Source organism: Triplophysa dalaica, chromosome 2, assembly GCF_015846415.1.
Source record: "Triplophysa dalaica isolate WHDGS20190420 chromosome 2, ASM1584641v1, whole genome shotgun sequence".
Classification (NCBI taxonomy): domain Eukaryota; kingdom Metazoa; phylum Chordata; class Actinopteri; order Cypriniformes; family Nemacheilidae; genus Triplophysa; species Triplophysa dalaica.
This window is the reverse complement of record NC_079543.1, coordinates 2658998-2731086: the sequence shown is the minus strand read 5'-3', so window position 1 is coordinate 2731086 and position 72089 is coordinate 2658998. Positions and strand designations below refer to the sequence as shown.

Genomic DNA, 72089 nt, shown 5'->3' with positions numbered 1-72089 from the left:
TTCTAAAGGTATCTGTGTGGCAGATCCTCTGGAGATGATTGTTTTCAAGAATTTTTTCGTCGACCTCAAGATGCCGTATTCGGCCGTACGCAACGAGCAGCTGGAAATCAAAGCCATCATTCACAACTACACCCCAAGGAAGATGAAGGTAATGCTTTCTGCCACTTTCTCTTTCCCATTTTATTAACATAATCTCTTTGTCTTTTGATGTTTAAGTCGAATTTCACATTCAATAAATGACTGCTATTATGTTCACTACGGAGATTTCTATGAGATGTCCACCGTCTCATTTTCAACAGGTGCGTGTGGAGTTTATGGAGACAGAACACATTTGCAGCACTGCCAGTAATAAGCATAAATACAGAACAATTGTAGAAGTCGAGGGCTCTTCTAGCAAAACCGTTCCATACGTGATCATTCCCATGGAGTTGGGCGTACATCAGATTGAGGTGAAGGCTGCGGCGCCTGATTTTATCACCCCTGATGGAGTGAAGAAGACCCTGAAAGTGGTGGTGAGTCTGTTAAATCATTCTGGCCATTCTAGCAAAGTTTTATTTGTTGACTGCAGCATAAAAAAAATGTGGACCTGAGGTTGATAACTCCATTTTTCCTTCAGTCTGAGGGTGTCCTAGTGGAGCTGATGGTGAAAAGTGTGGAACTTAATCCAGAGAAGCAGGGTGAGATTAATTTTATAAATGGAGTAATATTAGTTTGTAAAACCAACAACAGTTCATCTGCTTATTATGAATGATAAATATTGAATAATTAAACACTAAATATGACTTATTCTGAGAAGCTTGAATTGACCTGAAAATGGTTAGAAACAGGAGATCACATCAATTGCTTTTATTGACCAAATAACAAACGTCTACAAAAGCCCTTTGTGACAATGAACACAAGATTCATTTGATGTCATCTTTATTGTGATCAGTGTTCACTTTAGTTGAGCTTTTGCGGGTAGCTAGTATATCTTCTTTTATCAATCAGAGCTGTGTTTCATGCGCCACACTTCTGCTTTACTAACTAAAGTGTTTGAAGAAATACTCTACACTGAAGTGACAAATAAAATTACCATGACATGTGCCATGTAGAAATTTGTGTGTCCAGATTACATTTCGAGATCAACAGTCATCATAAACACCACAACAATGGTGATAATCATCAAACTAATTCTGGTAAACGGAAATGCATGCTGGGAGTCATCAAAGAGTTTTGTACTATGATTACCCAGCATGCATTGCAGCATGAAGCTTTCTTTTGTTGATTGTGACCATTGTTGAGTTTCATACACTGATTCTTTATGTGTCTGGGCATCTGTGAGATTCATCTGCTTGTAAGATCATATTTATTGACATGATTCAATTCAGCTGCAATTCAGTTTTTCAGTAAAACATGTAGTCAGAGATAAACTAGTCTCAATGTGACGGTGTGTACTCTCATGTGGCTCAGTGGCTGGTGCACGGCACTGCACTAGGAATGCCATGTCATGGGTTTAATCCCAAAGGACTGCACACAGTCAGATACAATGCATAAAATAATGCAATGTTAGTCGCTTTGGATAAGAGCGTCTCGCTAATGTGTAAACGCATAAATGTAAGAGTCAAGAGCTCAACTAGTGAACACTGATCACAATAATGGTGACATCAAATGAATCTTGTGTTCTTTGTCACAAAGGGGTTTTGTAGACGTTTGTTATTTGGTCAATAAAAGCAATTGATGAGATCTCGTGTTTCTGACCATTTTTAGGTCAATTCAAGCTTCTCTGAATAAGTCATATTTAGTATTTAATTATTCAATATTTATCATTCATAATAAGTAGATGAACTGTTGTTGGTTATATAAACTAATATTACTCCATTTTTATAAGTAACTAACATTGAGAAATATTTGGAAGACTTTATTTATTTTAGTGTGTCATGACTCATATCTGATAAATGTAGGTTTTATTGAGTAGATTCAGTAAGTTTACATGTAGTTTACTTTGCTACCTAGTATATGTGAGTACAATTGAACTGATTTGAATGGGTAATATTTACTAACACTCAAGAATCATTTTTTTCAATGTATCGGTCAAAGGTTTTTGGACACATTAGTGAAATGGTTCTCATTGTTTTAATGCTTAGATAATTACATGTCTGAAATTAGTTTAGTAGACTAAAATATAATTTTACAAACAATTTTTTTACCATGACAAAGCAAACATTTTATAAATGTTTTTGAAATGGATGACTTGGACTGAACAATGAAGAAAGAAAAGCCAATAAGAGCACAGAATCAAACATCTACATTTATGCATTTGCCAGACACTTTTATCCAAAGCGACTTACATCCCAGATAGCAAATTTTTGCGGCCCAAATCTGGCCCACACCTTACTCCCCATACTTTACTCATCTGGCCCACACCTCACTCCCCATACTTTACTCATCTGGCCCACATACCGCGTGGAATGATGGCACTTGTGAGGTCCGCTCCTGTTTGCCAGATGTGGGCCACATACATGCCAAAGCTATGCCACATGTCAAACATCAAAACAAATAAAGCAGAGCTGAACCAAATATAAACAACAGTTCATTTCAATTCTGACCTAGATTTATCCCAAAACCAACACCTTTCTGTGCTCCTGTTTGACAGAATTTGTATTTAGTTTCATTATTATTATAGTGATGATTGAGTTATTAGTCATGAACATCTGCTGTTAACAAACAGCATCACTGCCGAAAAGTTCAACAAAAACTACAAAAAAAATATTTACCCAAAGAAACACAACTACAACCTGAAATACAACCTGAAATGCAGCCCAGCTAACAAAAAATTGTTATAAGAACGTTCATGAGAGGTTTTTCACATGTTTGAATACATAAAAAAACATGTTAATGTTTTAAGAATGTCACCATCATGGTGATCGGTGTTTCCATGGGTTGGGCTCTTGACCCCTCAGCATTGTTTTGATTGATCTGCTGGAAGTGGGTACATATAAAGTGCACTTGTCATGGCAGATCAAATGTGAATCAAACCAAATGGTTTTGGTGAATGTCATAACTTAATTCAGTACTCATTTAGATTAAGTGCTAAACTGTAGATCCTGAAAGAACAATGTAATATTAAGAAATATGACTGTATATACATTTTTAGAAAGATTTGTGCAAAACGGATGTATGCTTATCAAACAACATTTTAGAATCACATAGACATCAAGAATCAATGTATGAATCTCAGCAATGGTGAGAAACAACCAACTCACTCAGATAAATGGATCAACCACAATGCATGCAGGGAATTATACATTTATTTGTGCTATGATGTTACCCAGCATGCATCACAGCATGAAGTTTTCTTTTGTTTATTCTTACCATTGTTGAGATTCATAAACTGATTCTTCATATCTGTGTTTCTAAATTCTGATTCATTTTTTTCTACTTTGTAGACTGAAAAATACAATCAAATTCCCAGATGTTTTAATATACCTTCAGGATCAGCAGCACAGCAATTTTTTCAAATGAAAATCTGGAAGTTATCTCAATGTTCACCAACCAACCCCATTTATCAGTGCATCATTTCAATATCAATTTCAAATATACTTTAGAAGTACATATATTTACAAATGTCAAGGGTCACGAGCCCAACTCAAGGAAACAATGATCACCATGATGGTGACTTTTGTCACCTGGGAATGACCTTAAAACTTAAAAAATTGACATTTTGAATATTTTAAAAGGAACGTTCTCGTAACAAACTTTTGTTAGCTGGGTTGTATTCAGGTTGTAGTTTTTGTGTTTCTCTGGGTAAATATTTGTTTTATTCTAAAAAGCAGATGTTCATCACTAACAACTCAATCATCACTATAATAATAATGAAACTCAATACAAATTCTGTCAAACAGGAGCACAGAAAGGTGTTGGTTTTGGGATAAATCTGGGCCAGAATTTAAATGAACTGTTGTTTATATTTGGTTCAGCTCTGCTTTATTTGTTCTGATGTTTGACATGTGGCATAGCTTTGGCATGCCTGTGGCCCAAATCTGGCAAACAGGAGCGGACCTCACAAGTGCCATCATTCCACGCCGTATGTGGGCCAGATGAGTAAAGTATGGGGAGTAAGGTGTGGGCCAGATGTGGGCCGCAAAAATTTGCTATCTGGGATTGCATAATACTTTCTATAATAAGATTTATAATAAGATTTGTTTCTATGTGCAATACCCTGGGATCGAACCTACGACCTTGACGTTGTTAGCGCCATAGAAGTCAAAACAATTCCAAATGTTTTTATTATAACAAAATCACCCCTCAACCGTCTCATTTCAGACTCTCTCTCTCTCTCTCTCTCTCCATTTTCATCCCATTTGAAGCAGGTGGAGAACAACTTGAAGTTATACAAACTTCCTTTCCAGCTGACAGGATTCCAGGCACATCTGCAAGCACTCTCATCTCGATAACCGGTAATGATGAAATGAAGCGTCTCAAACTCCACAAAGGCGAGCCGATTGTAGGACCAATGTGCAGTTTATTAAATCCAATGTGAGCAAATACAAAAAACAAAGACTCGAGCAAGAGCAGACTTGACCACGAACAAGCTTGACCACAAAACTTTCACCAACAGCAGATTGACACGAACATGAGGGTTTACATCCAACAAATATAACTAAATGGAGCACGTATAACTATTTAACATATAACTGCTTTATTCATTCATTCATTCAGCTAATGAACAGGAACCAATGAACAAACTGAACTTATAAGCACAAAACAAAGAATCCAATGAGAACATGACTGGAACACACAAGGGCATAAAAGAAACAGGGCTAAAGTGAAATACAAAATAAAAGTCATAACCAAAAACACACCTTTGAACATGTATTAAGTCTTCAGATTATTTCTTATTTGCTGGTATGGTTAAGATGTGACTTCAACCTATATGCCAAATAGCATCTGTGCATTCCTCAAGCTTCACCACAAACTGCTAAATACCTTTTACTCTTTTCATTCCATTCAGGTGAGGAGACGAAAGAGCAAAACTTGAATCTGGACGTTATGCTGTTTGTTGAAGGAAGAAGCAAACCAGTCAGATGGGGTTTCAGAAAAGCTAACGTGCATGTTACACGCTCAGACAAGGTGAGAAGTCATTCAGACATCAGTCGGTCCGAGCAAGCAGTTACTGATGTGATTATTCTGATAACAAATGAAATATGTGTGTGTGTCACTCAACAGTTTGATCTCAATAAGAACTTTAACGTGACGGCTAAAGGAACTGGAACAGCCGCTCTCTCAGTGAGTTGACATGTATAGTCTTCACATTCATGTTTATTTACAGAAAGTGTGACGCCAGTGTTACCTGTGTCTGTTTTCAGGTGCTCATGCTTTATTATGCCAAACCTGTGGACAAGATTTCTGACTGTAAACACTTTGAGCTGAGGCTTAAATTTGAACGAGAACGTGCCGGTAAGATTGAGTTTTGCTTTGGTGTTGAACGGAAACCATGAAATACTTCTTGTACTTTAATGCACTTCATCATTTTAATTTTAATTGCGTAGTGAGTTATCCAGGGGCTGAAGAAAGTTACAAGCTCATAATGGACTTCTTGTAAGTTTACAAAACAATCTTTACATTTTGATAAGCTGTACAGGGTTACAAGACAAACAGTGGTCCAACGCCTCATTAATAAAGAGATGTCACTAATGTTTTCATTATTTTGTCCAACCCCTGCATATGATCTGTATGTAATAAACTGCTTTTATTAATTGATTGATCTCAACAGCTACAGAAGTGAAACAAGAGACGCCACCATGAGTATTCTGGATGTGGGTTTACTGACAGGGTTTAAAGTGGATGAAAGAGATCTCACAGAGGTACTAAGAATCTAAGACAGCACGTAGAAATGAGCCATGTTTGACTGTGTCGTGTGATGGCTTCTTACATGTTTTTGCTACAACAGTTGACCATGGGCAGAGACAGAGCCATTCAGAAATTTGAGATGAACAAGGAGCTCTCGGATCGAGGGTCACTCATCCTCTATGTCAATAAGGTATTCAACCCTATTTTTCAGATGTTGTTTGGTTTTCATGAAATGTCATGATCGTCTGCCTTGATAGGTTTCTCATAAAGAAAGAGACAGAATCGCATTCAGAATACACAAGGTTAATAGAGTGGGTTTGCTTCAACCGGCTGCAGTCACCGTCTATGAATATTATTCACCAGGTGAGATATTAACACACTCACAGTGTTCTCCAGATGTTCTCTAGATGTTCTCTAGATGTTCTCTTGAGTTAACTTCTGTGTTTTCTCAGACGCACGCTGTACAAAGAACTATCACCCTGATAAAGAAGACGGAGCTCTGACCAGATTATGTCATGGAGATGTGTGTCAGTGTGCTGAAGGTAAAGTCACTCAGAAACACTTCAGAATCTATTGAAGTTACAATGAACCGTTTTTAATTCTTGCTTTATATTATACATCTTGATGCAGAAAACTGCAGTTTGCAGAAGAAAACAAAAGTCAGCGAAGAGATTCGTTCGGATAAGGCTTGTGAAGCTGGCATGGATTATGGTAAACAAATTCAATTGTGTGTTTGTATTCATTTTCGGCTGTCGTGCAGATGCAAGAAAAACCTTTGACCTGAACTTGTTAAATACATTTTACAGCTCTGGTGTTGATAATGCTGTATGTTTGTATGTTTCACAGTTTATAAAGTCAAAGTGATTGACATGACGTTGACAAAACATTCAGACATCTATAATATGAAGGTGGAGCAGGTCCTAAAGGAAGGTTCGTCTGTGACTTCTCTGAGCATACTGCACGATTAAAAATTTGGTTGATTTCTGTAAAGGGATTTGTTTCCACTGTACTGTCCTGCAGGCACCGATGAAGATATGGAGGGAAAGATAAGGGAGTTTCTGGCTCATCCCAATTGCAGAACTTCTTTGGGAATCGAAAAAGACAAGACGTATCTCATCATGGGCAAATCCACTGACCTACCGAACCTCGACGCGAGGTAGGTTTAGGCATTTCATGATCTTTGTAGGTTTAAATGGAAATGATTATTGTGCTTTGCAGTCTCACCACGTCACTGTGTGTTGGGCTTTGTGTTACGCTTGTTGTTTTTAGACTGCAGTACATCTTGGGTGAGCAGACGTGGATCGAGTACTGGCCCACAAGAGAGGAGAGCCAAACTCCAGAACACAGGGAAAGATATACCGGCCTCTCTACACTCGAAAGGAAGCTCTTGAAAGAGGGATGCTCTACATTATTAAGCACATAAAATATAAATACTTCAACATCTTGCATAATCAAAAAATATAACCTTGATGTTGGATGAAAACTTGGATCTTCATGTTCTCCACATTTCATAATTTTTTGTAATTTTAGTAAATCTTAACTAATACTTCATGTTATTCTGTGGGTTTTACAATTGTCTAACCAATGAAACATATTAACTGTCGGTCCATATTTTGAGCCAAGAGAAAAAAATGCATTATGCAAACTTAAACAGCTGTAACTATTGAATGCTTTGGAGTAGAGACATATGGTTGGTCACTTTTGAAAAAAGACACTTGGAGGATCATTGTAGAAGTTAAAAAATAAAATAATAATTATGTGTGTAAAAGGTATTGGACTTTAAATGTATTGTTATGAAAATGTGCTGTAATATTTATTTTATTTGATGAAATATTAATATATATATATATAAACATTTTTGGCAAAATAATTATAAAAAGTAAAAGCCATAGGTCTAAACAAGTAGTCTTCAAATTTTCAGCTTGATATCTGCTGTAATCTGGTTTCTGTAAGTATTTTAGGTGAAATATGACAAATGGCCACTAGGAGACACCCTATCTGTAGGATGATTCCCAAAGGTCACTAGGTTGCTTGAAATGACATCTGATCTGACACCACAGACCAAACACAAACACATACACATTTTGATTTTACTTTTTCCAAAGTTTATATTATATTAAAAAAAAACGACATTTAAAAATATTTTCTTTTTATTGAAACGTGAATGAAACCAAAACATAAAAATACAGTTTTTATTTGCCTTTTTTCATAAACGAATAAATGACTCCTTCTTCAAAATTTAATTTGTCAAACACTGCTTATATCTGTAATCTAGACTCTTCGACCTTTCAGACGGCATAAAGTTTGTCATGATTTGATTAGAATTAACATGGACAATATTGAAGTAAACACAGGCGTCCCGTATTCGGGACGGCGACAGCAAGAGAGTTAAAAGAGCTTTTCAACTCACACAGTGTTTAATTAATAAAAAAGAACAAAAAAGCGGATTTGCAGATATGAGGTTCAGCAACAGAATTTTTGAGAGTATGGTTTAAATTGTCACAAAACTTTACTTTGTTTTAGTTGCATGATAAAGGTTTGTTCAATTAAATGTATCATGTTATTGTTTGATATGCATCGCCTTGCAAAAGTATTCAGGCTATTACATCTCTTTTTCTGAAGTACAAATAACTATAATGAATGAGACATTTCAAGGATAAAAAATCGATACAATTATTATTCAGGTTCTACAGATTTTAAACGGGTAATAAAGGGGAAAAAATGTAAACCAAAGAAGATATATTATCTATAGCAATATAGAGAGAATAGTGAATAGCAATGTATAAAAAATATACTTCCACTTCCACCACCCGTTTTCAACATTTGTTAATCAAATGTAGTTCAATATAGGTAGATATGATGATTTATGATTTAAATATATGTTCTGTATTTGATTTTCAATTACTTTGGACTCCTCAGTGCTTCAAGTGGGAAAACTATATTGTGCACGGGGCCATATGCAAATTTCTGCCACATTTGATATTTCTACAACATATAAAAGCTGTATTTGGACATTGCTGGCACAACATATTTATTGACTAAAGGAACCATTTGCCAAACAACTGATTTAACCAAAGAAAATTATTTGTTAATTAAATCCATCATACACACATTCATACTGTATGCCTCACCCTATGATTTAAACTTTTATGTTTTCAGGCATTTCAAGTCAAACACATATTACATTATGTGACAAACCACCGATCTTTTATTTAAAACAGGAGAATTCGCATAAGTAGTTTGCATCTCTGAAACCCATTTTAATTTTTATTGTTAAATCTTTGGCTTTGTCATGTTTGCCTTCTCGCATCTCAAAGTCACAGTCATATGCCGCCTGTCTTCTTTAATTATATTGGCTGAACTGCCTCTTGGCCTCTGTAGTTTGATTGGCTGGAATTCCGTAAATCCTATTTTATTGGTCAATCTGTTGAAATTAGGTAGCTCCACTCGAAAGACCCTATATCGATAGCCTGTAATATTTTGCAAAAAAAGTGTAACGGCTGATGTTAACGCCGTGGCTGTTGCGAATTACCCATACAATGATAGGTAGAATGTACACAATGGAGCAGTTATTGGAAGTTAAAGTTAAAGGTCCAGTGGGTAATATTACTTACATTATATTGCATGTCTGTCAATAAAACTAAGAATGTTTATAAAGACCTTACACAATTAACCTTAGAATGGTCCATTTCTATCTACATAAACTGCAGGTTGGCTTAAATGGATTTTTACCTGGCCATATTTCTATCCTGTCCTTCTTGTGCTAAAATGTCTCTTCTGTAAAGGCGCTCTTTGCAACAATGCAAAACTGTAAAAAGTGCTAGAGAATTTTTTTTTAAAAACTAGACAAACAAACAAAATCAACATCTGTGAGCTCTGTTTTATTTATTTCTGTGTCTATCAGTGATTCTGCGTGTTATCATTTTATTATCTAAACTAAAACGTTCAGTGTCACATTTAGCAGCCTGTAGTATGCACACTTAGCAGTGTTCATTTCATCTGGGCTAACCCATGTACATGGAACCCGCGGACAAAACCAGATGAGGGCCAGAAGACAGCCCAAATCAAACCCATCTGGGCCCCATCTGGCTATAACTCAGCAAGGAACTCGGGTGTAAGGTCATGTACAATAAAATTAATACTTTAAACTGAATGAGATTTGCCACAGGAAGCCAGTGAAGTTGATGAAGTATAGGAGTCTGACTGATATGTGAATCAAAACGTAACATTTGGTCAAACAGTTCTCCCAAATTCCACACGGTTTTCGAGGCCTAAGCTGAACACCATCAATATATATGAAAAAGTCATGGTGGGATAGGTTCTTTGAGTAAGGGCCAACCATCATGATTTCAGTTTTATTAGCATTTAATTCAGGTTTTATGTGCGTGAATAAAGGAGACAATGGAGAGAGGAGGGCTAACAAAGTTAGGTTTCAATTTAAATTTAGCTGCCCAAAATTAATATAATGCCATGTGTGGAACATTTGTTTACTAACAGCAAAGTCCCAGGTGTAAAAATGTACCACCGGTCTTTCTGGAGTGAAATGTTAGTATATTCGTGCATCTTTCCTGTAGCTTAGGTAAGAGCATTGTGTTAACAACGCAAGGTTGTGGGTTCGATCCCCGGGGATTGCAAATAACTATGTAAAATGTAAAGGATAAAGCAATGTAAGTCGATTTTGACAAAGCCCTAAATGTAAATGTAATTCATCAATTAAATTCCTGTCCTTTAATTGAGATGAAGCATTAGTGTAAAGCAAGCTGTGGTGTAAGAGACAAATGAAAATCAGTGTCATTTGTTGGAATAAAATACAGTTGAGTGCCACAATGTAATTTTAACAATTTGATCATAGAATCCTAAAACAATTTGTACACATGCTAAGAGTTCAACGCTCTTACTATGAAACTCAACAGTGGTGGTAAAAATAACAGAATGCATTACATTACCCAGCATGCACTGCAGCATTTACTTTTTATTGATTGTTCTTGAGATTTGTATGCCGAGTTTTGATGACTATGTGTAACACTTTAAAACATCTTATTTACAATTGTTGACAAAGGCAGTATCTGTTTGTCTTAGCGTTGTTGACAAACACGGGCATCTCAAACTTGAATAAAACAGATGAATATTTCATTACAACACTGTTGATGACTTAGAGCAAAGCCTGCATACAACATACATTTTTAAGGTTTTAAAGGTTCAACATTTTTAACCACTGGCAGAGTGTCTGTGAAAAATAATTTTGCATTAGCAAAAGAAAAGGTATAGGAAATTTACAGACCTGTCTCTCTCCTACCATTTATTTAAAAAACACTGGAACGGGCAGCGTTCAACCAGGTGTTTTCCTACCTATCCCAGAACAAACTACTGGATGACAAACAGTCTGGCTTCAAAACAAACCACTCCACTGAGACTGCACTGCTATCGGTCACAGAAGCACTGCGGCTAGCCAAGGCGGAATCTAAATCCTCGGTCCTGATTCTGCTAGACTTTTGTGCCGCGTTTGACACTGCCAATCACCAGATACTGCTAGCAACCTTGTCATCATTAGGAATCTCAGGCTCTCCTCTCCGGTGGTTCAAATCCTACCTCTCCAACAGATCCTTCAGGGTGTCATGGAGGGCCTCGCTGTCCACTGCTCACCACTTGATCACTGGGGTCCCTCGGGGATTGGTACGTGGAACGCTGCTTTTTTCTATCTACATCACATCCTTGGGACCCATCATACAGGCTCATGGCTTCTCGTATCACTGTTATGCTGATGACACCCAGATTTACATCTTGTTTTGACCAGACAATACCACTGTAGGAGCTCGCATTACAGCTTGCCTCGAGGACATCTCAGCTTGGATGAAAGGGCATCAACTCTAGCTGAACCCTGCCAAGACTGAACTACTTGTGTTTCTGGCGCACCCTACGGTGCAACACGATCTCAACATCCATCTTGGCAATACCAGGAGCAGCACAATGCAAACGCGTTTCTTGTAATTGATCGAGCTCGCGTTTTGCACGTCATTTTAAGTTACGCCATTTCAAAAATACAAGAAATTTTAAAATAAAGAACATGAATCGTCTTCAGTGAGAGTGCTCTCATGCACACACACACATATATACTCCGCACTTCAAGCTCCTCGCGACAAATGTTAGATCAAGTTATTTTTCGCAACTTATTTACGCACATAATTGTTCAGAGACACACATGGGTGTGATTAAATGCCCTTCTTGCCGACAATACATTCAAGCAATAGTGTGCCTAAAATATGCTTTTATTGTTAGAGCTTCATGAAAACATTTGCGGCCTATTCAACAACATACACAATAAAGCTATGATGGCAATTAAATTATTTACACTTATAATATAACTCAAATTGTGCTAGTTAATCCAATGACGAGCAAAATGACTTATTGAATAGTTCTAGTATTGTATGCAATGTTTTAGTCATCAGAACATATTTTTTTCCATAAATAATTATAATTTATTCCATTCAATTCATTTTTTTTATTTAGTGGTTTTTACAATGCATTTTTCTTTCCAAGCAGCTTTACATGTGAAGAGACCAATAAAACACAGAAAGAATAGAAAGAATACAGAATACAGTGCGGTGCAATAAAGAAAGCAATGGTTGCTCCCTTCTTTCTTTTGTTATTTTTAATAAAAGTGTTATGATTAAGATTTCTCAGTCAGAATTAAAAATGTTTCAAATGTTTCAGAGCCTGTGTTCTTAATTTTTATATAAATTTACATTTTACACCATAGATATATCGGTTGAAAATATCGGTTATCGGTCTAATCCACATGGAAATAATCGGTATCGTATCGGCCCTGAAAATCGCATATCGGTCTACTCACAACATTCAATAAAATACTCAAAACTCTTATCCATCTCTTCTGTGAATATCTGACACACAAAAAAAAATGGAACGCCTACCATCATTACAGGATTACGGTCTACATGTGGTTGGATGTCATGTATATTATATGTGTAGCTAGAGATGGCGGCGATTTTACCAATTTGATCCCGAGTCTGACGAGGAAGCATCAGAAGACGCTAATCCACAACAAACTCAACCACGACTGGAGCAGGATGTTTGTCAGTGGCAAGTGACAAAAACTCCCAGTGTGACAACACGCATGTTGTGCTTTTGCTCATCAAAGAAATGAAATATATATTTTTTCTTGGCAGATAGCTTACTGTCAAACACGGCAACATAACAGACTGCATGAAATGTCATTTTCATGATCTCATGCTAGCTACGCTTTAATGTAGTTAAATTTGATAGGGAGCCAATGAAGCTTAATGAATAGAGGAGTGACGTGTGTTCTCTTCGGTTCATTAAAGATATCTCTTGACTCTAGAGGTTTGGTTGTGCAAGCTGGAAGTCAACCCAGTAGCGCATTGCAGTAGTCCAGTCTGGACAGGACAAGAGCCGGCACTAGGCCTTGTGTAGCATGCTCTGACAGGAATGGTCTAATTTTCCTAATCTGCTATGTTAGCGATTAAAACGTTACTTAGCTAGTAAACGTTATCTTGATACATAGGATGTCACACACCACAACTAACATGCTGAAGCTGTTTCTCATGCATTGTTTTATTTTTGGCGACCTGGCATGATGTGAACATTATCTGCCACAATTAGTCACCAATCCTGTCATTCAGGTCCTGTGTCACACACAGCTGCGAAGGGATTTAGGTGTACCCTTTCAATTTCCCTAGAAATGCCAACCCCTTCACGAAGGGCCCTTCGAGGGTGCATAAATGCCGTTCGGAAAATGCCGTAATGTGAACTCAATTGATTAATTAACTGCATGAATAAATTAACATTTCACTCCAGAAAGACTCGGCTTTGTGTACATTTGTACACCCTTTGGTACGGACTCATATATAGACGAGGGACTTTGCTGTAATACACAATAATTGTTAATTTAGTTTCACCAATTTTCTGTATGATTCTCATTTACTCATTTAATTACATTTGTGTTATATCGGCCATGCATGCGGCCACAGTGCTTTCTTAATATCGGACATTAAAAAACCCAATACCCTGTGTATGTGTGTTTGATTCGCTTTGGTTGGTTTATGGAGTGTTGCTTACGTTGAAAAGGAGTCTTTGACGTTCACACAGACGTAGACTGTTACTGTGTGTGTGTCTTTCTTTTCTGATATTTTTAGCCGGCAGTACGTCTTGGGTGAGCACACCTGGATCAAGTACTGGGCAACCAGAGAGAAATGATAAAAACTAGAAAATTAAATTATAGATAATTAAAAACCTTTTATAATTCCACAGGGGAATTAATAATATTTTTGTACACTACAAGATATTTATATTTTTATGTGAGATATGCCAACTTCAGGGGTCAATTACTTAAAAATGCTACAGTAAAAATGTGTGCTTTTTGGCTAGGTGGTAGTCAGGAATACTGGGTATAACTCAAAGAAAGTCGAGATATGGCAGCCCAAAATGTCCCAAAAGTTTATTAGCCATCGTACTGTTTTGTGACGTATGCCGATTCCCAAAATGGTACAGTAAAACTGTCTGTTTTCGTGTATGACATCATGACAAGGTAAAACCTAGCTGTGGAACTTTTAACGCACCATCAAAGACATACCTGTACAGAAACACAGTTCTGACATTAGACATTTTCTGTACATAAAACAAGTGACAAAGTTTACATAAATCTACATACATGTAACTACATAGTAGAAATATAATGTGTGTATAACGCACTGGCTAAGACCAAAAAGAGTATAATAAATTGTATAAGAGCAATTGATCAGAAATTTTTTTGAATAAGCTTTATTTTCCAATTGTGCACACAAAGACAAGCAACGTGTTGTGGTTTCAGGAGCTCAGAATGAAAAAATACAGTATAGACAAACACAGGAAATGGAAAAAAATATATATAGAATAAAAATAAAATACATCAATGAAGAAAACAATTAATTTACATAAGAGGTAAGAGGGACAGTTAATTATATACATGCAAAGTATAACAAAACTGTGTATACTATGCTTTTTACAAATATACACGTAATTTACTTAATTATGCATAAACCGTATTGCATGCTCTGCACTAGAATATTGCACATTCAAACATGTAGGTACTTTTGGATGTGATTAATATTCATGGTGGAGATAGACTGCCTAAAAACTGTTCTATCAAAGTAATATTGAGAATGTTTAGGGGAGTGGGTGATGGAGGTTCCATGTGAAGTTCACGGTCATCTCAAGGGGCATTCAGCATGTCATGACTTAGACAACAAGCAGCCCATCCTCTGTATGAGGTGTAAAATATGCAAATTTGGCTACTCGCTAGCAAACTGACGTGAGAACAAACATGTATACGCTCGCATGCCGTCCGGCTAAAATCCCATTGTATTCCTATATGGGGAGTCTGCAGACCTGGAGCATGCAGTTTTGTGCCCCAGGCAGTTGTACGCCCCTGCTGTGCCTTATTTCTCCAGTAGGGGGAGTATGCAGTTTCACGCCCCTGCTGTATGATTCATTCAAGTTCATAGAGATTTATTTTTCTAAATCTTTTTGAAATCACAAGACAGTACAACTGCATGATCATTTAATAATTTTTAAATTATTTTCAAGTATTATTACAAATAAGATCAATAATATCACCATATAATAGGCCCTTATTAGCCAGCCAACAACTACTCTTAAGAAAACAAGAATCAATATTAATTGAGCACTAACAATCACAAACGTGATAAAACCACATAAAGTGCTCATACATTTTAATCCAGATTATTAAATTAAAATATTCAATGGAAAATATCAAAGAAGTATAATTGGGAATTTACAACACTACTCAATAAAATTGAGGCAAGGATTTCCACCTAATTAGATTGAGTAGATTTTATTCTAAAAAATTTTATATAATTTTTTCGTGTTTTTCCCCCCATCGAGGATTTTTGTTTGTTTTGTTTAAGACTGTTTTATACCATTCACCTGTCCTGCATTTGGGTTCTGTCTCACACTGACAGCCGTTTTGTGACAATAAGCAGATTAACTGTTGTTGGTTATATAAACTAATATTACTCAATTTTTATAAGTAATTAATATTGAGAAATATCAGGTGGACTTTATCTAATTTCATTTAGTGTGTCATAACTCATATCTGATCAATTTAGGTTAAAAACATAGAATAAATCTACTCAATCTAATTAAGTGGAAATCCTTGCTAGATGCAGAAAGATTACGTATAGTTTACTTTGCTACCTAGTACATTTACGTAAAATTTAACTGATTTGCATGGGTTACATTTACTAATCCTCAAGAATAATTTTTTCAGTGTGTGCCATACACGAAATGCTCAGTATTGCCAGATTGGAAATGTCTAAATATCGTATCAGAAGCACAAAAATGTCGTATTTGGAAGAAAATGATGGTACCTGAGTCAGAATACAGCTATTTATCTAGACAAACTATTTTTGACACAACCCCCTAAACTTTGGCTTTAAGCAATTAACAGTAACATTGGCGACAACTTCTCTTCATCAGTGAAACACATGCGGATCATTCGAAGTGTAACGGAGGTCTGCTAGTGCGTGTGCAAACGTCAGTCTTTATTAGAGATCACACTGTTTTCCCTACAATGGCGAGGGAAAGGACATTGGACTGATTGGCGTCAGACCGGTTAAATTAATAAACACTAATAACAGAAGAGCTAGTTTTGCTTTTTAATATTGGATCCGAGTTGGATAATATAACAAGCAGATTGACCAGGAGACATCTACAAGCAGGACTTTTTAGGATGTTTCATTGAAGTGTTTTAGAGGTTTGCGCACACATACACCATATCAGTGTACAACTTTTAATAAAATACAACCTTATTGTAAAGTGCTACGGAAAATATCTGCAGATGCTGGTGTAGTACCGCAACACAACCTGATAATAATTGATTATGATTTTAGGATAATATGGTGTCAGCTGCCATGACACTTCAAGTCAGAGAAGTTCTCTGTTGTGAGTGCTGCTGAGCTTCTGTGTGGTGCTTTCATTTCTGTTTCAATGTACTGATCAATATTTTACAAGATCAACACAGCAATCGCCAGATTATCAAAGGTTGAATGTACACAACCGTTTACTGGAATCAGAATAAGACTACAGTTAACTCTTCACATTCTCATGAGTTATTTATTAATCTGTTGTTTGACTCACTGATGTCGAGTATAAATCTGTGATGCTGCACAAACATGAACAGACAGACAGAAAGTCAAGATGAAGGTGCATCTGTTGTGGTCGACTGTTGTTCTTCTCTCTTCTCCTCTCATCACATTATGTGACCCACTGTGAGTATTCAAAACACTATCAACTTCTAGAGTATAGATTGTATTTAAGACATTGTGGTTTTATCTTCCCAGATTCGTTCTGTCGGCTCCTAATTTGCTGAGGGTTGGTTCCTCAGAGAACGTGTTCGTGGAAGCTCAGGATTATAATGGAAGAGACCTGACAGTGAGGATCATGGTGAAGAACTTCCTGCACAAAAATGTGGTAATCTTTTCTGAATCGGTGACCCTGACAGCGGCCAACAATTACCAGTTGCTGGCAAAGATAAAGGTGATGCAAATGTGAAGAACAAGTGTGTGATTCGTTTGTTTCCAGCGTCTCGTTTCAAAATGATTTCTCCTTCATTCAACATAAGAACATGAATGTGTGATTGGATCTCTGAAAAATGTGTTTTTGTTGGTGTTTAGATTCCCGCAGATAAAAACTACTTCAGTGAGGATCCTCTGGAGAAGCAGTATGTGTGTTTACAGGCTGAATTTCCTTCTAAAACCCTGGAGAAAGTGGTCATGGTGTCATTTCAGTCGGGATATATATTTGTACAAACAGACAAACCCATCTACACACCTGCTAGCACAGGTAAGATCATGACATCATTTACAACCAGATTTGATCATTCTGAACGATTGAAATAAACTAAATACAGTTGATAATGATGAATGAATCTTTCAATCCTGTTTGTAGTTCAGTACCGGGTTTTCTCTCTGACTCCAAACCTTCATCCACACAGTCAGTCTGGAGTCTCAGTGGATATCATGGTACACGCTTCAATAAGAACACGCTGTTATTCTACATACATTTCATTAATATCTCATAAGACTTCTTCTAATGTTTTTCAAGAATCCTCAAGGCCTCACGGTTTTATCAGAAAGGGTTTCTCCAACTCAAGGAATGAAGTCTGGAAAGTACAATATTCCTGAGGTTGCCAGGTGTGTTGATATTAAAATCCTTTTCTTCCCTGGTGTACACAACTTCATTTTTAACTGTCTATGGTGTCTACATCAGGACACCGTAGATGTAAGTACATGAAAATATCCCCTCACTTCATCACTGTATATAGCAGTGGATGTGAAATCAGTTTTTATTTTAACTCTATTCATGATCTGACGATTGTTTATATGTTATCAAATCTGACATGTTTATGTTTGAAGTCCTGGGATCTGGAAGGTGGTCACACGGTACGCAAACACCCCCCAGACGACATTCACTTCAGACTTTGAGGTCAAAGAATACGGTGAGACGTGTGTCAACAAAGCCAGCATGTTGTGCAATATGGAGATAACTCTGAAGCCCAAAGTATGTGTTTATATGTTTGTTTTGGTTTGCAGTGCTTCCAACTTTTGAAGTCATATTAACCCCCAGCAAGTCCTTCTTCTATGTTGGTGATGAGCGTTTAACAGTCGACATCACTGCTGAGTAAGATGAACTTCTCTTTACAAGTATGTCAATTTAATTGAGTGAAATAAAATGGAATGGAATTTAAGTACAAAAGCTTTTCCTTAAAGTAGTCTTGATGTTCCTGCTTTTCAAGATGGGAGAATTTATAAGTGTACATGAGTCCCCCATCAATTCATCTTATAAATCATCAGTTGTGGAAAAGCTCATTATTGTACCCGTTGTACAAATACAATTCAAAAGAGTTTGTAGAAATGCTAAGGGATTAAAAACGTATGTGTTTTAGGTATCTGTTTGGGAAGAAGGTTGAGGGACAAGCGTTTGTGGTGTTTGGTGTGATGGATGGTGACAGTAAAACAAGTATCGCCGCCTCTCTACAAAGAGTCCCAGTAAGCATTACAGCCGAGCATGAACAAACCTGTGATTTAGATAACAATAATATATCAGATATAAGTAAATATTATACACATATTAATAATGTTCTGGGTCTGATATATAAACAGATAGAAGAAGGAAAGGGTTCAGCTGATCTGACCAGGGACATGATCATTCAGACCTTTCCAAACATCCTCCAGCTGGCTGCGAAATCACTCTTTGTTTCAGTCAGTGTTTTAACACAGACCGGTGAGATCAACACATGCTGTTTATCTGTTGTTTATTATGTTTATGTGTTTGTGTCTATATACTGTTGACATAATGGTGTGTGTGTGTGTTTCAGGCAGTGAAATGGTTGAAGCACAAAAGAGAAGCATTCAGATTGTGACGTCACCGTACACCATCCACTTCAAGAGAACACCTCAATTCTTCAAACCTGGAATGCCCTTTGACGTCTCGGTATGAATCTAGACTAAAAGGGTTCAACCATGAAGACCTTGATTATAAATCTGTGAAGTTACATCACAGTTATTGGATGTGTTATTTTTTCTTTTTTCTTGCTTTTTAAAAAGGTTTACGTGACAAATCCTGACCAGACGCCTGCTAAAAATGTACCAGTGGAGGTCAACCCTGGAGGGGTCATAGGTCAAACAAAAGCCAATGGCATTGCAAAGGTCACCGTCAATTCTCAGGGAGATTCTCCATCACTGCAGATCACCGTAAGACCTGTTTGTCATTGCTGATCTGGGATATTCCATTAAATAGAATTGCAACTGTTGATAGTTATTTATATCTGTATACACTCATACAGTTTTTATATCTTTCCAGGCAAGGACCAAAGATCCACAACTACTAGATGTACAGCAGGCAGGGAAGACGATGACAGCTCAAGCGTACATTCCCAAAAGCAACTCCCAAAACTACCTGCACGTCGGCATCGATGCTGCTGAGCTCGAGATCGGTGATCAGATGAAAGTCATTCTGAACACAGGAAGAAGTCCAGGAGCCAAAGATCAAGATTACACGTACATGGTGAGAGAAGTTTACTGTCATATAACGAAATTAAAATTGTCTGCAGAGGACTTCAAATTCTTAAAGGGATAGTTCATCCAAAAATTCTGTCATCAGTTACTCACCCTCAGATTGTTCCAAACCATTATACATTTCTTTATTCTGAAGAATGTCAGTGACCAAACAGATCTCATCCCCAATTAACTCCTATAGTATTTATTTTCCCTACTATGGCAGTAAATTAGGGATGAGATCTGTTTGGTCACTGACATGCTTTCAAAAATCTTCATTTGTTTTCTTTGAGAGATTTTTTTTGGGTTGAACTGTCCCTTTAAGGGGAATGCGTGGCAAGACAAGAGAATGAACACTGCTTCTGGTTTTGATCACACAATTTTTACAGTTCAGTTTTTTGCAGTTTAGGTAAGAACATACCCAGTCAAATTTAACCTCTGCATACTTATAGTTATAATAAATCCTAAATCCAACTCCATACATCAGTGAGAGCCTGAGGCTTTTAATAGCTCCCAAGCTTTCAGGGACTTCATTCAATAGGTTGGCAAAACAAAGTTACGGCATACACAGGTCAAGTCCACAATCATATTCTGTCCTAATAAGTCAATACATTTACAATAATTAGTCAAAACTAATTCATGACTGGAAAAATCTTCTTGGATTTGAAAACCCGGGCGTCTTTTTATTCATTTGTCTGTTATTTTCAGATTATCAGTAGAGGACAGATCGTGATGGTGGACAGGTATAAGATAAGAGGACAGTCTATAGTCACTCTCTCTCTACCTGTGACTAAAGACATGGTGCCGTCTTTCCGCTTCGTGGCATATTATCATGTGGGATCAGATGAGGTGGTTTCTGATTCTGTTTGGGTTGATGTGAAGGACACGTGCTTGGGAACAGTAAGTAAACCATCACAAGAAATGATCAGCACTTAAAAAACAAAGAACATCATACTGTATACACAACGATGTTAAATATCATTACCATAATAGGTTTTAAGCAACAACAAGAAATCTTGTGTGGAGAAATATCTTTACAAATGTGTCAAAGTTTTGAAATTCATGCTTTCAAACATATGTCAGACCCTGTTTTTAATGTCTAAAAAAGGAAATTTGCTGATGCAAGTATTGTAACATCAAATAAACAACAAAGCACTGAGACCAAATGGTTGCATTTTGCGAATATTTTTACATCCATAACATGCTGCTTTGTGCTTGTAAGGCATGCTGCTGCTGCAGATGAAACATATATGAATAACACCCTATAGCGTTCATGATCAACTTTTAGCAGATCTATACAGGTGAAGCTGGGGAAGGAGGAGGGTTTCTGAGCGCGCTGCACTGCTACGACAATCACTAGCCAAGATTTAAACCTTGAGGAGCACTTGTTATTTGCGAGTGGTTTAGGATGAAAGCCAGTTACAGAAACCAAGTTATTTCATATCTTCTTACTCTGAAAAGGGCATATAAACACAAAATTATGACAAACATTCCATATTAGCATGTATCCTTGTTAAAGTGTTCTGTTTTGTGAACGTAAGGAGTTGGGAAACAAAACATAAGTGCTACAGTATATTTGCTCTGTATACTCGCTCTTCAAGGGGCAGCAGCATGTTCATCAAACAACAAAGAACAGCCCAAGCCTCAGTGAAATTTAAGGAATTGTGTTCTTCTATGAGTTGTTCACAACAGATAAAGGGAAAACAGTAGCATACAATAATTTTAGTTGTTAAAGATGTGCTTTAAATATGGTAAAGTGTTGAAAGAGAGTTTATTTATAATACAATAGTTTAAGTGTTTTTTTTCTGGCCTCACCTCACGACTCTGGTGCTACCCGATAAAGGGCTGGTGCCACCAGTATAACTTGTATAATCCTCTCAAATGTTAGTATGGAGCCCTGAACAATATTAAAAATAATTTTGACTGATAACATTGTTTATTTCTATTTACAAACCATGTCAGTAGAGTTCACGCATCAGCAGAAGTTATTAACAACTTGAGATATTCATGTGGTTCAGAGCTCTTGACCATAAAGTTATTGGTTTAAGCTGACCTTACTTCACATCATATTCAACACGTCTGTGTTTATGTCTCTCCTTCAACAGCTCAGTCTTGAGATAAAGAACAAGGCCAACACTTATAGTCCAGGTGATGCGTTCAGCTTGAAAATAACTGGAGATCCCGGAGCTAAAGTTGGGCTGGTGGTGGTTGACAAGGCTGTGAATGTCCTCAACAAGAACAGACTCACACAGTCGAAGGTGACGCGTCTTCATCAAACAACATAAAGCAAACCAAAATAAAAATAATATTCTTCCTTACATTTATGCATTTGGCAGAGGCTTTTATCCAAAGCGACTGTGATCGAAACCCATCACTTTGCGCCATGCTCTAATCACTGTGCTACAGGAAATCTTCAATTTTGATAACTGGTTTGCTTTGTGTAGATCTGGGACGTGATTGAGAAATATGACACAGGTTGTACAGCAGGCAGTGGAAGAGACAGTATGGGGGTTTTCTATGACGCTGGTCTGATGTTTGAGTCCAGCACCGCTGGAGGAACCAAGACCAGAACAAGTACTTTTTCACATAATAAAATGACTTGCATATTTATATAATATACTGCAGAGGTGGACAATCCTGGTGCCATAAAGTGAAAGTCCGGCCATAATTTTGTTTCACCCATGAACTCAGCAGCTGATTTCACCTGCGGAGGAACCAAAACATTTCTTTCAAGTCACAAGCAAGTCTCAAGTCAAATCTCAAGTCCTCAAAGAGTTAAAGATAATGAGATAATTAAGTGAGTAATTAAATGATGATTGAGTGATGAACACCTGCTGTTAACAATCAACATCACTGAAGAAAAGAGAAACACAAGAACTACAACTGACTTCAGTCACAGTCTTGGATGACATCAGCTGAAAAAAAAAACATTTCCACCATAATTGTGATCAGTGTTTGCTTTAGTTGTGCTCTTGAGCCTTTCAGGAAGTGGATCTGTTTCTGTCTCTCCTCTACACCTATAGCTGGTGTGTCTTGAGCGCACAGGAGGTCTCATAGACTCCCCACATATGATTATTAAGCCCTTTAGGTGTACAGGAATACACAATTGAGCGCTATATAAATGTCTTATTACTTCAAAGATAATTGCTAAAATAATTACAATATTTTTTTATAGCAAACATTTGTTCAATGCTAAATCAAATATTGAATAGTTTGTGTTTCTGGTTTAAATCTCTTTAGGTTTATGATCTACATTATATATAAAAACCTCCTTTTACACATGAACATTTATCATATGAACCTCAACAGTGGTGACAATAATTAGTCCTACTGCATTGCATGATGGGAGTTTTTCAAGCATTGCAACTTGAAGCATTTTTTGAGCGTCACCATTGTTGAGCTTCATATGTTGGTTCTTGATGTGTAACTTGAAGATTTGAACTTAGTTTCGCTGCTTTAAAATTTTCTCACTGATAATGTTAGATAAACATTTTTAACACTGAGTGTACAGGATTCATTAGGTTATACATAAACATGATCAGAAAGAAATATCTTGCCTGTGAACTTTTCAGCACAACTCATAATAAAAAAAAAAAGGTTAAACACTTCACAGAACTGATCTCTCTGCTCTACAACAGTGCATGTGCAAAATCTAACAATAGGGTCAAGAGTCCACCTAAAGCAAACACTGATCTCCATGATGGTGACATCATATAACCAATAAAACATCAACATCTCAATAACAGCAGGTGTTCATCACTAATGCTCAATCATCATTTAATTACTCACTTAATCATCTCATTAACTTTAACTCTTTGAGGACTTGAGATTTGACTCGAGACTTGCTTGTGACTTGAAAGGAATGTTTTGGTTCCTCCGCTGGTGAAATCAGCTGCTGAGTTCATGGGTGAAACAAAAATATGGCAGGACTTTTACTTTATGGCCCAGGATTGTCCACCTCTGATATACTGGATAATTCCTGTGTCTCTAATGCTAATGCTAATCCTACTGCAATTTCTTCTAGTGAACGAGTGCCCTACTCCTTCAAAGAGAAGACGGAGATCAAATGGTGAGGTACATGCAAAACCAAAAGATCTCATTTTTACTTTTATCCAAAGTTTAAACTGGTCACTAAACCTTACATTTTTTAAAGTTTGGTAACTAATGATATCATTAAGCATTCAACACTTACAATCTCTGTTTGTTATACAGAATAAGATGAGGACTGATTTCATTAGCTTATGTTAACAGATGATAATATTCCCTGACACTTTTTACCCGTTTACTTAGGTGACGATGAAGATTACTACACAGACTCTGAAGAGATATGGTCACGGACACAGTTCCCTGAGAGCTGGCTTTGGGAGGAGGTGACTGTTCCTCAATGCAAAGATAAAACCTGGTAAGCAGGGCCTGACCTGTTGGAAAAAATTGTTTTATCTGTGTATAAACTTACTCATCATTTTCTCAAATGGCAGCGTACTATCAAAAGACAACATCAACCTGAAGGAATCGATCACAACTTGGCAAATCTTAGCCATCAGCTCGTCAAACACAAACGGTGAGTTAAATATCTTCAATGTATATTATTGATATCATGTGGCTTTGTAACATTTTGTCGTCTTTCCAAAGGTATCTGTGTGGTAGATCCTCTGGAGATGGTTGTTTTCAAGAAATTTTTCATCGACCTCAAGATGCCGTACTCGGCCGTTCGCTACGAGCAGCTGGAAATCAAAGCCATCATTCACAATAACACCCCAAGGAAGATGAAGGTAATGCTTCTTGCAGAACGTCTTATCCCAGCAAGCAACAATGTGTTCCCTAGATGTTCATTAGACCACTCCAGTCCACGTGCATTACTACAGGGAATGTTTTGGATGTCTCACTAAACAACACATGAACAAGTTAATGAGTAAAATCAGGTTGAGTTAAGGAATCAATCATCACTTTATTATCTCAGTAATGATGAATAGTTGCTGTTAACAAACACAATCTCTAAAGAAAACTAATGAATTAAGGGTGAGACCCCCACTAAAGGCGTCACTAAACACTATTATGGTGACTTCTTATTATTTCTGGTTTATTTCTCTTATTATTTCTGGTTTATTTCACTGATTGTTGTTGTTATTTCATCATTAATGAGATAATTAAGTGACAGTTGATGTCTTAACTCAACCTGATTTAACTCATTAACTTGTTCATGTGTTGTTTAGAGAGACATCCAAAACATTCAGGGTGGGAATGCACGTGGACTGGAGTGGTCTATGGAACACACTTTTTGCTAGCTGGGATTTTTCAGTCGTTCTTACATCTGCCACTTTCTCTTCACATCTTTTTAACATAATAACGTCTTTTGATGTTTCAGTCAAATCTCACACTCAATAAATGACTGCTATTATGTTCACTACGGAGATTTCTATGAGATGTCCACCGTCTCATTTTCAACAGGTGCGTGTGGAGTTTATGGAGACAGAACACATTTGCAGCGCTGCCAGTAATAAGCGTAAATACAGAACAATTGTTGAAGTCGACAGCTCTTCTAGCAGATCTGTTCCATACGTGATCATTCCCATGGATTTGGGCGAACATCAGATTGAGGTGAAGGCTGCGGGGCCTGATTTTATCACCCCTGATGGAGTGAAGAAGACTCTGAAAGTGGTGGTAAGTCTGTTAGATCATTCTGGCCATTCTAGCAAAGTTTTATTTGTTGACTGCAGCATGATAAAAATTTCTGAGGTCGATAACTCCATTTTTCCTTCAGTCTGAGGGTGTCCTAGTGCAGCTGATGGTGAAAAATGTGGAACTTAATCCAGAGAAGCAGGGTGAGATTCATTTTAAACCAAAGAAAAATGTACTTTGTCATAAATTACGTTAAACAACCAGAAAGCACACAATGTCTGAGATACATACACTACACTGAAAAAAATGATTCTTGAGTGTTAGTAAATATTACCAATTCAAATCAGTTAAATTTTACTCACATATACTAGGTAGCAAAGTAAACTACATGTAAACTTACTGAATCTACTCAATAAGAATTTATCAGATATGAGTCATGATACACTAAAAGAAATAAGATAAAGTCTACCTAATATTTCTCAATATGAATTACTTATAAAAATGGAGTAATATTAGTTTATATAACCAACAACAGTTCATCTGCTTATTATGAATGATAAATATTGAATAATTAAACACTAAATATGACTCATTCAGAGAAGCTTGTATTGACCTGAAAATGGTCAGAAACAGGAGATCACATCAATTGCTTTTATTGACCAAACAACAAACATCTATAAAAACCCTTTGTGACAATGAACACAAGATTCATTTGATGTCACCATTATTGTGATCAGTGTTCACTTTATTTGAGCTCTTGACTCTTGCAGGTAGCAAATTTACTTGTATCACTCTTCCTTACTAACTGAAGAATTTGAAGCACGTGGAATATAACGCATGATATAAGTGAATGGATTTTTAGACAAAACAAAGTTAACATGACATGTGCCATGTACAAATTTGCGTGTTCAGATTACACTTAGAGATCAACATTAATCATACACACTTCAACAGTGGCATAATTGTCAAACTAATTCAGGTAATCTGCAATGCATGCTGGGAGTCATGAAAGAGTTTTGTACTTTGAGTACCCAGCATGTATTGCAGCATGAAGCATTCTTTTGTTGATTGTCACCATTGTTGAGTTTCATACACTGATTCTCTGGGCATCTGTGTGATTCTTCTGTTTGTTAGACCAAATTTATTGACATGATTCAAATTTAAAATCGACTCCAATCAGTCAAGTTCAGAAATTCATAACTCGACAGCTACAAGCATTTTATTTGACTTTCATTTGCTACAACAATACAGTTTTTCAGTAAAAGATGAAATGACTTAGTCTTAATGTGACGGAGTGTACTCTCCTGTGGTTCAGTGATTAGTGCACGGCACTGCACTAGGAATGCCATGTCATGGGTTTAATCCCAGAGGACTGCACACACTCAGATACAATGCATAAAATAATGCAATGTTAGTCGCTTTGGATAAGAGCGTCTCGCTAATGTGTAAGTGCATAAATGTAAGAGTCAAGAGCTCAAATAAAGTGAACACTGATCACAATAATGGTATTCATTGTATTCATTGTCACCAAGGGCTTTTGTAGACGTTTGTTATTTGGTCAATAACAGCAAAATAAATAAATATAAGTAATTAATATTGAGAAATATTATGTAGGCTTTATCTAATTTCTTTTAGTGTGTCATGACTCATATCTTATAAATGTAGGTTTTATTGAGTAGATTCAGTAAGTTTACATGTAGTTTACTTTGCTACCTAGTATATGTGAGTAAAATTTAATTGATTTGAAAGGGTAATATTGACTAATCCTCAAGAATCATTTTTTCAGTGTACCGGTCAAAGGTTTTGGACACATTAGTGAAATGGTTCTCATTGTTTTAATGCTTAGATAATTACGTGTCTGAAATTTGTTTAGTAGACTAAAATATTTTCATCTACATTTATGCATTTGGCAGATACTTTTATCCAAAGCGACTTACATTGCATTATACTTTTTCACTATACTATACTATTTATTTATTAGTACGTGCAATACCCTGGGATCGAACCCACGACCTTGGCGTTGTTAGTGCCATAGAAGTCAAAACAATTCCAAATGTTATTATAACAAAATCACCGGGGGGCACGGTGGCTTAGTGGTTAGCACGTTCGCCTCACACCTCCAGGGTTGGGGGTTCGATTCCCGCTTCTGACTTGTGTGTGTGGAGTTTGCATGTTCTCCCCGTGCCTCGGGGGTTTCCTCCGGGTACTCCGGTTACCTCCCCTGGTCCAAAGACATGCATGGTAGGTTGATTGGCATCTCTGGAAAAATTGTCCGTAGGGTGTGAGTGAATGAGTGAATGAGTGAGTTTGTGTGCCCTGCGATGGGTTGGCACTCCATCCAGGGTGTATCCTGCCTTGATGCCCGATGACTCCTGAGATAGGCACAGGCTCCCCGTGACCCGAGGTACTTCGGATAAGCGGTAGAAAATGGAATGGAATTATAACAAAATCACCACTCATTTCAGACTGTCTCTCTCTCTCTCTCGCCTTTTTCATCCCATTTAAAGCAGGTGGAGAACAACTTGAAGTTATAAGATCTTACGCTCCAGCTGACAGGATTCCAGGCACATCTGCAAGCACTCTCATCTCGATAACCGGTAATGATGAAATGAAGCGTCTCAAACTCCACAAAGGCGAGCCGATTGTGGGACCAATGTGCAGTTTATTAAATCCAATGTGAGCAAATACAAAAAACAAAGACTCGAGCAAGAGCAGACTTGACCACGAACAAGCTTGACCACAAAACTTTCACCAACAGCAGATTGACACGAACATGAGGGTTTACATCCAACAAATATAACTAAATGGAGCACGTATAACTATTTAACATATAACTGCTTTATTCATTCATTCAGCTAATGAACAGGAACCAATGAACAAACTGAACTTATAAGCACAAGACAAAGAATCCAATGAGAACATGACTGGAACACACAAGGGCATAAAAGAAACAGGGCTAAAGTGAAATACAAAATAAAAGTCATAACCAAAAACACACCTTTGAACATGTATTAAGTCTTCAGATTATTTCTTATTTGCTGGTATGGTTAAGATGTGACTTCAACCTATATGCCAAATAGCATCTGTGCATTACTCAACCTTCACCACAAACTTCTAGATACCTTTTACTCTTTTCATTCCATACAGGTGAGGAGACGAAAGAGCAAAACTTGAATCTGGACGTTATGCTATTTGTTGAAGGAAGAAGCAAACCAGTCAGATGGGGTTTCAGAAAAGATAACGTACATGTTACACGCTCAGACAAGGTGAGAAGTCATTCAGACATCAGTCGGTCCGAGTACACAGTTACTGATGTGATTATTCTGATAACAAATGAAATATGTGTGTGTGTCACTCAACAGTTTGATCTCAATAAGAACTTTAACGTGACGGCTAAAGGAACTGGAACAGCCGCTCTCTCAGTGAGTTGACATGTATAGTCTTCACATTCATGTTTATTTACAGAAAGTGTGTGACGCGAGTGTTACCTGTGTCTGTTTTCAGGTGCTCATGCTTTATTATGCCAAACCTGTGGACAAGATTTCTGACTGTAAACACTTTGAGCTGAGGCTTAAATTTGAACGAGAACGTGCCGGTAAGATTGAGTTTTGCTTTGGTGTTGAACGGAAACCATGAAATACTTCTTGTACTTTAATGCACTTCATCATTTTAATTTTAATTGTGTAGTGAGTTATCCAGGGGCTGAAGAAAGTTACAAGCTCATAATGGACTTCTTGTAAGTTTACAAAACAATCTTTACATTTTGATAAGCTGTACAGGGGTTGGACAACACACACATTGTTAATACAAACAGTGGTTCAACGCCTCATTAATAAAGAGATATCACTAATGTTTCCATTATTTTGTCCAACCCCTGCATATGATTTGAATGTGATAAACTGCTGTTATTAAATTATTTATCTCAACAGCTACAAAAGTGAAACAAGAGACGCCACCATGAGTATTCTGGATGTGGGTTTACTGACAGGGTTTAAAGTGGATGAAAGAGATCTCACAGAGGTACTAGCCCCTTTTAGAATCAAAACATTGTGAGTTTCGTGTGTATGAAATGTCTCATAATGTAAATGGTTGTAAACCGAAGAAGAATCTAAGACCGCACGTAGAAATGAGCCATGTTTGACTGTGTCGTGTGATGGCTTCTTACATGTTTTTGCTACAACAGTTGACCATGGGCAGAGACAGAGCCATTCAGAAATTTGAGATGAACAAGGAGCTCTCGGATCGAGGGTCACTCATCCTCTACGTCAATAAGGTATTCAACCCTATTTTTCAGACGTTGTTTGGTTTTCATGCTTGATACCAGGATGCCAAAATGTCATGATTGTCTGCCTTGATAGGTTTCTCATACAAAAAAAGATAGAATCACCTTCAGAATACACAAGGTTAATATAGTGGGTTTGCTTCAACCGGCTGCAGTCACCGTCTATGAATATTATTCACCAGGTGAGATATTAACACACTCACAGTGTTCTCTAGATGTTCTCTAAGTGTTCTCTAGATGTTGTCTTGAGTTAACTCTTGTGTTTTCTCAGACGCACGCTGCACAAAGTACTATCACCCTGATAAAGAAGACGGAGCTCTGAGCAGATTATGTCATGGAGATGTGTGTCGGTGTTCTGAAGGTACAGTCACTCAGAAACACTTCAGAATCTACTTTAGTTACAATGAACTGTTTTTAATTCCCGCTTTATATTATACATCTTGATGCAGAAAACTGCAGTTTGCAGAAGAAAACAAAAGTCAGCGAAGATGTTCGTTTGGAGGAGGCTTGTGAACCTTACATAGATTATGGTAAACAAATAAATTTGTGTTTTTTCATTGTTTTCAGCTGTTGTGCAGATACAGACTAAACAATTTAAATATTTTTACCGTTCTGGTGTAAACAATGATGTACATATTTCACAGTTTATAAAGTCACAGTGGAGGGTGTGAATCTGGGGAAACACGCAGACGTCTATAATGTGAAGGTGAATGATGTCCTGAGAGAAGGTACGCTGTCCATCAGTGCGTATTAAAATCAACCCTGTAACAGAGTGTTAAAGTTGAACTGTCCTACAGGAATTGATAAGGAGGTGACGGGGCAGGTGAGAACCTTCCTGGCTCATCCCAACTGCAGAACATCTTTGGGACTCTTACATGGCAAGTCGTACCTCGTTATGGGCAAATTCACAAGCAGGTATGTGTGAAGTTCTGTTTTTGCAACAAAACAGAAAAATAAGTTTGTAACTGTAATTGTGCATGAGTCCGTTCTTAAAGCATCACATGTGGCCAAGGTCGTTTTTGTGAACTAATCTTTTTTTAGTATTGAAGAATTGTATAAATGTTATATTTTTGCATTATTATGATCTTTTTGGTCTATTAAATCTATATACTATTTTAATGAAATACAGTATTTTTCCTATTACGTTCCTAGCGAGATAGCAAAGATATCTGATTTAAAGTTGAGTGTTGAGAATAACTATTGCGACATCAACGATCAGGAATAAAAATCAGACTTTTATCAGAGGCATTTAGCCATTTTGAATCACATCCATTATTGACTTTTGAAATCACATGGCAAGTGCCACAAAAGTCCCCAATTCCAAAAAAGACATAAGTTGTGGCTACCAGAGACTTAACTGTTAGCACATACAGCTATGAATTTAACAATGTACTAAAGGTTCAAATGAACACACAGTAGATTGTTGTTGGTTACTCAACTCAGTGTTAATAATTGTACTTTAAATGTATTTGCATACTATAAGAAATTAAATAAGGTGGCAGATGTCTGGTCGATGTAGTCCATGACACTGAAAATGTAGTCCTCACTTCTCTGTTGTTTTTAGAGAGGATTACGTGTTGGGTGAGCAGACGTGGATCGAGTACTGGCCCACAAGAGAGGAGAGCCAAACTCCAGAACACAGGGAGAGATATACCGGCCTCTTTACACTCGAAACGAAGCTCTTGAAAGAGGGATGCTAATAAGCACATAAAATATAAATACTTCAACATCTTGCATACTCAAAATATATAACCTTGATGTTGGACGAAAACTTGGATCTTCATGTTCTCCACGTTTCATAATTTTTAGTAATTTTAGTTAAACCTTACCAATACTTCATGCTATTCTGTGGGTTTTACAATTGTCTAACCAATGAAACATATTAAAAGAGCTTTTCAAATCACACGGTGTTTAATTAATAAAAAAGAACAAATAAAAGGAGTATTGTTTAAATTGTCACAAAACTTTACTTTGTTGTAGTTGCATAATAAAGGTTTGTTAATTAAATGTATTATGTTATTGTTTGATATGCATTGCCTTGCAAAAGTATTCAGTCTATTGCATTCCTTTTTCTGAAGTTTCGAGGAGAAAAAATCGATACAATTATTATTGAGGTTATAGGGATTTTAAACGGGTAATAAAGGGAAAAAATGTAAACCAAAGAAGATATATTATCTATAGCAATATAAAGAGAATAGTGAATAGCAATGTAAAAAAAAATTACAGTGCAGCAATAAAATCAAACCGACACTTCCACCACCCGTTTTCAACATATAAAAGCTGTATTTGGACATTGCTGGCACAACATATTTATTGACTAAAGGAACCATTTGCCAAACAACTGATTTAACCAAAGAAAATTATTTGTTAATTAAGTCCATCATACACACATTCATACTGTATGCCTCACCCTATGATTTAAACTTACATGTTTTCAGGAATTTTCAAGTCAAACACATATTACATTATGTGACAACCCACCGATTTTTTTTTTAAAACAGGAGAATTCGCAAAAGATAAGTAGTTTGAATCTCTGAAACCCATTTTAATTTTTGTTAATTTTACAGACAATTTTAGTGTTTTCCGTATTTTTTACGGACACTTTCTGATAACAGGTTTTTTGTGTGGCAATTTCACAGGCATTTTTTACAGTGTGTATAATAGGGCAGAGGACTTATATTTCCCAGCATGCTTTGCGTACACTGCATTTTGAGAGTTATTTTCTTAAATAAGTGTTTTATATTGTGCACTTTTCAGTAAAAAGAAACACTTGTTACTGTTTAATGTTAATTTATCTTAAAAGTTTTAAAGAGTTAGTTATATTTTTGAGTTTGGTGGTTACCCTTGTTCAGAAAAGTGTTGCCTTTGTTTAGGTCGTGGGCGGTAACAATAATTGTTTTGCATTTCTGTTGAGTTCTATTTTCTCAATATCATCTTATTGAAGTTAAATGAGATAATGTCTAATAAATGTTACAAATGTATAATATAAAAAATGCTGAGCAATTCACTTTATTTTACTGTTTGTATTTGACCTACAGACTTAGTTGCTCTAAGTTCCAATCATTAAGCACAATCAAAACAAATGGATAACATTAGCAAAGCTTATTTCTGTTAAATAAATTGAACTAAATCAGGTCATCTTAGATCAAGCTATAGTCATTAAATTCAAGAGAATAATTTACAGTTATTCAAAATAAGTGTGTGATGTACCATTTAATTAACAAAGTTATGAGCAATTTACTTAAAACATTATGTTACGATTAATTGTATATTACCTTTTCCATTTAAGCAACTAAGTTTTGTGGGACCAGTTGACATAACTTTATTAATTAAATACAACATTTCATTTCTAAGAGTGTGCGGTGCTGATCAGAATATCTTCCTCAGACGACCATCACAGGAAAGCGTATACGGCTTCGTCTTTGTTGTGGGGTATATTTTAGGATCTTAACAAAGTGATCAGGCCCGTTTACTTTATCAACATTAGAAACAATTCTTGTCAGATTTGGGTTTTGTTACCGGGAGTTAGAGAAGAGCAGCGCGTTTTCTCCGCAGTCGGCTTATAGAACAGACTTTTTCACTAGAGTAAAATAGACCTATATGCTTGCTTTCCTTATCTAGAAGATGTAAAACAAAATAAACAAGATAACCATATATCAAAGACGGTCAATATATGTTGCATTTTGTTTGCTTTGATTTGTCCGTTTTTTGTGTATTATACTGTTTTGCGCAGGTTTGAATGCAGTTTTTTTTCCAAAAAAAAAAAACCTATAGGCCTATACAGCATATAATATTGATGCATTATGATTATGTTATGATAATTATACGCTTGATGTGAAATTGATGCCGTAATGTGAACTCAATTGATTAATTAACTGCATGAATAATTTAACATTTCACTCCAGAAAGACTCGGCTTTGTGTACATTTGTACACCCTTTGGTACGGACTCATATATAGACCAGGGACTTTGCTGTAATACACAATAATTGTTAATTTAGTTTCACCAATTTTCTGTATGATTCTCATTTACTCATTTAATTACATTTGTGTTATATCGGCCATGCATGCGGCCACAGTGCTTTCTTAATATCGGACATTAAAAAACCCAATACCCTGTGTATGTGTGTTTGATTCGCTTTGGTTGGTTTATGGAGTGTTGCTTACGTTGAAAAGGAGTCTTTGACGTTCACACAGACGTAGACTGTTACTGTGTGTGTGTCTTTCTTTTCTGATATTTTTAGCCGGCAGTACGTCTTGGGTGAGCACACCTGGATCAAGTACTGGGCAACCAGAGAGAAATTATAAAAACTAGAAAATTAAATTATAGATAATTAAAAACCTTTTATAATTCCACAGGGGAATTAATAATATTTTTGTACACTACAAGATATTTATATTTTTATGTGAGATATGCCAACTTCAGGGGTCAATTACTTAAAACTGCTACAGTAAAAATGTGTGCTTTTTGGCTAGGTGGTAGTCAGGAATACTGGGTATAACTCAAAGAAAGTCGAGATATGGCAGCCCAAAATGTCCCAAAAGTTTATTAGCCATCGTACTGTTTTGTGACGTATGCCGATTCCCAAAATGGTACAGTAAAACTGTCTGTTTTCGTGTATGACATCATGACAAGGTAAAACCTAACTGTGGAACTTTTAACGCACCATCAAAGACATACCTGTACAGAAACACAGTTCTGACATTAGACATTTTCTGTACATAAAACAAGTGACAAAGTTTACATAAATCTACATACATGTAACTACATAGTAGAAATATAATGTGTGTATAACGCACTGGCTAAGACCAAAAAGAGTATAATAAATTGTATAAGAGCAATTGATCAGAAATTTTTTTGAATAAGCTTTATTTTCCAATTGTGCACACAAAGACAAGCAACGTGTTGTGGTTTCAGGAGCTCAGAATGAAAAAATACAGTATAGACAAACACAGGAAATGGAAAAAAAAAATATATAGAATAAAAATAAAATACATCAATGAAGAAAACAATTAATTTACATAAGAGGTAAGAGGGACAGTTAATTATATACATGCAAAGTATAACAAAACTGTGTATACTATGCTTTTTACAAATATACACGTAATTTACTTAATTATGCATAAACCGTATTGCATGCTCTGCACTAGAATATTGCACTTTTAAACATGTAGGTACTTTTGGATGTGATTAATATTCATGGTGGAGATAGGCTGCCTAAAAACTGTTCTATCAAAGTAATATTGAGAATGTTAAGGGGAGTGGGTGATGGAGGTTCCATGTGAAGTTCACGGTCATCTCAAGGGGCATTCAGCATGTCATGACTTAGACAACAAGCAGCCCATCCTCTGTATGAGGTGTAAAATATGCAAATTTGGCTACTCGCTAGCAAACTGACGTGAGAACAAACGTGTATACGCTCGCATGCCGTCCGGCTAAAATCCCATTGTATTCCTATATGGGGAGTCTGCAGACCTGGAGCATGCAGTTTTGTGCCCCAGGCAGTTTTACGCCCCTGCTGTGCCTTATTTCTCCAGTAGGGGGAGGATGCAGTTTCACGCCCCTGCTGTATGATTCATTCAAGTTCATAGAGATTTATTTTTCTAAAACTTTTTGAAATCACAAGACAGTACAACTGCATGATCATTTAATATTTTTTAAATTATTTTCAAGTATTATTACAAATAAGATCACTAATATCACCATATAATAGGCCCTTATTAGCCAGCCAACAACTACTCTTAAGAAAACAAGAAACAATATTAATTGAGCACTAACAATCACAAACGTGATAAAACCACATAAAGTGCTCATACATTTTAATCCAGATTATTAAATTAAAATATTCAATGGAAAATATCAAAGAAGTATAATTGGGAATTTACAACACTACTCAATAAAATTGAGGCAAGGATTTCCACCTAATTAGATTGAGTAGATTTTATTCTAAAAAATTTTATATAATTTTTTCGTGTTTTTCCCCCCATCGAGGATTTTTGTTTGTTTTGTTTAAGACTGTTTTATACCATTCACCTGTCCTGCATTTGGGTTCTGTCTCACACTGACAGCCGTTTTGTGACAATAAGCAGATTAACTGTTGTTGGTTATATAAACTAATATTACTCAATTTTTATAAGTAATTAATATTGAGAAATATCAGGTGGACCTTATCTAATTTCATTTAGTGTGTCATAACTCATATCTGATAAATTTAGGTTAAAAACATAGAATAAAATCTACTCAATCTAATTAAGTGGAAATCCTTGCTAGATGCAGAAAGATTGCGTATAGTTTACTTTGCTACCTAGTACATTTACGTAAAATTTAACTGATTTGCATGGGTTACATTTACTAATCCTCAAGAATCATTTTTTCAGTGTGTGCCATACACGAAATGCTCAGTATTGCCAGATTGGAAATGTCTAAATATCGTATCAGAAGCTCAAAAATGTCGTATTTGGAAGAAAATGATGGTACCTGAGTCAGAATACAGCTATTTATCTAGACAAACTATTTTTGACACAACCCCCTAAACTTTGGCTTTTAGCAATTAACAGTAACATTGGCGACAACTTCTCTTCATCAGTGAAACACATGCGGATCATTCGAAGTGTAACGGAGGTCTGCTAGTGCGTGTGCAAACGTCAGTCTTTATTAGAGATCACACTTTTTTTCCTACTATGGCGAGGGAAAGGACATTGGACTGATTGGCGTCAGACCAGTTATACTAATAAACACTAATAACAGAAGAGCTAGTTTTGCTTTTTTATATTGGATCCGAGTTGGATAATAAAACAAGCAGATTGACCAGGAGACATCTACAAGCAGGACTTTTCAGGATGTTTCATTGAAGTGTTTTAGAGGTTTGCGCACACACACACCATATCAGTGTACAACTTTTAATAAAATACAACCTTATTGTAATGTGCTACGGAAAATATCTGCAGTTGCTGGTGTAGTACCGCAACACAACCTGATAATAATTAATTATGATTTTAGGATAAAATAGTGTCACCTGCCATGACACTTCAAGTCAGAGAAGTTCTCTGTTGTGAGTGCTGCTGAGCTTCTGTGTGGTGCTTTCATTTCTGTTTCAATGTACTGATCAATATTTTACAAGATCAACACAGCAATCGCCAGATTATCAAAGGTTGAATGTACACAACCGTTTACTGGAATCAGAATAAGACTACAGTTAACTCTTCACATTCTCATGAGTTATTTATTAATCTGTTGTTTGACTCACTGATGTCGAGTATAAATCTGTGATGCTGCACAAACATGAACAGACAGACAGAAAGTCAAGATGAAGGTGCATCTGTTGTGGTCGACTGTTGTTCTTCTCTCTTCTCCTCTCATCACATTATGTGACCCACTGTGAGTATTCAAAACACTATCAACTTCTAGAGTATAGATTGTATTTAAGACATTGTGATTTTATCTTCTCAGATTCGTTCTGTCGGCTCCTAATTTGCTGAGGGTTGGTTCCTCAGAGAACGTGTTCGTGGAGGCTCAGGATTATAATGCAGGAGACCTGATAGTGAGGATCGTGGTGAAGAACCACCCGCGCAAAAATGTGGAAATCTTTTCTGAATCGGTGACCCTGACAGCGGCCAACAAATACCAGTTGCTGGCAAAGATAAAGGTGACGCAAATGTGAAGAACAAGTGTGTGATTCGTTTGTTTCCAGCGTCTCGTTTCAAAATGATTTCTCCTTCATTCAAAATAAGAACATGAATGTGTGATTCCATCTCTGAAAATGTGTTTTTGTTGGTGTTTAGATTCCCGATGATAAAAACTACTTCAGTGACGATCCTCTGGAGAAGCAGTATGTGTGTTTACAGGCTGAATTTCCTTCTAAAACCCTGGAGAAAGTGGTCATGGTGTCATTTCAGTCGGGATATATATTTGTACAAACAGACAAACCCATCTACACACCTGCTAGCACAGGTAAGATCATGACATCATTTACAACCAGATTTGATCATTCTGAACGATTGAAATAAACTAAATACAGTTGATAGTGATGAATGAATCTTTCAATCCTGTTTGTAGTCCAGTACCGGGTTTTCTCTCTGACTCCAAACCTTCATCCACACAGTCAGTCTGGAGTCTCAGTGGATATCATGGTACACGCTTCAATAAGAACACGCTGTTATTCTAGACACAAATACATCACATTTCATCAATAACTCATAAGACTTCTTCTAATGTTTTCTAAAGAATCCACAAGGCATCACGGTTTTATCAGAGAAGATTTCTCCAAGTCAAGGAATGAAGTCTGGAAAGTACAATATTCCTGAGGTTGCCAGGTGTGTTGATATCAATATCATGTTCTTCCCTGGTGAACACAACTTCATTTTACACTGTCTATGGTGTCGAAATCAGGACACCGTAGATGTATGTACATGAAAATATCCCCTCACTTCATCACTGTATATAGCAGTGGATGTGAAATCAGTTTTTATTTTAACTCTATTCATGATCTGACGATTGTTTATATGTTATCAACATGTTTATGTTTGAAGTCCTGGGATCTGGAAGGTGGTCACACGGTACGCAAACACCCCCCAGACGACATTCACTTCAGACTTTGAGGTCAAAGAATACGGTGAGACGTGTGTCAACAAAGCCAGCATGTTGTGCAATATGGAGATAACTCTTAAGCCCAAAGTATGTGTTTATATGTTTGTTTTGGTTTGCAGTGCTTCCAACTTTTGAAGTCACTTTAATGCCCAGCAAGTCCTTCTTCTATGTTGGTGATGAGCGTTTAACAGTCGACATTACTGCTGAGTAAGATGAACTTCTCTCAACAAGTATGTCAATTTAATTGAGTGAAATAAAATGGAATTTAAGTACAAAAGCTTTTCCTTAAAGTAGTCTTGACGTTCCTCCTTTTTCAAGATGGGAGAATTTATAAGTGTACATGAGTCCCCCATCAATTCATCTTATAAATCATCAGTTGTGGAAAAGCTCATTATTGTACCCGTTGTACAAATACAATTCAAAAGAGTTTGTAGAAATACTAAGGGATTTAAAACGTATGTGTTTTAGGTATCTGTTTGGGAAGAAGGTTGAGGGACAAGCGTTTGTGGTGTTTGGTGTTATAGATGGTGACAGTAAAACAAGTATCGCCGCCTCTCTACAAAGAGTCCCGGTGAGCTTTACAGCCCACTGTGAACAAACCTGTGATTTAGATAACAATAATATATCAGATATAAGTAAATATTATACACTTATTAATAATGTTCTGTGTCTGATATATAAACAGATATCTGAAGGAAAGGGTTCAGCTGATCTGACCAGGGACATGATCATTCAGACCTTTCCAAACATCCTCCAGCTGGTTGGGAAATCACTCTTTGTTTCAGTCAGTGTTTTAACAGAGACCGGTGAGATCAACACACACTGTTTATCTGTTGTTTATTATGTTTATGTGTATGTGTCTATATACTGTTGACATAATGGTGTGTGTGTGTTTCAGGCAGTGAAATGGTGGAAGCACAAAAGAGAGGCATTCAGATTGTGACGTCACCGTACACCATCCACTTCAAGAGAACACCTCAATTCTTCAAACCTGGAATGCCCTTTGACGTCTCGGTATGAATCTAGACTAAAAGGGTTCAACCATGAAGACCTTGATTATAAATCTGTGAAGTTACATCACAGTTATTGTTTTCTGTTTTATTTGTTCCTTCTTTTATTTTGACTGGCTATTTTTTGAAGGTTTACGTGACAAATCCTGACCAGACGCCTACTAAAAATGTACCAGTGGAGGTCAACCCTGGAGGGGTCATAGGTCAAACAAAAGCCAATGGCATTGCAAAGGTCACCGTCAATTCTCAGGGAGATTCTCCATCACTGCAGATCACCGTAAGACCTGTTTGTCATTGCTGATCTGGGATATTCCATTAAATAGAATTGCAACTGTTGATAGTTATTTATATCTGTATACACTCTTACAGTTTTTATATATTTTCAGGCAAAGACCATAGATCCACAATTACAAGATGAACAGCAGGCAGTGAAGACGATGACAGCTCAAGCATACGTTCCCAAAAGCAACTCCCAAAACTACCTGCACGTCGGCATTGATGCTGCTGAGCTCGAGATCGGTGATCAGATGAAAGTCAATCTGTACACAGGAAGAAGTCCAGGAGCCAAAGATCAAGATTACACATACATGGTGAGAGAGGTTTACAGTCATATAATGAAATGAAAATTGTCTGCAGAGGACTTCAAATTCTTAAAGGGATAGTTCACTCAAAAATGAAAATTCTGTCATCAGTTACTCACCCTCAGGTTGTTCCAAACCATTATACATTTCTTCTATACAGTTCTGCCAAACCCAAAGCAGATATTTTGAAGAATGTCAGTGACCAAACATCATCCCCCATTGACTCCCATAGTATTTATTTTCCCTACTAGGGCAGTAAATGGGGGATGAGATCTGTTTCTTTACTGACATCCTTTCAAATATCTTCATTTGACTTCTTTGAGAGAATTTTTTTGGGTTAACTGTCCCTTTAAGGGGAATGTTTTTGTAACCGGAACGCTCCGCACCGCTCCAAGCGGGCCTTGAACTGAGTTTGTCCGGCATGGGAGTCGGGCACTCTAGCGACAAGACCGCAGTCCCTAGCGTCTGTCGCTAGAGTGTCCTTGAGGCCGGGGAGTGAGGTTTACATACTGCACAGCTCTTCACTAGCTTGCCTCTGTTACACGTGGAAGACAAGAGAATGAACGATGCTTTTGGTTTCAATCACACAATTTTTACAGATCAGTTTTTGCAGTTTAGGTCAGTACAGACCCAGTCAAATTAAACCTATGCATACTTATAGTTATAATAAATCCTAAGTCCAACTCTATACACCAGTGAGAGCCCTGAGGCTTTAAATAGCTGACAATCTTACAGGGACTACATAAACAGGTCAAGTCCAAAATCATATTCTGTCCTAAAAAGTCAATACATTTACAATAATTTGTCAATACTACTTCATGCATGGAAAATCTTCTATTTGAAAACCCGGGCGTCTTTTTATTCATTTGTCTGTTATTTTCAGATCATCAGTAGAGGACAGATCGTGATGGTGGACAGGTATAAGAGAAGAGGACAGTCTTTAGTCACTCTCTCTCTACCTGTGACTAAAGACATGGTGCCGTCTTTCCGCTTCGTGGCATATTATCATGTGGGATCAGATGAGGTGGTGTCTGATTCTGTTTGGGTTGATGTGAAGGACACGTGCTTGGGAACAGTAAGTAAACCATCACAAGAAATGATCAGCACTTAAAAAACAAAGAACATCATACTGTGTACACAACGATGTTAAATATCATTACCATAAGAGGTTTTAAGCAACAACAAGAAATCTTGTGTGGAGAAATATCTTTACAAATGTGTCAAAGTTATGAAATTCATGCTTTCAAACATATGTCAGACCTTGTTTTTAATGTCTAAAAAAGGAAATTGCTGATTCGCGCTGCAGTGCTACGACAATCACTAGCCGAGATTTAAACGTTGAGCAGCAAGCTCATTGGCTGCTGATACAGAAGGAAACAATCAGATGTGCTGTGTGGTAAAGTTATTATGTTTGATTGTGTTAAGACTATAGCATACTAGTAGACTATAACCATCTAGAGTTTCATACCAGAACTTTGACTGTCATATGTTTTGCCTGCTGAATGCAAAAAGGTAAAAAACAGCAACAATAACGAAATATATACTTGTATTGTATGCAATGTGAAGCTAATGAAGGAAACAACATTTGCCACAGGCTGTTTGAAACTGAAGTACTCTCCAGCGACACTGCTAAACATACAAAATGCTAGATGAAATGTTATGTACTTGTTAGGGGTCAGTTGTGGTCTAGTGGATAGAGATTTCTTCTCGAAGTCAGAAGGTCGCTGGTTCAATTCTCAGTGCTACCAGGAAATGACTGAAGTGACCTTGATCAAGGCACCTTACCCGTTTGCTCTGCAGTGATAGCTGCACACTGCACCCTACTTCCCAGATAGCAAAAATCATCTGGGCCAGATCCTTGGCCAGATCCATGCCAAAGCTATGCCACATGTCAAACATCAAAACAAATAAAGCAGAGCTGAACCAAATATAAACAACAATTAATTTCAATTCTGACCCAGATTTATCCCAAAACCAAATTTTGGTCCAATACAAATTTGACCTAATTTGTATTGAGTTTCATTATTATTATAGTGATGATTGAGATATTAGTGATGAACATCTGCTTTTTAAAATAAAAAAATATTTACACAGAGAAATACAACCCAGCTTACAAAAGTTTGCTATAAGAACGTTGCTTAGAGTTTTTTTTACATTTTAAAATATTCAAAATGTCAGTTGTTTATGTTTTAAGATCGTTCCCAGTTGAAAAAATCACCATCATGGTGATCAGTGTTTCCTTGAGTTGGGATTGTGACCCTTGACATTTACTCTTGCACATATATGTACCTTTAATGTACATTTGTAATAGATAATGAAATGATGCTCTGATCAATGTTGTTGTTTGAAGGTCAGTGAGATATCTGCCATGTTTACGTTTGAATAAATTGCTGTGCTGCTGATTCTGTATGTACATTAAAACATCTGGGAATTTGATTACGTATTTAAGATTATAAAGATTTGTTAGAAAAAAAGAAACTTATACATAACTTCGACACAGACATGAAGAATCAGTTTATGAATCTCAACAATGGTAAGAATAAACAAAAGAAAACTTCATGCTGTGATGCATGCTGGGTAACATCATAGCACAAAACGAATTTATAATTCCCAGCATGCATTGCGGTTGAGCCTTTTATCTGAGTTAGTTGGTTGTTTCTCACCATTGCTGAGATTCATACATTGATTCTTGATGTCTTTGTCATTTCAAAATGTTGTTTGATAATACATCTGTTTTTCACAAATCTGTCTAGATATCCAAATACAATCAAAGTTCCTGATCTTACAATGTTCTTTAAGGATCAACAGTTGAGCACTCAAACTAAATGAGAGCACAATTACATTATAACACCACAGTGGTTTCATCAATACCATTTGGTTAGGTTCTCATTTGTATGCCATGTCAAGTGCACTTTATAAGAACCAACTGTCAGCAGATCAATCAAAAAAGGTGTCAAGAGCACAACCCAAGGAAACACTGATCACCATGATGGTAACATTCTTTAAACATTAAAGAAACATCAAACATCTGAAAAACCTCTAAGGAACGTTCTTATGACAAATTTTTGTTAGCTGAGTTGTATTTCAGGTTGTATTTCAGGTTGTAGTTGTTGTGTTTCTCTGGGTAATTTTTTTGTAGTTTTTGTTGAACTTTTCTGCAGTGATGCTGTTTGTTAACAGCAGATGTTCATCACTAATAACTCAATCATCACTATAATAATAATGAAACTCAATACAAATTCTGTCAAACAGGAGCACAGAAAGATGTTGGTTTTGGGAAAAATCTGGGTAAGAATTTAAATGAATTGTTTTTTATATTTGGTTCAGCTCTGCTTTATTTGTTCTGATGTTTGACATGTGGCATAGCTTTGGCATGCCTGTGGCCCAAATCTGGCAAACAGGAGCGGACCGCACAAGTGCCATCATTCCACGCCGTATGTGGGCCAGATGAGTAAAGTATGGGGAGTGAGGTGTGGGCCAGATGTGGGCCGCAAAAATTTGCTATCTGGGTAGCATGTATCCTTGTTAAAATGTTCTGTTTTGTGAACAAAACATAAGTGCTACAGTATATTTGCTCTGTATACTCGCTCTTCAAGGGGCAGCAGCATGTTCTTCAAACAACAAACAACAAAGAACAGCCCAAAAACACTGATATTAAAGAAATTCTGTTCTTCTATGAGTTGTTCACAACAGATAAAGGGAAAATAGAAGCATACAATAATTTTAGTTGTTAAAGATGTGCATTAAATATGGTAAAGTGTTGAAAGAGAGTTTATTTATAATACAATAGTTTAAGTGTTTTTTTCTGGCCTCACCTCACGACTCTGGTGCTACCAGATAAAGGGCTGGTGCCACCAGTATAACTTGTATAACCCTCTCAAATGTTAGTATGGAGCCCTGAACAAGATTAAAAATGATTTTGACTGATAACGTTGTTTATTTCTATTTACAAACCATATCAAAAGATTTCACGCATCAGCAGAAGTTATTAACAACTTGAGATATTCATGTGGTTCAGAGCTCTTGACCATAAAGTTATTGGTTTAAGCTGACATGACTTCACATCATATTCAACACGTCTGTGTTTTTGTCTTTCATTCAACAGCTCAGTCTTGAGGTAAAGAACAAGGCCAACACTTATAGACCAGGTGATGAGTTCAGCTTGAAAATAACTGGAGATCCTGGAGCTAAAGTTGGTCTGGTGGTGGTTGACAAGGCTGTGAATGTCCTCAACAAGAACAGACTCACACAGTCGAAGGTGATGAATCTTCATCAAGCAACATAAAGCAAACCAAAATAAAAATAAAATTCTTCTTTACTTTTATGCATTTGGCAGACGCGTTTATCCAAAGCGACCCACATTGCATTATACTAGACATTTGTTTCTAAGTATTTGCAATCCCCTGGGATCGAACTCATCACTTTGCGCCATGCTCTACTCACTGAGCTACAGGAAATCTTCAATTTTGATAACTGGTTTGCTTTGTGTAGATCTGGGACGTGATTGAGAAACATGACACAGGTTGTACAGCGGGCAGTGGAAGAGACAGTATGGGGGTTTTCTATGATGCTGGTCTGATGTTTGAGTCCAGCACCGCTGGAGGAACCAAAAGCAGAACAAGTACTTTTTCAGATAATAAAATGACTTGCATATTTATATAATATACAGGATAATTCCTTTGTCTCTAATGCTAATGCTAATCCTAGTGCAATTTCTTCTTCTAGTGAACGAGTGCCCTACTCCTTCAAAGAGAAGACGGAGATCATATGGTGAGAACCATGCAAAACTAAAAGATCTCATTTATACTAAAGTTTAAACTGGTCACCAAACCTTACTTATTTTAAGTTTGTTAACAAATTATATCATAAACATACAACACTTACAATCTCTGTTTGTCATACAGAATCAGATGATGACTAATTTCATTATCTTATGTTCACGGACGATATATTCCCTCACACTTTTACCCGTTTACGTAGGTGACGATGATGATGACTACCCAGACTCTGAAGATATTGTGTCACGGACACAGTTCCCTGAGAGCTGGCTTTGGGAGGAGGTGACTGTTCCTCAATGTATAGATAAAACCTGGTAAGCGAGAGCCTGACCTGTTTGATGAAAGAGTTTTATATGCGTGTAAAATTACTCATCATTTTCTCAAATGGCAGCGTACTATCAAAAGACAACATCAACCTGAAGGAATCCATCACAACCTGGCAAATCTTAGCCATTAGCGTGTCAAGCACAAATGGTGAGTCAAAGGTCTTAAATATATATTATTTGGCTTTGTAACATTTTCGCTTCTGCCGTCTTTCCCAAAGGCATCTGTGTGGCAGATCCTCTGGAGATGGTTGTTTTCGAGATGTTTTTCATCGACCTCAAGATGCCGTTCTCGGCCGTTCGCTACGAGCAGCTGGAAATCAAAGCTATTATTCACAATAACAGCCGAAAGAAGATGAAGGTTATTCTGTCTGCTGAACGTCTTATTTTTCAGTCCTTCTTATATCTGGCACTTTCTCTTCACATCTTATTAACATACCCAGCTAACATTAGGCTGGCAGACCATTGACGGGCCCACCCGCTTTTTGCTCATTGTTTTTCCAGCGTGTAAATTATAGTTATGATGGCTTGTTCCTCCCACTTAAATGATACTATTGCATAGGTACTTTGTTCAATAGAGACTTTCTAGACCCTTACTAAGGGACCTAGAAGAAAACTTAGGTGCGGACCATCGGCGGAAATTTGGCGGCTGTCGCAGGTGGTCAGCTGCTACCAGACCAACAGAGGCCCACCGGTGGCAAGCCGTGGGTGGAGTGCCACCCAAGAAAAGCTGCCATTTTTACATTGATCGGCTTGCCCACAGTGTCCCAACGGTGGTTCTTCTGTGTCAAGCCGCTGAATCTATGCTGTCTAAAAAACGCCGGTGGATCGCATGCTCATTGTTTGCAGAGTTATCTCTTTGTTTTTGACGTTTCAGTCGAATTTCTCCCTCAATAAATGGCTGCTTTTATGTTGCCTCCGAAGATTTCAAAGAGATGTTCAAAGTCTCATTTCAACAGGTGCGTGTGGAGTTTATGGAGACACGACACATTTGCAGCGCTGCCGGTAAGAAGCGTGAATACAAAACAATTGTAGAAGTCGAGGGCTCTTCTAGCAGATCTGTTCCATACGTGATCATTCCTATGGAGTTGGGCAAACATCAGATTGAGGTGAAGGCTGCGGCGCCTGATTTTATCACCCCTGATGGAGTGAAGAAGACCCTGAAAGTGGTGGTAAGTCTGACGGATAATTCTAGCATTGTTATTTATTTGTTGATTGTAACATGATGAATAAACATGGACCTGAGGAAGCAATTCCTATTTGACATAAAATGCCGAAAATGACGTCAGGTCGATAACTCCATTTCTTCTTCAGTCTGAGGGCGTCCAACGAGTGTTGAGGGAGAAAACTGTGAAGCTTAATCCTGCGAAGCACGGTGAGAACAATAATCTCATAAATGCCATTAAACACCTTGAGACATGTTGTGATATGCTGTTTTCTTGATCTGTACTTAAAAAAGTCCTTATTAGTAGTACTCATTCCAGACAATCTCTTTTGCTTTTTTATCCTATTTGAAGCCGGTGGAGAACAACAAGAAGTTATTAGAACTTCCGCTCCAGTTGATCGGGTTCCAGACACACCTGCCAGCATTCTCGTCATGGTAACAGGTAATGATGACATGAACTCGAACAAGAGCAGACTTGAGTATGAACAATCATGACCACACAAGATTCACAAACTTAGCACACAACAGATTAAGAAGACCAACATGAGGGTTTAAATACAAAACAATATAAAACATATGATGAAGAGACAGAACTAACAAACAGGAAACAATGTACAAACTAAACTGATAAGCACATGACAAGACTACGAACCAATGAGAACTTGGCTTACGGACTCAAGGGACACATTGCAGGAACACACAGGGGGCAAGAAAGAAACCTACAGCCATTACAAAATAAAAAGTCATTTCCAAAACACACCTGACATGTAACATGTTGTTTTTTAAACATATTAACTAGTATCGTTTAGGGTATGAGTTCAACATCCAGTCGCGGAAACAATTAAGAGACCATTTCAAAAACATTTTCAGTTTTTTTAATTTTCTATTTACAGGTAAAATTATCATATTTGTTTCATTCTGTCAGCTACTTCTATTCCTCCCAATTTCAAATAAAAATATATCGATTCTATTTGCATTTATTTGCAGAAAATCAAAACCGGATAAAATAAAATAAAAGATGCTCTGTATTTTTTAAGACCTCAAATAATGCAAAGAAAACAAGTTCACATTCACTTTCAAGCAATACAACAGTCACATTTCCACATGTTTTTAGGTAAAGTTCAAGCATGATATTTTGATGTGATAACCTGGATTTTTCTCACAGTTTTTATGTGTCTTGTCATTCTTCACATTTCTGTTGGATGACTTTACGTCTTTACGATTACCACAATACTCCTAGAAATGCAGATTAGATGAACATGTGGAATGGTCCTTTCTCTATGGCTGTATAGTAAAGGTCAAAAAGCATCTTTGCATCCTTCATGACAAGTTTTGAAATAAGTGAGCATTTACTCTTTTCATCCCATTCAGGTGAGGACACGACTCAAACGGTTGAGCCGGCCATTAGTGGAGATTTTATGGGTCGACTCATAGTACAGCCCAGCGGGACTGCTGAAGATATTATGATCCACATGACTCTACCTCTCATTGCCACTCATTATCTGGACAGCACCAATCAGTGGGAGACTGTCGGCATGGACCGTCGAAGTGAAGCCATTAAACACATCATCACAGGTCAGATGACGACGACATATTAAAATGACGTGTGTACAGTTTAATCTAAATTTGACGTAAATGATTCAGAAGCAGAGACAAGTGTGAATAAAAATAAATGCAATTTTTTTTACCCTTTTGTATTAAGGTTATCATGGGGAGCTGGCCTACCGCAAAACTGATGGGTCCTATGCCAGCTGGGTTAATAGAAAAAGCAGCACCTGGTAAAAGTTGATGTTTTTAATAAACATTATTCAGAGGTTTTCAATCCGTCATACCTTTTTAAAACCGTTTTTCCTGTATATGTTTTGCTTTCTTTCTGTTAAAGGTTGACTGCATATGTGGCTAAAGTCTTTGCTCTGGCCAGTAACCTCATTTCTGTAGAAGAAAAAGTGCTCTGCAGCGCCCTCAAGTGGCTGATTCATAACAAACTACTGCCAGACGGATCTTTTAAAGAGGATGAAGCTGTAGTTCATGGGGAGATGGTTGTAAGTTAAACTTTGTTTGATCAAATCTACATGGCTGGGGATAAACCATCATAACAGACACAGAGATATTTTTTTCTGATGTTGCAAATAACTTTCTTCAATTAAGTTATTTAACAGTAATGCGACCACTTGGTTTTATTTGAGTACTTTTGTGTTACATGTATTTTCATGACCTATAGTGCACATGCTCTATTTGATCATTCATGTAAGTATACTTGGATGTGTTTGCCAAAGTCAGTTTGTGCTTTGTTTCAGGGTGATGTATATGGGAAAGATGGAGACGCATCTCTGACCGCTTTTGTTCTGATCTCCATGCAAGAGAGCAACGAGTTTTGTGCCAGATCAGTTTATGTACGTGCAGTGTTTTCACAGTTATCTTTTGTATTTATGATTCATCTCACAGCTTTGACCACATCTTTACAGAATCTTCATGACAGTATGAGAAAGGCTGTTAGCTATCTGGAAGGTAAACTTCACTCACTGACCAATCCTTACGCTGTTGCTATGACTTCATACGCCATGGCCAACACGAAGAAACTCAATAAAGAGGAGTTGATGAAGCACTCCACTCAACAGGAAGGTCAGTAGTGTTACAACCAGCTTCAACAAAACATCAAAGTCACATAAATTCAGAAATGATGGTGTCATTCATCTTCATTTCACACATTTTGTTATTTTTGAAAATGTTAACAATTAATTCAAATAGTAACTTCTGGCATGAAAGATGTATGTCATTGACACTCTCTTAAGTCAGTTGCAATATTGCTAACAGTATGAAAAAGAAAAAAAGTGACACATTCCTGTACATGTTTGTGTTATGTCTTTTAAACAGCCGGCATCGCTTGGATCGTCCCGGGACAACATCATCATTCTCTAGAGGCCACAGCCTATGCCGTGCTGGCACTCGTCAAAGCAAAAGAATACGACACAGCAGGAGAAGCCGTGCACTGGCTGGCCAGACAACAATCTCACTACGGCGGTTCTGGCACAACACAGGTAAACCAACAACTTACTTAACAATATTACGACAATTCTTACACTACGGCCATCACTGTGCTTCAAAATGGAATGGGTCGAGGGAGCTGTTTGCTGCAAATTGCAACCTCACCACTTGATGCCGCTAAAATCACTTTAAATTTAAAGTGCATGAATGTTAAAGGAGACATTAGTTTTAGATATAAACTGGTATTAACAGATTTAAATCATGAAAAGAAAGAGAATTGACATATTTGTCGTAGGCGACCATCATGGTGTTCCAGGCGGTGGCTGAATACCGAACCCAGATGAAAGAGCAAGATTTCAATCTTGACGTGGAGCTGTTTGTGGAAGGAAGAAGCAGACCAATCAGATGGCGTTTCAGAAAAGATAATGTGCATGTTTCACACACGCACAAGGTCAGAAGTCATTCATGGCTTTTCCATACACAGTTATTGATTCGACTATTCTGCTAACAAATGAAATATGTGTGTGTGTCACTCAACAGTTTGATCTCAATAAGAACTTAAAAGTGACGGCTAAAGGAACTGGAACAGCCGCTCTCTCAGTGAGTTGACATGTATAGTCTTCACATTCATGTTTATTTAAGGAAAGTGTGACGCCAGTGTTACCTGTGTCTGTTTTCAGGTGCTCATGCTTTATTATGCCAAACCTGTGGACAAGATTTCTGACTGTAAACACTTTGAGCTGGAAATTAAATTTGAACTAGAAAGTTCCGGTAAGATTGAGTTTTGCTTTGGTGTTGAACGGAAACCATGAAATACTTCTTGTACTTTTATGCAGCTCTTAATTTTAATTTAATTGTGTAGTGAGTTATCCAGGGGCTGAAGAAAGTTACAAGCTCACAATGGACTTCTTGTAAGTTTACAAAACAATCTTTACATTTTGATAAGCTGTACAGGGGTTGGACAACACACCCATTGTAAAGACAAACAGTGGTCCAACGCCTCATTAATAAAGAGATGTCACTAATGTTTTCATTATTTTGTCCAACCCCTGCATATGATCTGTATGTAATAAACTGCTTTTATTAATTGATTTATCTCAACAGCTACAAAAGTGAAACAAGAGACGCCACCATGAGTATTCTGGATGTGGGTTTACTGACAGGATTTAAAGTGGATGAAAGAGATCTCACAGAGGTACTGGCCCATTTTGGAATCAAAACAGTTTTCATGTTTGAAATGTCTCATAATGTAAATCGTTGTAAACCGAAGAAGAATCTAAGACAGCACGTAGAAATGAGCCATGTTTGACTGTGGCGTGTGATGGCTTCTTACATGTTTTTGCTACAACAGTTGACCATGGGCAGAGACAGAGCCATTCAGAAATTTGAGATGAACAAGGAGCTCTCGGATCGAGGGTCACTCATCCTCTACGTCAATAAGGTATTCAACCCTATTTTTCAGACGTTGTTTGATTTTCATCCTTGATACCAGGATGCCAAAATATCATGATCATCTGCCTTCATAGGTTTCTCATGCCGAAAGAGATAGAATCACCTTCAGAATACACAAGGTTAATAAAGTGGGTTTGCTTCAACCGGCTGCAGTCACCGTCTATGAATATTATTCACCAGGTGAGATTTTAACACACTCACAGTGTTCTCTAGATGTTCTCTCAGTGTTCTCTAGATGTTCTCTTCAGAGGCGGAGCCAGAGGGGTGTCCTGGGTGGAGTCAGATCGCATTTTATTGGGCAGTTTAATGATGATTGACATCTCATTTCACCACTTGCTAAAAAAGCGTCCAGTGCCGCGCGCAGCTTTCAAATTAATCAAGGACAAAAGTGATGCGAGTAACAGGAAAATAAGGAAATTTCGCATATAAGGTTAGTTTTCAGACTAGGCATCGGGATTTTGTTTGCAGAAATCATTTTGAAATTTAAGTCGCTGTATGAGTAAACATGAATGTTGGCGCTAGACGGGTTTATCAAATAAGAGAGTCGGTTCCCGATTTAGCCTAAACATTATGTTTAACGTTACATCTCGGTTAGTTATATACACATAAACAGAGCAGTGCCAATTTACTTAATGTACGCTATAACGTCAGCTACAGCCACCACCAGTGTTTTATTGTTAAGTTAACTTTGAAATTCTTAAGCTATTAATCTGGTCATGATACTCAAATGATTACCTCAATTGCTAAAGGTCTAATAAAATACAGCTAAGTTACTCTATAGTATGGCCACACTGTAAAAAAATGCCTGTGAAATTAACAGGAAAATTCTGTTGTTTTTAAATAAAAAAACTGTCATCAGAAAGTGTCCGTAAAAAATACAGAAAAACACTGTTAAATTGTCTGTAAAATTAACAGCAAAAATTCCATTGTTTTTACGGGAAAACCCTGTGAAAAATGTGGTGAAATTAACACTGAAATTCTGTAGTTTTCACAGAGAAAACTGTTGTTAAAAAACGTCCATAAAAATACGGATAACATTGTCAAATTCTCTGGGAAATGAACAGTGAAATTCCAAAGTTTTCACAAGGAGTTTTTTTAAACTCCACAAACACTTTTATCACCTTCCCTTACAGACACCACTGTCACTTTATTTCTGTTGCACGTCTACAAAAGTTCTAATTGAAAATGAACACAAGTTTAACTGTTGATGGTTTTGTTGAGTCACCATTATGGTGAAGAGTGTTTGCTTTAGTTGTGGTCTTGACCATTTGCCTTCCATGTGAAGAAGTCTTTCCCCAGTATTGACATCTATGAGTTGAAACACACTGACTCAGGTGGGTGGAAAGCTCAGATAAAGCTAACTCATTAAATTGTTTGTGTTAGTGAGTAAGTACATTTTCAATAGTGTGGGTAATGCTTAAAATTACTTGTCTTCATTTATGATATTGAATGAAATTAATTAATTTACTGAATATCCTTAACAGCACATCTAACACATGATAAATGTTCTAGCACATATCTAGAATATAACAGTTTGTCTCAACAATGGTGACAACAGAAAAAACCTCTAAAGATAAACGCAATGCATTCTGGGTATCATCAAAGCACAAAACTCATCAATGACTCCCAGCATGCATTGCGTCTGTAAGCTTTTCATTTGTTAGTCACCACTGTTGAGATTCATACACTGATTCTTGATGTCTAAGTCAAAGACCAAATTGAAGCCTTTAAACGGTTCAAATACTTTCTTTATTGACAATTGCAGGAAACGTTAATTTTAAAGGCATTGAGGCATTTGTAGCAAAAAATACAATAAGTAATTAAACAACATCCCAGATAAAGAGTAAATATCTAATCACACTTTCATTTGATGTGATTTGCTACCAAACTATGTTTTATATAAAACAATGTCATAGCAGCACAAAGATAATTGTAAACTTATGTATGACGGCTGAAAGAGGCCAACTAAAGCAAACACTGATCACAAAAACGGTGACTTTAAATAAACCAATAAAGCATCAAGTCATGACTGTTATGCTGCAGTCCCTGTGAAGCAGAAGTGATGATCGTCTTCAGTTTTCTGACGTGTTTACAAGATGAATAGTGGGTGTGGCTCATGTTTTTCACTGTGAATTGATTGGATGAATAAAAACAGGATGTTCCCGTAATTTTACGGTAGTTTGCTGGTAACCACAGCTGCCGGTATTTTTCCGTAAAAACTACGGAATTTGTATTTTCTCTTTTCTTTTCTCATATTAAATGTTTTGTGGGTCACCACTAAGCTGAAGAGTGGAGTCTGTGTTCAACTCACGGTCAGGCGAAGATATTCTGATGTCATGCTGCATGTTGCTTTGTTTAAAAGTGACTTTAATAATGAATTACAAAGAAATAAATTAAGTAAATGTAATTTTATCACTTTTATGCATTTGGACCAAGTTTTCATTTTCTATAAAGAAATGTTGTTAATATAAAAAGCTCAAATGTATTAAGTTCATTCACAGTTTGAAGTTTGTGCCCTGAGGTTTTAAACTGCAAAGCTGTTAACATTCTTTTCCTGTATTATTTACGGAATTTTACTGGTAACCACGCTGCCGGTATTTTTTCGTAAAATTTACGGATGAAACACCAGGTTAAGTAAATTATTATTTCTCTTTTGATGCTAGGTTAGGGTTACACCTAGAGACAAGCAAATAAGCTAAAATGTCACCCGCATCCGCTGCTTCAAACGTATAACTTCTCAGTTACTCAGTACATTTTCTAGCAGTGTCTTTGTTTGTAATTGCTTAAATCTAATCTTTCGATCTTGCAAACACACGATGTACCATATAAGAGGTACCAATCTTATGGCTTTCATATACATACTGTACAGTGCCTCACAGTCGTTGCATAGTAGGCTACATACCCAGCACTTGATTGATCCTTGTTACGCTAAAACGCTCCCACACTGTACTTTTCTTTCCTACCTTTTGTTTTGTTTTTAATTCTCCCTTTTTAAATTTCTCTCGTTATCTCTTTTGCCTCCATTTCTGCTTTAAGAAATAGACCGTCCTCTACCACCACCACGCGTGCATTTCTTTTAAATTACTTCAAATTAGTGCCTGCTTTAAAATGCATATATATACATATATACATTTACATTTAAATTTAGTCATTTGACAGACGCTTTTATCCAAAGCGACTTACAGTGCACTTATTACAGGGACAATCCCCCCCGGAGCAACATGAAGTAAAGTGTCTTGCTCAAGGACACACTGGTGGTGGCTGCTGGGATCGAACCAGCAATCTTTGATCCGCGACCCACCCGCAATTAATCAGAATGTATTTTTTTATTACACAACCCACCCGACCCGCTGATCATCAACAGCGCCGGCGGATTTAACCGCCATCAGCGCATCACTATTACACACTGACTTACTATCATGGTGTATGGACCCCCTGAAGTTGTCTTGGCCACACCCATGACACCCCATGTGAAAAACTCTGCCACTGGTTCTCATGAGTTAACTCTTGTGTTTTCTCAGACGCACGCTGCACAAAGTACTATCACCCTGATAAAGAAGACGGCGCTCTGAGCAGATTATGTCATGGAGATTTGTGTCAGTGTGCTGAAGGTAAAGTCACTCAGAAACACTTCAGAATCTATTGTAACTACAATTAACTGTATTTATCTCCTGCTTTATATTGTACATCTTGATGCAGAAAACTGCAGTTTGCAGAAGAAAACAAAAGTCAGCAAAGATGTTCGTTCGGATAAGGCTTGTGAAGCCGGCATGGATTATGGTAAACAAAATAAATTGTGTGATTGTATTCATTTTTGGCTGTTATGCAGATGCAAGAAAAACCTTTGACCTGAACTTGGTAAATACACTTTACAGCTCTGGTGTTGATAATGCTGTATGTTTGTATGTTTCACAGTTTATAAAGTCAAAGTGGTGGACATGAAGTTGACAAAACATTCAGACATCTATAATATGAAGGTGGAGCAGGTCCTAAAGGACGGTTCGTCTGTGCCTTCTCTGAGCATACTGCACGATTTGAAATTTGGTTGATTTCTGTAAAACTATTTGTTTCCACTGTGCTTTCCTGAAGGCAGCGATGATGATATGGAGGGAAGGATAAGGGAGTTTCTGGCTCATCCCAATTGCAGAACTGCTTTGGGAATCGAAAAAGACAAGACGTATCTCATCATGGGCAAATCCACTGACCTGCCGATCATCGAGGCGAGGTTGGTTTAGGCATTTCATGTTCTTTTTTGGTTTAAGTGGAAATGATTATTGTGCTTTGCAGTCTCACCACGTCACTGTGTGTTGGGCTTTGTGTTACGCTTGTTGTTTTTAGACTGCAGTACATCTTGGGTGAGCAGACGTGGATCGAGTACTGGCCCACAAGAGAGGAGAGCCAAACTCCAGAACACAGGGAGAGATATACCGGCCTCTCTACACTCGAAAAGAAGCTCTTGAAAGAGGGATGCTCTACATTATTAAGCACATAAAATATAAATACTTCAACATCTTGCATAATCAAAAAATATAACCTTGATGTTGGACGAAAACTTGGATCTTCATGTTCTCCACGTTTCATAATTTTTTTGTAATTTTAGTTAAACCTTACCAATACTTCATGCTATTCTGTGGGTTTTACAATTGTCTAACCAATGAAACATATTAAAAGAGCTTTTCAACTCACACGGTGTTTAATTAATAAAAAAGAACAAAAAAAGGTTCAGCAACAGAATTTTTGAGAGTATTGTTTAAATTGTCACAAAACTTTACTTTGTTGTAGTTGCATAATAAAGGTTTGTTAATTAAATGTATTATGTTATTGTTTGATATGCATCGCCTTGCAAAAGTATTCAGGCTATTGCATTCCTTTTTCTGAAGTTTCAAGGACAAAAAAATCGATACAATTATTATTCAGGTTATAGGGATTTTAAACGGGTATTAAAGGGAAAAAATGTAAACCAAAGAAGATATATTATCTATAGCAATATAGAGAGAATAGTGAATAGCAATGTAAAAAAAAATTACAGTGCAGCAATAAAATCAAACCGACACTTCCACCACCCGTTTTCAACATATAAAAGCTGTATTTGGACATTGCTGGCACAACATATTTATTGACTAAAGGAACCATTTGCCAAACAACTGATTTAACCAAAGAAAATTCTTTGTTAATTAAATCCATCATACACACATTCATACTGTATGCCTCACCCTATGATTTAAACTTACATGTTTTCAGGCATTTCAAGTCAAACACATATTACATTATGTGACAACCCAGCAAGCAAAAATGTGTTCCTTAGACATTATTTAGACGTTATTTAGACCACTCCAGTCCACGTGCATTACTACAGGGAATGTTTTGGATGTCTCTCTAAACAACACATGAACAAGTTAATGAGTAAAATCAGGTTGAGTTAAGGAATCAATCATCACTTTATTATCTCAGTAATGATGAACAGCTGCTGTTAACAATCACAATCACTAAAGAAAACATGAGCAATAAGAGTCACCATAATAGTGTTCAGTGTTTCCTTTAGTTGAGCTTTACCCTTGATTTATTACAGGAAGTTTTCTGAAGAACAAATCTAGCAATCAAGAAGAGAAAAAATTATTTAGTTTCTTGTTGTAGGGAAAATTTGCACAACTTTGAGTGCTGGTGTGTTATTTATTAGACGTATATTTCCTTAGATTACATCTTTATTTTGACAGCTTAGTTGGAAACAACAGAAGCCTATTTAAACTTCCATTCATCAACAATCATCTTATAAATCTCAACAATGGTGACAAAGTTGAGTTGCATCTTTTCTTCATGCAGCAATGCATGCTGGGAGTCATGGAGGAGTTCTGTTCTAGGCTCTTACCCACAATGCATAGACGCATGAAGCTTTCTTTTGTTGAGTGTCACCACTGTTGAGTTTCATGAGCTGATTCTTGATGTCTTAATTGTTTAGCTGATATTTCAACTATTGGAATAGTAAAAAAAAAACTTCACGAAATTTTGACCTGACCTAGTCATACAATTACGAAACACATCTGCATTTGACTATTATGTCCTCTAATGCAATTACCACCTAAAGGGAAAAAATCCATTTCACCTTCTGTCAAGGTGTTTTGAATGTACTTCAGAAAAACACTATTACAACTAGAAACAAACTTCACATTATGAATGAAGGGTGAGACCCCGACTAAAGGAAACACTAAACACTATTATGGTGACTTCTTATTATTTCTGGTTTATTTCACTGATTGTTGTTGTTATTTCATCATTAATGACATAATGAAGTGACAGTTGATGCCTTAACTCAACATGATTTAGCTCTTTAACTTGTTCATGTGTTATTTAGAGAGACATCCAAAACATTCAGGGTGAGAATGCACGTGGACTGGAGTGGTCTATGGAACAAACCTTTTTGCTTTCTGGGAAACCACCGAATTTTCATTTAAAACAGGAGAATTCGCAAAAGATAAGTAGTTTGAAGCTCTGAAACCCATTTTTATTTTTAAATCTTTGGCTTAGTCATGTTTGCCTTCTCGCATCTCAAAGTCACAGTCATAAGGGGCTTTCTTCTTTAATTATATTGGCTGAACTGCCGCTTGGCCTCTGTTGTTTGATTGGCTGGAATTCCGTAAATCCTATTTTATTGGTCAATCTGTTGATAAATAGGTAGCTCCACTCGAAAGACCCTATATCGATAGCCTGCAATCTTTTGCAAAAAAAGTGTAACAGCTGACCCAGATAGCAAATTTTTGCGGCCCAAATCTGGCCCACACCTCACTCCCCATACTTTACTCATCTGGCCCACATACGGCGTGGAATGATGGCACTTGTGCGTTCTGCTCTTGTTTGCCAGATTTGGCCACAGTCATGCCAAAGCTATGCCACAAACATCAGAAGAAATAAAGCAGAGCTGACCCAAATATAAACAACAGTTCATTTCAATTCTGACCCAGATTTATCCCAAAACCAACACCTTTCTGTTCTCCAGTTTTATAGAATTTGTATTGAGTTTCATTATTATTATAGTGATGATTGAGTTATTAGTCATGAACATCTGCTGTTAACAAACAGCATCACTGCAGAAAAGTTCAAGAAAAACTAAAAAAAATTACCCAGAGAAACATAACAACTACAACCTGAAATACAACCTGAAATACAACTCAGCTAACAAAAATGTGTTATAAGAACGTTCCTTTCAAGGTTTTTCAGATGTTTGATGTTTTTTTAATGTTTTTAGAATGTTACCATCATGGTGATCAGTGTTTCCTTGGGTTGTGCTCTTGACACCTCAGCAAAATTTTGACTGATCTGTTGACAGTGGTAGTTTATAAAGTGCACTTATCATGACAGAGCAAATGTGAACATAACCAAATGGTATTGTTGAAAAAACTGTGGTGTTATAATGTAATTCAGTGATCTCATTTAGTTTGAGTGCTCAACTGTAGATCCTTAAAGAACATTGTAAGATCAGGAAGTTTGATTGTATTTGGATATCTAGACAGATTTGTGAAAAACGGATGTATTATCAGACAACATTTTGGAATGACAAAGACATCAAGAATCAATGTATGAATCTCAGCAATGGTGAGAAACAACCAACTAACTCAGATAAAAGGCTCAACCGCAATGCATGCTGGGAATTATAAATTAGTTTTGTACTATGATGTTACCCAGCATGCATCACAGCATGAAGTTTTCTTTTGTTTATTCTTACCATTGTTGAGATTCATAAACTGATTCTTCATGTCTGTGTGTCTAAGTTCTGAGTAAATTTCTTGTTTAATTTTTTTCTAACAAATCTTTGTAGGCTGAAAAATGTTATTAAATTCCCATTTTAATGTACTTTCAAGATCAGTCGTGTCCTAAAGTCTGAGATTTCAGTGGATTGAAAACAGATTTGAGAGCCATTTTATTTAGAAATTAAGTGTTAGGTTTATAAATTGCAGGGCACGGTGGCTTAGTGGTTAGCACGTTCGCCTCACACCTCCAGGGTTGGGGGTTCGATTCCCGCTTCTGACTTGTGTGTGTGGAGTTTGCATGTTCTCCCCGTGCTTCGGGGGTTTCCTGCGGGTACTCCGGTTTCCTCCCCTGGTCCAAAGACATGCATGGTAGGTTGATTGGCATCTCTGGAAAAAATTGTCCGTAGGGTGTGAGTGCGTTAGTGAATGAGTGAGTGTGTGTGCCCTGCGATGGGTTGGCACTCCATCCAGTGTGTATCCTGCCTTGATGCCCGAAGACTCCTGAGATAGGCACAGGCTCCCCGTGACCCGAGGTAGTTCGGATAAGCGGTAGAAAATGGATGGAGGTTTATAAATTCTTTTGGGATAAGAAGATACTAGGTTACTTTAACATTCAGTTAATATAACGTGACATGAACTTGAAGACACAGATCTGTTTTCTTTATAAGCAACAAGTTCACTTTAATGTCATCTTTGAGAGGAGTTTGAACTATATTGCATTACTTCACAAAGATGCAAGTGTTTCACAATTCTTTAAGGAGATCAAAAACAACCAAAGTTGAGTTGTGAACAGTTATATTTATTTCTTGAACTGAATTACTTACACATCAACTTTCTCTTCCTCTTTACTGAGGTCACACATCACTTCAGCGGTCATGAAATGGCTGTCAAATCTACAGTGTAATAATTTGTAGTATTGCGTACAGTTAAGTTGAACTTTACATCATGAATAGGTTTGCATTGGTAAAAATATAAATACTGTATGTCTGATTAGTGACAAATATACTACAAATAATTCAACCAAATTGACTCTTGTTTGAGCGCCATCACAATATTGTCAAAGTTTTGTATTACTCGACATCGTCATTTATAGTGAATGTCAAACTTTTGAAGAATTATTTTGTGTTTGTAGAAAAAGCTGCTATTCTAGTTCAAAACATTTCTCAGACAAAGAAGGTCCAGATGTCAAGAGTTGCCTTTATTTGCTTAAGTCAACCAAAGTGAGATGTTCCAAGTCATCTGTAAACCAAGTATTTCCAGTCTACATATAGTATATAGTCAAATTTCTGAGAGGTGGGTTCCCCTTAAACCAATCAGGTATTTTCCTGTTATCTCTTATTTTTATTAACCAATTGTTGATTTCCTGCCACCAATAAGTCCTAGGCAACAAGGTATTTAATGGTGTTATGCTAACTACTCCTTTATTTTTTTGATAATTTACTACTTGAGACCTCCAGACAAGCCTTGATCTCCCCTCGGGTCACCATAATATTTCTTGCACACATCTTGGTGTACGTGTGTGTTTATGGTCACTTTTAAACAGTGGAAAAACCCAAGTCAGAGAGGTCAGAGAGAATAACATGTCTCAGACTTTAGGCCTCTAAAACATCACTGGTTTTTACATTGTTATACAGTGCTCAAAGGTACTTTAAACATGATTAGAATGATAGAAGGTGCATTTGCGTGAATAATTTTTAAACAAATATAACATTAAATCATCAAGATACATTTATAAATCATTTACATGCCGTAATCTTCGGTCAAATATGATTCAGATCCATTGTTTTATGTTCCTATGAATACTTCTTAACACTGATTAGGTATTTCTCAGGTAAATAATAACTGTGGTAAAATGTATATGTGAAGTAAATATATGTAAATGTGATAATGTGAAATAAAATAGTTCACAATACTATAGATGATGTTCAAAGGTAGTCACTACTTGTATGGATACTAAAATGACCATGAGAGTGTTAAACCCGCAAACGATACGCTGGTTGTTGGACCAATTTTGAATCCAGTTCCCAGGTATTTGGCCTCCACTCCATCTGGACCAGCAGATAGGCCGGTATCGGCTCCAATCCCCATCTTCACTCCAACTGGACCGGCTTTGAGTGACGTGCTGAAAACCTCTGATCGAACCATCGCTGAGACTTCATCTCCACCTACTTTGGCACCTGCGGAGGCGCTGGGACCTTTGGCTTCCCCCTCCACGACACCAATTTTTGCTGATACGCTTCCAGATTTGACCCCAGCCATCCATCCAACTCCATCATCATTAGCTTGAACTCCAGCCAAGGCGCTGGGGCCATTGACATTTGCCTCCAGATCATCATCTTTGACTGAAATACTCATCGTTTCACCATGAGCCAACCCTATGATTCTAGAATTATTTTCAACAGCAGACAAAAAGTTTGGGCCTCTGACTTCCAGATAGGGATCTTCTGATGTTTCATCTCCAAAAAGGAAAATAAAAGAAAAGAATGCATTAATGCGATGCTTTTAAAAATAAGAAAAGATGAATAAAGATACAGTTTAGCATTATTTTTTCAACAGAAATAGAGAGAGTAAGAGTAAGGAGAAGAAATTCAGGCATATTGCGTATGTAAAATCTTAATAGTTTGTGATCCTGTTTCCATCATTTTTTAAATGTATTTTTTAGTAAACATTCTTCTTTTCTTTTTGTATTGTTTAACCCTATTCTTTTTCCTGTATACATTGTAAACTTTGTCCTTTTTCTTATTATGTGCATCTCCAAAAGAAAGAGATGATATCTGATGAGAGCTATTAAATATCTCAGTTATTTCTCCTGGACATAAATGTGATGAAACGAAGAGTAAATGGAAACTTATGCTTAAGTCTCGTCTAAGTCTCAGAAATTTCTCCAGAATTAAAAGAATAAGAAATCGCACAAATGTCTCGGTAAGTGTTTCAGGAGAGACCTCAACAACGTCTCAAACTGAGCCCAAATTTTTCAAGTCTGCAATCAAGTCAAAATGATTGAAGTTCTCAATATGAACTTAAACATTTCTCAACTAGATATTTTATATATCCTTTTTTATTTGTTTTAAGCAATTTAAGAGAATCATTTCCAAATCTCCTAAGGTATGAAAAAGCAATATCTGAGCAGTAACTTTTACCTGTTGTTTTTATGTAACTGCATTTAAGGCTCACGCATGCGCACGCGTTTATTAGAAGCGCCATCAAAATGAAACTGAAAGTGAAAGTGAAAGATGTGGTCTGAACAAATAACGGTTTGTCCTTTTGTCTACGTCTGCGTTTAGATCAGTTAAGACTCGATAAATGCTAGACAGTTTTTTCTTTAATTTCCAGTGTTTTTCTCTTCATTGCGCATATGCTAGTATTAAAAATGCTGACGGAAAAGTGGAAGAAAAGCAACAAGAAAACTGTGACAATGAATATTTGTAGACTCAGTACTCGAGTTGTAAAAAACAAATCAGGGGGGATGATGGATTGGATTTAACGTTTAGGGACAGATCATTTGTGCTGATGACAGCGCATATGAGGAGACTAATGGTGTAGCCTTTTGGTTATTGTTTAAGCACAAAGATAATTATTATATTATATTACTCTAGAACAACATGCATGCTATTGATATATTACGTATCAGATACTCCTGTCATTGATCTTGACCAAGGCACCTGAGAATTGGAGTCGGTCCCTAGGAGACTACACGCTCTTTATTCAGTGTAGAATGTTTGGCGAACGATGAGAGATAGTACGATGACATTCCACCAGATGCCACAGATCGGACAGGACAGAGTAACACAGCGGATAACGCTCAGAAAAAAATGATTTATTTCTCTCTACTTAGGCTAGTTAAGGAGGCAGGCGTGTGTTGCTTAGAGGCGGATGCTGTAAAGTGCTGTGTGAAACCCTCCAGTAAGATATTCCAGGTGAAACAGAAACTAAATCTAACATTAACTTTGTGAATGTGAAGTCTAACCTGACATTAGCTATTTAGCGTAAGCTAACAAGAAAAAAGCTCCAAACTAACTAACTGCGTTCACTGTGTTGTTATCGCCTCTGTCCAGAGATTGTGCATTTGGTGACATATCAAAAGTATTCTTGACTTACCTTCAGAGCTACTTCCTTCCCCCTTAAAGCTGAAGTCCCTCAGGTCAAGCTGTCTATGTTGTTTGGCCATGATGGTGAAATCACCAGCACCAGCACCTGCTCCGCTATGTCCCTGACTGACGTGACGTCAATTTAAAACAAATCGTCGTGTCATTATATGTGCATGTTCCCCTCCTCCACTGTATTTAAGCCTACTCAATATTCTCAAAAACTAAATGTTGAAATAGTTCTAATATTTAAACATTCATTGATAAAATAACAGGGGATGGGAAGAGGGGATGGCCCTTTTAGAAGGGGGGGGGATTTTGACCATCTTTATTTCCCCCCTCATCCCCCCTCAACTTGAGTTCTGGTTACATTCATATTATTGTCAACACAATATGGCTACACTTCCTGCATCTACAGCTACTGTCTGCAATAAATACTACTGATAGCATCTGTGGTGCTTGTCTCCATACTTGTGTTGCTGCTAGTGGTCTTGTTTCCTTTCCTTCTGGTCCTGTGACTGTTTCTTCTTCACTGAAACAGAAAAAGAATTAGACTTCAGAGTCATTATAACAGCAATACAAAGATCTTACAGTATCTGTAAACAATATTTATACTGTCCAAATATAAATACTGGTCTTATGCAGTGTAATATTAAAACATCTATATAAGAAGATTCAGGTATTTTTGATGATGTTCTTTTGGCACCCGCAACTAGATACAATTCCACAATAGAACATAAAGTATATTATACCAGTAGAGACCAAACGAGACCATTATAGTTTACATTTATAAATAAAATGGTCATTATAACATTCTATCGAGTCCATGCTCGCTGTCCATCAGTTGCAGCACGATTGGCTGCAATGCTAAACACTGAAAATAGAAACAATCTCTTCAGACAGAGCTTAAACACAAATAACCACAGGAAGCTAGAGAGGAGAACAGCTAGAAACAAAAGGTTAACAATGGAAATGTATTATTAGTATATGTGAGAATGTTTTAGATGTAGCCCTACATACATTTTATTTGGATCAAATATTTATTGAATAACAGAGGCAATCCAAATTATGCAAATTAAGCAAAAATAAATAAAATAAGAAATACTTCCAATAGACTATATATATATATATATATGAATTGTTTGCTTGTTCTAAATGTTATATTATAAAATGAAGACAAACCTGAATGTGAAAAGTAATCCCTTGATTCACGTTCTCTGTAAATAACGGTTGGGTGAGGATTTTTATAGTAAGCACCCTGATCTTATTCTGACGGCACACAAGTGTCAGCCAATCAGAACTGTGTAATGTTTCCATAACAGGAAATAAAAAAACACTACCATCCTACTTAACCACATGATTTGGGGGAAACCGCTTTGCTACTTCTGAAAAAAATCCAAATGCAATTGTTTAGTTTCAAAGTGAATACAGACAATAGACAATTCCGGTAAAATGTCAACCTAACCATGAAAAAAAAGTTTTACCAAAGGTTCTTACGAAAAGCACAGATATCGACCTTTGGTGGTTCAATAACCCATGAGGTCTCCGAGTTTAAAAGTATTTGTTTTATTTTTATTGAATGATTTTTCAATGTCAGATAAGTGCAATTTTCAGGATTGTCACATCCATAACTATACACATTCCTCATAAAAGAGCACTTGAAAATAAACAAACTAATTTATGTTTATAAAGAGTCATACCTTCTCCAATTGTTGGGTAATAGCTTCAGGTTTGTGTATTTGAATTCACAAAAATCCCTTCAAAGTTGCCGTCTCCCAAAAAACTTGTCACATCCATATTTATCTCTTTTATTTAATAGAAAATGCATAGATAGACTGATATTTGTGATGTTTGAACTCAATCAACAAGGGTTTAGTCAAATATAAGTAAATGGTTCAGTATATTGGTAACAAAAAGGCAATATGTCACATACTGTATGTCACATTCGTAATGCTGGAATTAAAATGTATTTATTTGAATGATTGTTATTATTACAACCTACGTTCATTTTTTTGTGCTTCATTTTTACAAAGTATTAATTTGTAAATAAATTCTAAGCTATTAAAAATAATATTTTTCACAATAATCTTAACATTTAAAAATAGTATTTTGTAGAAAACACCCTGAAGGAATGCTTTGCCAACTAATGCTTTGCATGCACCGTTATATTGACCACTTCCCCATTCTCAGTTTTCGCTATATATCTCTTTTACACACACAGAACGTTTCCTGCTCTCAAGAAGAAATAACGAAATAATTATCTACGCATGATTAACATACAGGTATAACATTATAAATAGACTATGTTTTATGTTTGTAGGCTCTTTGTGTGTGTTTAAATATTAGCCACGACACTGAATATGAGTTTATGGAAAAAGTGTGCTGCCAGTTGATAATGTAAAATCTGTCATACGGACTGAAGAATAAAGCGCAGTGCTGAACCCCGAAACTATACTTGTAAGCGGTAGTAACATGTGTTATACTGTCTGTGGGGCAGTTCTGTGAATACACTCGTGCATCCCTTCGAACTAAACTGTTACAGGATAAATTTGTGTATAAATAAAGGTCACGAGTGTGAGAGAGTAGTGTAGGCTATAAAAAGAAGTAAACTAACTATTTCACAATTTAAATAACATTTTAACAGTGAAGAACCACAGAAAAAAGCAACAGAAACACAACATCTATATCTGTCAAGATCTCACCTTTAAACAACTCCAACACTATTACCATCTCCACTTACAAACCACTTACAATTCATTTCTGTCACACATTCACAAGTTCTTGATCACAATGTACACAGGTTGATGTGTTTTGATGAGTTAGCATTATGGTGATCAGTGTTTGTATTAGTCGGCCTGTTGAACTTTGTTTTCAAATTGAGTTTTCTTTAGCCTTTATCTGTTGTAAATAGTGGAAGAACATTTTGTTTTGATTTAGCAGATTTTATTGTTTCATTTTTACATGTAAAGGATTTGCATTGTAAAGGTTATTATAGTGTACATAAAGATACAAATCCGTCTAAAAGTAAAAGGAAATGCGTTTCCTCTCTGGAGGAGAGAGGAAACCAGTCGTTGTTCTTGTGAATTCCGTGGTCTAAATAGTGAAACCGCCATAGCGTAAGCGCAACTGGCTCTTATAGGAAATGAGAGATGAGATTGGTTTACTCCACGTTACACCCAAAAAACACACTTTTAATCGATCAGAGTCTCAGACTAAAAACGCATCTGCTCGTGCGTGAGGTTAAAGTGCGCGACCAGACCATCTACAGGACAAGCCGGATTTTTACTTAATGTACACAATAATAATCCTTTACATTGTAATATTTTTTTTTTTTGGCAGGTATATGTGCTGCTGCGCTTCCCTCTGTGTAATAAGTAAAGTTAAAGCGCGTTGTGGACCCACCCAGAGGCGCATTTTCTACAAAAACCCTCTTTAAATAAGAAAATAAATATTGTGGTGTGACTTTAGACCAAGTTTGAGTTGGTCTTTGGCGCAATCAGTCTATTTTCAGTTCATAGCAATGCACCAAAGATGAAGCCTGAAAACATCTATTTTTTAGACCAGCACGCCTAAATGAGCGCAAATGCCTTTGCTACTTTCAACAACGCAGTGCAAGACTGGAAGCTGCGTTGGGCTGAAACTAGCTAAAACACTTGCGCTCCATAGCATCGGGTTCACGATAAGGCCCTAAGAGAATCAGAACAACCCTGTTTACAACAAATTACTGTTCTAGCTAGACAGAATAGCTTTACACTTGGTAGCAGTGCCAATTAGAAGCAAAAATGATATAAATGTATAATGGTTCAAACAACCAGTTTGAAAAATAATTTTTCAACTTGAAATTTGGTTTGGCTAGAAGGAATGGTCACATGTGTCAGATTTTTCCCAGAAGGGTGAAGCTGAGAGTTATCGTATGAGCATCATCACTCTAGCTCATTTCGGACCGGAGGAATAACCATGTTTCAACCGTCCCCAGTCTCCCCTACCTCACGCTCAAGAGTCCGAATTGCTTCCACAATAAACTTCCACAATAAGTAATCAACTCATCCAAACAGGATGTGTTTCAATGATCAGTCATCATGAAGATAGCGAAACATTCATATGTACACTCGTGCAGAGTCTGAGGGAGAAGCGTATTACATTGCTATTCATCTTTCTTTAGGCTAGTATTCGTTCCTCATTTATCCCCACATACAGAACGTTTTTAAAGTAACCAAGACGTTTTCTCGGAAGCGTTGTCTAGCGCCAGACTGAGTCATTGAGTTAGACACACCCACACTTTTGAACTGATCTCAGATCAGCAACAAGGTCAGCAGCTGGAACAAGATTTAAATCCTCCGGTCCGTCATGTAGAGCTCACCTGCAATTCAAGCACATTATCTGATGCCATTTATGACCGAAAGTGTCATCTGTACAACTTTAGATGTATAACCAAGTGTAAAGAATTGTTTTGTTCTTCTATCGTGGCTACAAAGCTTCATTCTGGATGATGCATTAGGACCTAAAACAGATTTGCGGGCAGGGCTGGTCAACTGAAGGGTTGACGTCTATTTACATCACATTTACATGTATTCATCTGGGGTTGCCGTCCAGTAGAGTTTAGCTTCAACACACCTGAATACGTAATCTATGTCTTCAGGAATACTTGACGGTGAGACGTGTTTGATTTAATCTGGAATTAAACTCTGCAGGACAGCAAGTTGACCTGGCTTACGTGTCATTTACATGTATGCATTTGGTAGACGCTTTTATCCACCTTGCATTAAACTAGACATTTGTGTCTAAGTATGTGCTGTCTCCTTTGATCGAGCCCACGACCTTGTTTAGTTAGCGCCATGCTCTAACCAATGAGCTCCTGGAAAGATTTCATGATAGGAACTACTTGTGTGCTGGAACAAAAAGTGACAAATAAAGTGCAAGAATCAAGTCATTTATTATTTACAAAGTGAAATGAAATACATATATACAATATTTACAGTAGCACAAACCCCCTCGACACACATAGGGGGGAAATGAGCAAACAACAAAATGATTGCGTAATACGCAGGACATTCTTCCAAAGCGTAACTATTTTATGATGTGGCTAATTGTATTAATTCGATCAATCCTTTAAGTTTTAGGGACAGGAGTCAGTTTTGTTTTCGTTTTACGATTCACATGTAAGAATTCATACGAATTTGCCATCTCGTAAAATATTTACGAATTCCTGTAAAACCAGTTTGCCACTAATGATGTAAATCTATTGGGAAAACATTTTAGACAGTTTATTATCTAAAGCTGATATTTTGGTTGAAGAGCTTAGATTTACCTTCATTGTGTTCAGACTTAAGAAAAGTGATCATAACAGTCTTTGAACAACGTGTAGTTAAACATGTATTGTTGTGCAATTGTTGCATATACCCTACTGTTACAAGCGCTGAAGTGAAAACGCATTTTCCTAAAGTTCATTCCTATTGCAACTGTCAGCATGCCAGAATTTTCCATTAAGAACAGGAAGAAACATCTCTTCTGAGATTCAACATTCAACAGGTGTGAATTCCGTAGATATGAATATAAGAGCTTGAAGAACATGAGCTGTTTTATAAACAGCAATTGAACAACAAAATCGTATTTTTTTACATTCAGTGCAACATTTGCATGCTCAGCCATTTTGAAACCATGTATAAAAACGCAGTTTCTTGACCTTTGAATATTATCCACACTTCAAAATGATCATTTCAACCATTGTGCCGACACTCGGGAGCATCTTGATGTTTATTTAGGAAATGTTGAGATCTTATCGTTTGTTGTCTTTAATGTTCCTTCAAATGAGGTGAAGCTTCTGCTGACTGCATCATATCCTCTCCAGATAGCCATTTCATCAGGACAGATTAAACGCTTTAGACAAAAAATACAAGACTGAATTGTATCATTCCAACTTGTTTTTTGTCACTTGTGACCTTAACACACATATGTCATTATCTATTAAAACAAACATGAACAAAAATGTTTCACATTCTGGAAACAGAATAAAGAAGGAGAGATTCAATCCACTCACCTCTCGGTACAACATTGTATAAACATTTCCAAAATATCACAGCATCCGGGGAAGCAGTCGGTACAGAATTCACAGATCTCACAGAACGCTGGGAAGCCGCAGTCGCAGTTACAGGGGTGATGACCTGTGGTTTGATGACAATGGCACGTGCATCCATTATTGCAATTTTCCTTGCAGATCTCGCATATTTCTTTGCTGCACCTACTGCCCATCGCCTTTTAAAATGGGGTGATAATAAAGTCCACCGGTCAACACGGAATCCACCAACTTCCAGGCTTGAGTTAAGTGGTTTTATCCGAACTTACCGAGCGAGTTTAGGTCATACAGTCGAAAAGGTGAATGTCAGCCAAATAATTCTCGAATTCTGAAGGATTCTGTTCTTGTGTCATTTGCATGCATTAGGGCCTGCAGAAAGTTTGCGAGGCACCGGACATGTGCGACAGGACTGTCCAGCCAACCAGCTCGGCGCACAGAACTGTAATTTGCATAAAATATGTGTCTGCCCAAACTGCATGCAAAAGACGTTTCAGTGCACAGAATCTGTTCCAAGAAGAATTTAAGAAACAGAAGTAACTATAGACAATTTGTTGTGTTAAATAATGTGTCTAGACCTATACACACATATTTCTATATACATATTTTGTTACATATTTTATTTTTTCAAATGTGTTATTAAGGAATTTAATTTAAGATGCCTGTGTAATATAGTACATGTAGGTAAAGACTTACTTACCATGCAGTTGCCTGATGGAGCCCACAGGGGGCATCACATTACTGTAGTTTTCACATGGTTGCCCTCATAGCCGTCAAATAACCAACATAGACTCATGAATCTTGAAAAATCCTCAGATGGGAGATGAAACTGAATGGGAGGATTTTTTATTGCTCAACTGTTCATTACTTTAACATCTGACAAAAGACCTACTGACAATGTCACCAAAGACAACAAACACACTTGTGTAAATAAACAGCAAAGTGAAACGGTAGTGCATGCTGGGAATTGCAGTCCTGCCTTCAGCACCTTAAACTTGTTCACTTTAATGTTTACTGTACAGTTACGCATGCACGCAACCGTAGTACTCAACTACTCATTCAACAGAAAACACTCTATGCCGTATGCAATAAAATGTAATATATTCATAATTAAAGAATAAAACAAAGAAATCTGAAAAATATCGTTTTATTTTAGAAAATCAAGAAAATAATTGAATAATTTACATTAAATTGGCATAATGTTTCCTCGGTCTTTGTTGGCATTTAATAATAGCACACATATCATATATTAACGTCCTTCCGGGTGAAGACTTTTACATTCTTACAGTGTAAACTCACTGTTCAGTCACATGACATCTTTTGTTCTGCTTTTCAATCCTCTGCGAAGCTGAAAAGAGATCCTGAAGGACACGAGCAGCATCATCACACATCTGCGTCAATGTTCTGCTTACTGAGTCAGAATTTCATGACTAACCCTACAGATAAAGTTTCCTCTTAATGTATCTATCTTTCTGTCTGTCTGACAATAAGAGAGACATAAAAAAACGGTGTCGTGTCAAAGATGGTCAATTTCATGCTTAATGTAAACAAACTCTTGATTTGATCCCAACATTTTCTCAAACAAAAGTAAATGTGACTATTTATAATATTATATTTATTTTATATGTGGTACATTGCAGACACCTGAAATGTAAAGTACTCTGTCCTCAAAACAATTATTGCACTTCATTATAATATTGAGCATGGCCCCCTTATGCATGAAGAGCGTTTACATTCTCATTCTCAAAAAAATGAGAGCCGAGTCAGTCACACTGTGTGCTGTGATTTTATTTCTTTGTTCACTTTAAGAGGATTAAAAGATTGTGCGCAGTCCACAGAAGTAAATTCAATTAATTTCACTCTGATGAACTAAAGTGTGTAGTGACCGGCGGGCAGAGAAGGGGGCAGGAAAAACAAATATTAGAAACATTGTCAGAGAAACAGACACGTTGACATGAGCTTTCAAAAACTTTGATGTCATCAAACACATCCATATATAATACTGTCCCTCATGTCTTAAACAAAACACACACTGTACATTTTTATACTATACAGAGCCAAATATACACTGTACATTTTTATACTATACACACACTGTTCATTTTAATACCATACAGAGCCAAATATACACTGTACATTTTTATACTATACACACACTGTACATTTTAATACTATACAGAGCCAAATATACAGCTGTACATTTTTATACTATACACACACTGTACATTTTAATACTATACAGAGCCAAATATACACTGTACATTTTTATACTATACACACACTGTTCATTTTAATACCATACAGAGCCAAATATACACTGTACATTTTTATACTATACACACACTGTACATTTTAATACTATACAGAGCCAAATATACAGCTGTACATTTTTATACTATACACACACTGTACATTTTAATACTATACAGAGCCAAATATACAGCTGTACATTTTTATACTATACACACACTGTACATTTTAATACTATACAGAGCCAAATATACAGCTGTACATTTTTATACTATACACACACTGTACATTTTAATACTATACAGAGCCAAATATACACTGTACATTTTTATACTATACACACACTGTTCATTTTAATACCATACAGAGCCAAATATACACTGTACATTTTTATACTATACACACACTGTACATTTTAATACTATACAGAGCCAAATATACAGCTGTACATTTTTATACTATACACACACTGTACATTTTAATACTATACAGAGCCAAATATACAGCTGTACATTTTTATACTATACACACACTGTACATTTTAATACTATACAGAGCCAAATATACACTGTACATTTTTATACTATACACACACTGTTCATTTTAATACCATACAGAGCCAAATATACACTGTACATTTTTATACTATACACACACTGTACATTTTAATACTATACAGAGCCAAATATACAGCTGTACATTTTTATACTATACAGACACTGTAAATTTTTATACTATATAGAGCCAAATATACACTGTACATTTTAATACTATACAGAGCCAAATATACACTGTACATTTTAATACTATACAGAGCCAAATGTACACTGTACATTTTAATACTATACAGAGCCAAATATACACTGTACATTTTAATACTATACAGAGCCAAATATACAATGTACATTTTTATACTATACAGAGCCAAATGTACGGCTGAATATACAGCTGTACATTTTTATAGTATACACACACTGTACATTTTAATACTATACAGAGCCAAATATACACTGTACATTTTTATACTATACAGAGCCAAATATACAGCTAACATGTGTAGGGTACAGGACAGTTCCCCACATTTATTTCAGTAATTTCCAACTGATGTGATGAAGCTTGACTAAATCTGAACGTTTATGCTGGATTTATTTGGGCTGAAATCTTTTTTATATACTGTATATACTGTGTGTACTAAACAAAACATGCCATGTGTGCAGAACTTTCAGTTATAACAACAATATT

The 72089-nt window shown here is 36.7% G+C and overlaps 3 protein-coding genes across 5 annotated transcripts in view; all 3 read left to right on the top strand.

The window, feature by feature from the left end:
• The window catches only part of LOC130435310 (complement C3-like), a 14682-nt gene extending 7085 nt beyond the window's left edge, over positions 1-7597 (top strand). Inside the window, exons 19-34 of one of the 2 annotated variants that reach the window (XM_056765840.1) lie at positions 9-148; positions 300-512; positions 617-677; positions 4350-4436; positions 4991-5109; positions 5206-5265; positions 5346-5436; positions 5529-5577; positions 5753-5843; positions 5930-6019; positions 6087-6192; positions 6282-6371; positions 6460-6540; positions 6676-6759; positions 6850-6985; positions 7099-7597. In XM_056765840.1, coding sequence (XP_056621818.1) covers positions 9-148; positions 300-512; positions 617-677; positions 4350-4436; positions 4991-5109; positions 5206-5265; positions 5346-5436; positions 5529-5577; positions 5753-5843; positions 5930-6019; positions 6087-6192; positions 6282-6371; positions 6460-6540; positions 6676-6759; positions 6850-6985; positions 7099-7252 — 1652 coding nt within the window. In that variant the 3' untranslated portion in view covers positions 7253-7597. Of the gene's footprint in view, positions 1-8; positions 149-299; positions 513-616; positions 678-4346; positions 4437-4990; positions 5110-5205; positions 5266-5345; positions 5437-5528; positions 5578-5752; positions 5844-5929; positions 6020-6086; positions 6193-6281; positions 6372-6459; positions 6541-6675; positions 6760-6849; positions 6986-7098 lie in introns of both variants that reach the window. The other variant, XM_056765830.1, reaches the window with a different exon arrangement.
• A 9413-nt stretch (positions 7598-17010) lies between these two features.
• Positions 17011-31831, top strand: LOC130435318 (complement C3-like). Of its 2 annotated transcripts, none has more exons than XM_056765863.1 (34): positions 17011-17132; positions 17205-17400; positions 17538-17706; positions 17812-17885; positions 17968-18056; positions 18279-18361; positions 18456-18543; positions 18809-18911; positions 19026-19146; positions 19241-19356; positions 19470-19616; positions 19726-19929; positions 20628-20819; positions 22025-22177; positions 22364-22493; positions 23944-23988; positions 24210-24321; positions 24398-24480; positions 24552-24691; positions 25368-25580; positions 25681-25741; positions 28049-28135; positions 28686-28804; positions 28901-28960; positions 29043-29133; positions 29226-29274; positions 29468-29558; positions 29722-29811; positions 29897-30002; positions 30092-30181; positions 30270-30350; positions 30465-30548; positions 30618-30735; positions 31385-31831. In XM_056765863.1, the coding sequence occupies exons 1-34, from the start codon at positions 17062-17064 to the stop codon at positions 31518-31520; spliced, it is 3792 nt and encodes a 1263-aa protein (XP_056621841.1). In that variant the 5' UTR covers positions 17011-17061; the 3' UTR covers positions 31521-31831. The 2 variants fall into 2 exon arrangements, with proteins under 2 accessions (XP_056621841.1, XP_056621831.1); XM_056765853.1 differs by having other exon boundaries at positions 28046-28135.
• A 5223-nt stretch (positions 31832-37054) lies between these two features.
• Positions 37055-55513, top strand: LOC130435303 (complement C3-like). The gene is made up of 40 exons (XM_056765818.1): positions 37055-37197; positions 37270-37465; positions 37602-37770; positions 37876-37949; positions 38044-38132; positions 38349-38431; positions 38526-38613; positions 38875-38977; positions 39092-39212; positions 39305-39420; positions 39547-39693; positions 39803-40006; positions 40881-41072; positions 44103-44255; positions 44489-44618; positions 44723-44767; positions 44978-45089; positions 45167-45249; positions 45320-45459; positions 46058-46270; positions 46413-46473; positions 46616-46705; positions 47635-47838; positions 47966-48041; positions 48146-48305; positions 48561-48656; positions 48729-48885; positions 49138-49301; positions 49544-49699; positions 49789-49848; positions 49929-50019; positions 50111-50159; positions 50353-50443; positions 50600-50689; positions 50775-50880; positions 54222-54311; positions 54400-54480; positions 54616-54699; positions 54790-54925; positions 55039-55513. The coding sequence occupies exons 1-40, from the start codon at positions 37127-37129 to the stop codon at positions 55190-55192; spliced, it is 4725 nt and encodes a 1574-aa protein (XP_056621796.1). The 5' UTR covers positions 37055-37126; the 3' UTR covers positions 55193-55513.
• Positions 55514-72089: the final 16576 nt, after the last annotated feature.

Excerpts from the sequence above, each read along its gene's own strand:
- LOC130435318 (XM_056765853.1), top strand. The coding sequence starts at position 17,062 with ATGAAGGTGCATCTGTTGTGGTCGACTGTTGTTCTTCTCTCTTCTCCT. Across the intron at positions 28,805-28,900 it reads ATGTTACACGCTCAGACAAG|TTTGATCTCAATAAGAACTT; the intron begins GTGAGAAGTCAT and ends GTCACTCAACAG. Across the intron at positions 30,549-30,617 it reads GAATGATGTCCTGAGAGAAG|GAATTGATAAGGAGGTGACG; the intron begins GTACGCTGTCCA and ends ACTGTCCTACAG.
- LOC130435303 (XM_056765818.1), top strand. The coding sequence starts at position 37,127 with ATGAAGGTGCATCTGTTGTGGTCGACTGTTGTTCTTCTCTCTTCTCCT. Across the intron at positions 37,466-37,601 it reads AGTTGCTGGCAAAGATAAAG|ATTCCCGATGATAAAAACTA; the intron begins GTGACGCAAATG and ends GTTGGTGTTTAG. Across the intron at positions 45,460-46,057 it reads ACAGCCGAAAGAAGATGAAG|GTGCGTGTGGAGTTTATGGA; the intron begins GTTATTCTGTCT and ends TCATTTCAACAG.